This window comes from Pinus tabuliformis, chromosome 6, assembly GCF_031772625.1.
Source record: "Pinus tabuliformis cultivar Carrire ecotype Pingquan chromosome 6, CPIR1, whole genome shotgun sequence".
NCBI lineage: Eukaryota > Viridiplantae > Streptophyta > Pinopsida > Pinales > Pinaceae > Pinus > Pinus tabuliformis.
Window position 1 is genome coordinate 2,070,849,382 of NC_142292.1, and position 72,089 is coordinate 2,070,921,470.

Consider the following 72,089-nt stretch of genomic DNA (forward strand, 5'->3'; position numbering starts at 1 on the left):
TGTTAGAGGATCAGATTGCTATCAGTTGTGACTATAGCTGTGCATGATGATTTGCACAATCAAAGGATTGAGTATGCCAATGAGTTTGCTCACGTATCTTCATGATATTATAGCTGTTGCTCACGTCCAACATAGTGTGGGTGACTATTTTGCAGTGTAAAATCGAGTTTGGGAAGCTATTCTCATGAGTTCTCGAGCAGGTTTGAGCAGTGGAGGCAGGCAAGCAGCGGGGGAGATTTGGAGATCAAATCTGAGCTGTATTGTGTGTAACAGGTGGAGATACTTGTGAGAAGTATTATGCTTTGTATTGTTACATGATTCAATCAATATAATATACAGATAGTGTGGGGTTTTTAGCGAGATGCTTTCCCCGGGATACATACTGTGTTTATGAGTTTGATTGATGCTTCTATGTGTGCCTGTGGATGTTTATGCTTCTGTAATTTGATGATCAACGTAGAGGAGATTATGTATTATACATGTTCCGCTTAAATTGTATGATCAGGATAATCTCTGTTGAATATGTGTCATATTATTCAAAATTTCTACATGGTATCAAAGCTAGATGATTTGTAGAAAAACTTTCTACATGGTATCAGAGCTAGATGATTTGTAGAAAAACTTTCTACATGGTATCAGAGCTGCTTGATTTGTAGAAGATATTTTTACAGGATATCAAGCGAGGATTGATCATCAGATCTACTATTCAGGAAGTGTTTACATTCTATTTCTCTAGGCAGAGCCTGTAATCGGGCCAGGTAGCCTCTGGATTCATCCTTCCTTTGGAAGGTGAAATATCCGGTGAAATCCCATACAGTCAATCTCTGTACGAGAAATATTGTGTTCTCACGAATTCTAGATCGGAAGCGGTTGAGTTTTGAGCTGGTGGAATTCGAATTTAATTCCAAAGCAAGAGAAAAACTCAGAAACATTCAGTGTGAGAATGGAGACAGTATGCCCCAGTATCTCACGAGGTTCACTCAGTGTCGAGATGAGCTGGGAAGTGTGGGGGTTACTGTTGATGATGAGGATGGTGAGTCTAGGACTCCTTGACCTTCCTAAGAGTTGGCATAGCTACCAGGACTCGGTGAATGGAAGGGAGAAACTACCAGGATGGGAGAGACTTTGGTCGGATCTTGTGCAGGAGGAGATTGGACGGAGCACCAGAGACAGTTCTTCATCTATGCATGATGAGGAGAACTGTGCCTTAGCGAGTAAGGCGAAGAAGGGGAAGGAGAAGATTTCTCTTTTTGAATCTTGTTCTTCTAGTGATGGGAAGAATGTTGACAAATCGAAGGTGAGATGCTTTCATTGTCATGAGATTGGTTCATGGGTCAGGAACCTGTATGCTCTTGAGGTTCAAGATGCATGCAAAGCCTTGAGCAGTGAGGCAACTGATGGAGACTTGGTGGTTGAGAGGGAGCGTATATTACCTCTCAACATGCAGAGCCAGAAGAAGTCTCAGACAATTGTGGAGGAGCCACGATTGGTGCAGCAGCTTCAGGAGATTGTGGAGGAGCCACAACAGGGGAAGCTGAGAGGAGATTGAGTAGAGACATCTACTCATCCAGAGACCTCCAGTAGGGGGAAACTTCAAGCCAGGTGGGCTGAGGGATCGCATGCATCCATACCTCCAGGTAGGAGGTGGGGTGATGTGGATTGATTGTCCCAAGGAGGAGGGGCAAGATCCTTGAGGTACCCAACCTCTTGGATGAGACCTTGCTACGGGAGCCCCGATGTGTAGTAGCATGAACTGACTGATTGGGTAGAGACAGATGCGGATGGAGCGGCAGAGAGAGCGACAGTGTAGGGAATCCCAGGACAGCGCATAGCTAGCAGGCTGTAGCAATGCGAGAGGCACAAGTGTTTTGCACAGTGCTAGGTGGCACAGAGAGGTGTGCAATGGTGCGAGATGCATGGAGATGTTGCAGTAGTGCAGATGTCAGAGAGGGAGCACTTGTCAGCAGCAAGTAGAGCTTCAGCATCAGAGGATGTTTCTATCCCAACAGGGAGGTCAGTTGGGAGGTGCAGTGCGGATGCAATGCTGGGAGATAGAACCAGCAGCAGCACGGATGCAGTCAGAGATCAAAGTGATAGAGGCTAGAGCAGTCAGATACTGAAGAGCACAGAGATGCAGAGTTTCAGTCGACAGAGGCAATAGCAGTCAGAGACTTTGATGACAGAGCAAGTGGACCGGCCAAATGTGTTGCATGGAGAACATTCCAGAGTTACAGGATCGGGTTTGAGAGGAAGCCTTTCTTGTTGAGAGGGAGTGTTGAAAAGTGTGCAACAAGAAATGCTTGTTGAGAGTGCAACAAGATGATGGAGCTTAGTGAAAAGAGTCGCCTTCACTAAGTGGGCCCGCAGGCTATTTTTGGCGCAAGTCTATTTTTAGACTATGTCTATTTTTAGACATATGGATCATGTCTATGGATGATTGATCAAGTTGGGAAAAATAGATGGAATTCTATTTTTGATGAAAGTGTGAGTGATTACAGTGTGAGTGATCACAGTGTGAGTGATCAAAGTCAAAAATAGAAAAGTCAAATATTATTATCTCACAATAATATTTGGACTATAAACTTAATCTTATTCTCTTGGAGAACTTCAGTTTGAGCTACGGAAGTGGCACATGCAGCTGTCAGAAGGAAATTTGTTTTTCTTATGAGTCAGTTGAGTTGTTGCATGCATGACTTCAGTTAGAACTCAAGTGAGTTGAGTTTAGTGGACTGGAGGTACAGTTGATGGAGTTGTGTTCAGTTTAGCTTTGTTAAACTGGTTGTATTTAGTCTAACTGATCAATAGACTAAAGATGAGTTGGGTGAATTAGTTATTAATTAATTCACAAGTTATTAACTCATAATGCAACTATAGAATACATCAGTTAACTCAGTTGCATGTCAGTGCATGTTCAGTTTAGTAGGGACAGGTGTTAGAGGATCAGATTGCTATCAGTTGTGACTATAGCTGTGCATGATGATTTGCACAATCAAAGGATTGAGTATGCCAATGAGTTTGCTCACGTATCTTCATGATATTATAGCTGTTTCTCACGTCCAACATAGTGTGGGTGACTATTTTGCAGTGTAAAATCGAGTTTGGGAAGCTATTCTCATGAGTTCTCGAGCAGGTTTGAGCAGTGGAGGCAGGCAAGCAGCGGGGGAGATTTGGAGATCAAATCTGAGCTGTATTGTGTGTAACAGGTGGAGATACTTGTGAGAAGTATTATGCTTTGTATTGTTACATGATTCAATCAATATAATATACAGATAGTGTGGGGTTTTTAGCGAGATGCTTTCCCCGGGATACATACTGTGTTTATGAGTTTGATTGATGCTTCTATGTGTGCCTATGGATGTTTCTGCTTCTGTAATTTGATGATCAACGTAGAGGAGATTATGTATTATACATGTTCCGCTTAAATTGTATGATCAGGATAATCTCTGTTGAATATGTGTCATATTATTCAAAATTTCTACAGTGTGGACCATCAGATTAGTGGGAAGAATGACGACAGGGGACACGAAGGTATGGGACGACCTTGAGAAATGTGCAAAGGGGCGCATATGGACGGAAAGGTAAAGTTTTCAGGGGCTTTTACGCATTAGTGCATGTTTTCATGCGCTTTGAAAAATAATAATACATAGCGGGGAAAAATGGATTATTCATGTAGGGCCAAGGAGAAAGTGAGTTTTGTTATGATGTGAGGGTTGGGTTGGGACATGAGTGAATGTGGATGGGAGTGGATGAATGAGAAAAGTGAGGTGATGGACCATATGGGAACCTCTCCACGACAGCAGAATAGACCATTTCCCTCCTTTAGTCTTCAAAATAACAACACTGCACCTCAGGGCTAACACTGGCTCCTTCTGGGGATGAAAGCCTCCCTGTGAGGTTTCAAGAACTACAGACTACTACCTTTCTAGTAACAACCAAAACAAACTTATCTCCTAGTGTTCCATTGGGCATGGAGTTTATTTGCATAGAAAACAAAAACTGAAAAAAAATATTACAATATTAAGACCTTAAAGCCTCATATGAAGTAAAGTTTCAAAAACCACCCATTGACTGGGCCATCAAAAACACCTTCCCCCTCCAAATTGTGCAGAATGAAAGTATTTTTCCTCTGAACTTGAGCAATGACAAACGGTCCCATCCATAAGGCATCAAATTTACCATGGTTTCCCTTATTTTCCTTCAATGCATCCTGTTTGATAACCCAGTCACCAACCTGAAAACTGTTCATTTTTGCCTTTCTATCAAAGGTTTCTTTGATCTTCTTCTGATGAATTCTTGAATTCTCAACTAGTTGTTCTCTGATATGCTGTAATTCAACCAAGTTACTCATTCTCCTCGTCATGTCATTCTCTTCATCCCGTTCTTCTTGCAAGAATTTGGCCACAGGGAGAATCATCTGGATAGGAAAAGAAACATCAGCACCATAAACCAGCTTAAATGGAGAATTTCCTATGGACTTCCTGTTGGTAACTCTGTCGACCCATAGTGAAAACTTCAACTTGGAATCCTAGCTGTTTTTGTTGTCCTCCAAATTTTTTTGATTATCCTTAGAAGAATCTTGTTAGATGATTCTGCTAGGCCATTGCCTTGAGGATAATATGAGGTAGAATGCACCAATTGAATGCCCATGGATTCACACATGTCCAGAAATTATCCTGCCCTAAAATCTGCTGCATTATCAGTGACTATTTTGGTTGGGCAACCAAATCTAGTGAAAGTATTCTCATTCAAGAACTTTATGATAACCTGATGATTAACATTTTTAATGGGTATCGCCTCAATCCATTTTGTGAAATAATCAGTGGCTACCAAGATCCATTTGTGATGGCCACTGGAATGTGGATTGATCTCACCTATGAAGTCCAAGCCCCACCACTGGAAGGGACCATTGGTGTGTACTGGCTTCAAGGGCAGAGATTTTGGCTGTTGTCTTCCTGCAAACCTCTGACATTTGTCACAAGACTTCACAAAATAAAACACATCAGAGAATAGAGTAGGCCAATAATACCCAACTTTTAGGATCTTATGGGTTGTGGTTTTCCATTAATGATTCCATCCACAAATGCTATAATGGAACTGGTGCATGAATTCCACAGATTGTCCTTTGTCTAGACATCTCAAGAGGATCCCTGATGGGTCTCTCCAATAGAGCAGGTATTTATTAATGCAGAATTTCGCTGATCTGAGCTTAACGGCCCAGGCTTGACTTGAGCTATGCCCTTGAGGGACTTCTAGCTTTTGAAAAAAATGAACTACATTGGAATACCATTCACAGGTGGCTAGATTTTCAGCCAAATACTGATTCGGCTCTTGCTCTTCTGCTGCTTCCTCTGTCTGCTCACCACCTGAATTTGAACCCATGCAATTGATGTCTAACAAACTGCAATTTTCCTTAGCCATAAGCTTAGCCAAGACCTGGCCTTTGACAAGCTTGGTGGGCTTCACCTCTATGTTGAACTCTATGAATTTTAAAATCCATTTAGCTCTGTTTCCATCAATATCTGGCTGAGTTAGGACATATTTTACTAAGGCTGAAGGTACATACACGACCACTTTGGAATGCAGAATATAAATTCTGAATGCTTTTAAAGATTTTATGAGAGCATAAGCTTGTTTTTCAATAAGGTCATACCTTAGTTCAGCATCCCTCAGAGTTTTACTGAAAAATGCCACAAGGTGCTCTACACCTTCATCATTTTTCTGTAATAGAACTACTGCAAGTGTATCATAAGAGGCAAAAGAGAAGATATAAAACTCCTTGGTATAATCTGGACTGATTAGAGTGGGAGCTTCCATGATAGCTTGTTTGATGGCTTCGAAAGAGCTTCTTGCACCATCTGTCCATTTTATTTTTGATCCTTTCTTCAGCATGGAAGTGATGTGCTTCACTAGCTCTGCAAAGTTTGGAATAAACCTCCTGACAAAGTTAATCTTACATAGGAAATATTGAATGTCCCATTTTGACCTTGCGATGGACAATGTCTGAATTGCTTGAACTCTTGCTAGATCGATATTCACACCTTCAGTAGAAACAATATGTCCCAGAAGTTTGCCTTCTTCTAGAGAAAACTGTGACTTCTTTGGGTTCACAGAAATTCCAAACCATCTGCGTTTTAGAAACACCTTCTTCAAATGCTGTAAATGGTCCTTGTGACTGCTGGAAAAGACTGTTATGTCATCAAGGTAAATATGGAAAAACTTGTCCTTCTCTCCCACAAAGGCTATGTCCATGGCCCTTTGAAAAGTAGCCCTAGCATTCATCAGTCCAAAAGGCATCTTGGAGTACATGAAAGTGCCCCAAGGAGTAGTGAAGGCGGTCTTTTCTTGATCTTCTGGATGTACAACAACCTGATTGTAACCTGAAAATCCATCTAAGAAAGACATGACTCTAGCCCCTGAAAATTTTTGCAGCAAGTGTTCCATCTTAGGCAGGGGGTAGTTGTATTTTTTAGAGCATTTGTTCAGATTCTTGAAGTCAACACAAAGCCTGATTTCTCCATTCTTCTTTTTTACTACCACAAGGTTAGCTATCCACTTTGAATACCTTAGGGGAACTATGATCTTGGCATCCAAAAATTCCTTGATTTCCTTTTCAATCAAAGGCAATAAGAGAGGACTGATAGGTCTTAATTTCTACTTAAAAGGGATGGTGTTCTTCTCTAGTAGAATCTTATGCTGAATGATGTTGGTGTCATAGATCCTAAGATCACTGTACTCCCAAGCAAAAATATCAGCAAATTGTTTCATTAGGGTGCAATACTCGAAACTTTGGGCACAGGACAAGTGAGTGGACAAATTTATGTACTTTGGATGGGCTGGACTCCCTACATTATGTCTATGAACCGTAGACTCATTTTATTTTTTGGCAGGCTTATAAGGTACATCATTATGATCAAACAACTTCTCTAGGGGCACCAATCCTTTGGTTATATGGTTACTAGGTAGTTGAACAATGCTATCCTGACCAATATCATCCTTTAGCTTGGACTGGTTGCATTCTTCAATGGTTTCCTTTTCTTGGTCAATGTGCATTTCAGAAAATTCATCAATGACTTGTAAAAACCTATTAATTTCATCATCATCTTCAAAAACTTTCCAGTATTTGACATTGTCAGGCAGAGATGGTCAATATTTCACCTGAACTTCAGAAGTCAATTTAGGAGGCAAAGGAGTAATAAACGTGCTAGTAGACACAACAAGGGAATCAACAAGATGGTTCTTCATTCTAGGGATGTAATAAATGCTAAAACTATTAAAAGAACCCTTGAGCTTCCCTACCTCATCTCTGTATGCTTTCAGCCTTGGATGCTTTGCTTGGAAAGTTTTGTTCACCTGCTGAATGATAAGGTTTGCATCTCCAAACACCTTTAGACCTTTGATGGCCATTTCTTTAGCAACGTTTAAGCCCAATATCAAGGCTTCGTACTCTGCTATGTTATTTGTGACCTGAAAAGTTAACTTTGAAAGATAAATGAATGCATTATTGTGTGGGGGACATAAGGACTACACTTGCCCCTGCAACTTCCTTAGAGCAAGCTCCTTCAAAGAAAATGTCCCAAATTTGTGGGCCTTCTTCCTCTGTGATCTGGCAAACTGGTTTCCTAAGCTGCATGGAGACCAACTGGGATTCTTCAATCTGAAGAATACAAGCTCCAAAATTAGTGTCGATGGCATATATGGGATGATTAGTGGGATTCCTTTCATCACTGATGATATAAGCCAACTGAGCTTCTCTGTATAATCTCCTACTCTCACCTCTAAAAACTGGGACATTAGCATATGACAGATCATTTTACAATGTTCCACCTAATCTCTTGATCCAACTTCTGGAAAGAAACATGCCAAAATTGGGGGGTACATCTGCTACCACAATATCCATCATCATGCTCTTCATGGGCAGCTGAGACAAGGTGATGGTTAGTTCTTTGATTAATCACAAACATTTCACTTTTCTAGAGTCAAAAGAAAACAGGTCATGATAAGACTTGGTAATGTCAAGATCCAACTCATCCATGATAGCCTTGGGCATTAGATTATGGCTGGATCCTGTGTCCAGAAGGCAGTTGTGAAGGTTTGTCATGAATAGTCAAAGAGACACAAAATGATGGGGAGCTGTCATCATAATTTTTAATCATTGGGCTGAGAACAACAACTGGTTTGTTGTCTTGCAGATTTACATAGTCAGTGGAGGCCTAGATGGCTTTAGGCTCAAGGGCCTCGAGGATAGATCTCTTGAAGGACTCATTCTTCACTAGTTCAATAAGAGGTATAGGTATGCTTAGCTTCTAAATTTATGATTCAAAACTGAAAGGAGAAGGAGACTTGTTAAGGCCTCTTACCTCATGAGCTGGAGCTTTGAGGATGATGGGATCAATTTCCGGTCGTTTCTACTTATTAGCTTGCTATATTGCAGGGAAAACAGTTCTCTGAACATGAGTTTCCTTGGTATTATTAATCTTCGACCTCAAATCATATATGTGTTGATCATTAGTTTGTAGAAAAGCTCCTTCATCCCACTCTTGGCTAATCTGGTCATTGAATAATGACTTTTCATAGGCAACTAAGGTAAAAAAGGAGGCACTGCCTTTGTCTTCCAGACAATGGGCCTCATCATCTTCTTCAAACTGCTCTTCTTCCATGACTACATTTTGGAAAGGGGTCTTCACCCTTTGGTCTTCATTGGCATCTTTGCTTCTTTGTAGAATATGCAACTGCTCATTAGCTCTTCTATATGGATTTGGATTTCTAGGAGCAAAGATATTAGGAACTCTTCCTTTCCTAGGGTGCTGCTCAACCCTTAATTTAGAGATTTTAGAGGCTAATGACTCTATCATCTTGGTCATTTTATCTATCTTGGGATTTGAAGATGATGAAGATTCGCCCCTCTGTCTCCTTCTATCAACATTCCCATTGAGCTTCTCTGCAGCCATGATTCTTTATTCTACTTCCAAGGCTGCATCCTGCATATCAGCCAAGGTAGCACATTGTCTCTCCATCAACAGTAGACAGAAGTCAGAATAGATCATTTCCCTCCTTTAGTCTTCAAAATAGTAGCACTGCACCTCAGGGTTAATAGTAAGATTGGGTGCAATGGTTGAAGTAAGTTCTTTTGCACGATCAAAAACATCATTTCATCCTTGGAACAACTTTGTAAGGTCGTAGTAATCATTGAGATACTTGGATTATTTTCTTATTCCCAAATCTAGATTTCTGGAAGTCCCTTGTGGCAAATAAAAATAAATTTCTGCTAATTTTTAGAACATGCTAATGAGCTTCAATCGATTTGATTCCACTTGAATTAGATCAAAACAAAATTATATTTAATAACAAAATTTACCCCATTTCATTTTCACTTGATTAGGTTAGGCATTTGATAGATTTACTAGCTCACTAGTTCTCAAATTTCTAGATTTTGGACTAGTAATTTTCTGTTATTTTTTAGCATGGGTTAATAGAGGTATTTTTGAGTGACTCCACTTGGAATGGATACCTACTACATCCTAGTAAATAAATTTTTTTGTCCCTTCCAATTTGGATTTTTTTTCTTGATCTATGAATTATAACTTATAGTAAATCTATAACATACTGTAGTTTCCTGTAGTACTCTTCCAATGTGTATATACTTACCCATATTTGCTCAGAAATATTAGTTTTGGTCCCTTAGGGTTGAATCATGACCCATAGGCTTTAAATAAATAGATTAGGAGGGATAAACACCACTTAGGACTTTCCTTTTTACCCATGCAAAACATCTCAGCGATTTGGGTTAATGGACAAATTTATGAATTAGGTAATACAATGGTGATTTTCTTGTTTTACAAATCCAATGAACTCTCTTAATGGATATAAACTCTTCGAAATGTAATGGTTGACATTTATTTCATGATATTTACTTTATGAAATTAGAATATGTTTCTTTCCTTGTATTTTCTTTCTTGTAATAGGTTAAGGTTTCCATTTCGAGCATTTCATTTTCTTCAATTACTTTAGGATTTTATTTCATTACATGCACTCTATTATATCATGACAAAAGAGGAAGGGCACATTGTATGTTGCAGATATAGTGCCGATACCTATTAATTTTGTACGAACCTCGGGTTGATAATTAAAGTTGATAGCTTTGGGAGTTGCAACATTCTTGTTGCAATACCGAGGCCCATCAGGGAGATCAGAAGACCAGGAAGAAACAAAGAACCAACCAAAGAAAGGACCCAAAAAATATCAACCCAGTGTGAGTACTGTGAATCATTCATAGTTCCTATTCAAAATGGAAGCGAAGGTAGATATCAAGCCATACCAAAGTGAAATTGATGCTCTGAAGCTAAATCACTAGTTGCGACAACTATAAGTGTTTTCAATGTCCATCATATTTAGAAAGAATAGAAGATTTCATTTGCGTGGTTGAAATTAGAGGGCCATGTGCTCAATTGGTGGGGAAGCCACACAAAGACCCTTAGGTTGGAGGGAGATCCTCCATTGACTAAGTGGGAGGAATTGAAAACCCTCATAAAGTCACTTCACCTTATCGGGTATGTAGAGGACCAGTGTATTTGGTGGCACTACTTTAGGCAAAAGCCGAGGTAGAGCATATAGGAGTACACCACAAAATAAAAAAATATGACCATAATGCTGGGTATATCCCCAAAGAATCCATATGTACTCTTCAAGTATTTGGGGGGTCTACATAGACATCCATGGAAGAAAGTGATGCTATTCAAGCCTAATCGATTGATAAGGATTGTGTATAGGCACAAATTTGGAGAACATAGAACTGAAGAAAGGGTAATCAAGTGGATCAAAGTAGAATGAGAAACACCGCTTCTATGGAGGGGAAGAAGAAGTGGAAAAGGGGGAAAGATAGAAAAGTAATAACCACAAAAAATAAGTGCAAAGATCCCAAAAAACACTCTAACCACTGCAAAATTGATGGCCATAGAAAGGAGAATTCTTGGAAGTTGCATATAGAGCTTAATTGAAAGAAAAAAAATATAATAAGAAGAAGAATCTCATGGCCATCGATTTGAGCAACCAAGTTGAAATCAACTTATATGTGGGTGAGAATATTTTCTATACGTAAGTGCAGAAGGAGGTGAATCTGAGTAGCGGCTAGCAACATGAAGAGAAAGAAATGACCAAAATCTTTCAAATAAACATATAAGTCAAGAAGATAAAGAGTGATACTCTGTTTGACTTGGGATCACAGGCGAATCTAATTGTAGCAGAATTTATCAACAAATTGGGATTAAAATTTTGTGATAATTCGAGCCCATATCAATTGGGTCGGGTAAATAAGGATGTAATATTAAAGGTTACAAAACAGTGCAAAATTAGATATATCATCAGTGTTGATTTTATTGATGAAGTAGGACTAGATGTAGTTCCCTTTGATGTACGTGGATTTGTGTTTGGATGTCCCTAGATGTACATGCGATATGAAATATTCATGAGGAGAGCCAACCAATATTGAATCGTCAAGGATGGAAAATAATTCACCATCAACATGCACAAAGGCAAGTCAAAAATTTCGCTGGTAAGTGCCAACCAAGCTAATAAATTTATTAGTTCCAATAAGAAGTATGTTATGTTGTTTTTAAAATAAAATCAGTTCGTAGAAGAGTCTGTACGAGGCAAGGTATCCTTGGAGAAGTGTACTAAGAAATAGAAACAACAACTAGAAGAGTTGCTATGGGCATATAGGGATGTGTTCCAGGAGCCTAAAGGGTTACCACCAAAGAGGGAAGTGGAACATGAGATTTAGCTATTGCTAGACTCCCCATTGCCGAACATTTGGTTGTACATGCAGTTTGTTATAGAATAAAGTGAGGTGAAGAAACAATTGTAGCAACTACTGGAATAGTGTCTCATTCGACCAAGTATGTCACCATGTGGGTCAACCATCATCATTGTGCTAAAGAAGGATGAGTTTTGGAAAATGTTTATTTATTAGAGGGCATTAAGCAAAATTACACTTAAGAACAAGTACCCCTTTCCTAGGATAGATGATTGGTTGGATCAATTACAATAGGAAAAATACTTCACCAAGCTGGACTTAAAGTATGGATATCATTAGGTGCGAGTCAAAGAAGAAAATACCTAGAAAACAACCTTTAAAACCAGGCAAGGTTTGTATGAGGTTAGTAATGCCATTTGGCCTATGCAATGCACCAACTACATTTGTGAGGTTAATGAATGATATACTATTCATTTTATAGATTCATTTGTCATTGTCTATTTGGATGATATACTAGTATACAATGCTACCTAGGGGGAGAACATTGCACATTTGATGCAAGTGCTAGAGACATTAAAGAAGTAAACATTGCTAGCAAATATCAAGAAGTGTGAGTTTGCATAATAGTCTATGGTGTATCTAGGATATGTGATAGGTGGAGGAGATTGAAGATAGATCCTTCTAAGATGGAGGCCATCATGAAATGGTTGGTTCCTATTAATGTTTCTAAGGTATCAAGTTAGGAGTTTTGTTGGGGAAACATAGTACTTGAGGAAATTCACATCCTTGTTTTTAGTGGTAGTAGCATCACTCCATGCTAAAACAAGTGGTAAGAGTTTCTAGTGGGGAAAGGTTCAACAAAGGGCCTTGGAGGAGATAAGGAATAATATTAATCAAGCACTATTTATAGCATTACCAAAATTTCAACAACCCTTCAAAATGGAGATAGATGTAGGTGGGTATGTTACGGAAGTAGTCTTGATGCAGGGAGGAAGGCCTATATGATACCATTATGAAGTATTTCATGGGATAGTTATTAACTACCCTACTTATGAAAAGGGACATTATTCCTTTGTGCAAGTTATGAAGAAGTGGAAACACTATCTGATGGGAAAGGAGACAATAATCCACATAGATCACATACCACTACAATACCAACAAACCTAGAGTAAGCTACACCAAACTAGACATTATAAGTGGATGAGGTTTCTACAACAATTTGATTAAGTGATCAAGTATAATAAGGGTAGCACAAAGAAGTTGGCCGATATCCTTTCAAGGCCACTCACATAAAATATCACAACTTTGGGAACTTTGATGCACATGGATCCATTCACCCATGATGCATACAAAGAGGCATATTAAGAGGAATAGTGAATTCAAGGAGGTGCCTCAGCGGTTACATAACTATTTATGTGCATATTGGTGACAACATCATTGACTACCATCTCTAGGATGGGTTAATCTATAGGTTTTATAAGTTATGTGTTTCCAAAGGTGAGCGTTTGCAACTCATCATAGGGGCTCACACCTCTAAGGTTGTAAGGAACTTTTGTGTAGGGAAGGCAGTGTCCAACTTGCAGAGGTGTATTGGCCCAAGATGCAAGAACAAGTAACTAGGTTCATTAGAGGATGCATGCTTTGTTGTACCAAGAAACCAAGTAACAAGAAATAAGGTCTATACCATCCCTTACCTGTACCCACTCATCCCTGGGAATGCATTGCCATGGACTTTCTGTGAGGTTTACTAATAACCAATAAGGGACATGACTACCTGATCGTGGTAGTTGACAGGTTAAAAAATATGTGTGTTTTGATGCCCTATAATACGACCATCAATGGGAAAGAAGCAAAAAAATTGTTCTTGCGATAGGTTTGGGTGCACTTTGGGATACCAAGAAGCATCATTTCAAGTAGGGAAGATGGACATGAAGTTGAAGAGGTCTACAAGATTCTATCCTCAAATAAATAGGAAAATAGAAGTAGTCAATATGAATTTGGTGTAGATTTTGAGGGGTTATAATCAGAAGCATCTGAAGATAAATGATACAAATATGGTATAGATACAACACTCTTATAATAGAGTAGTCCACACTTCTAATGGTAAGTCCCCATTTGAAACTTGTTTTGGATATTTGTCTCCTTCACCTTTGGATATTGCATATGGGAAACAAGGAGGAGTGAGGGAGAATCTTACAGGGGATTCCTTGAGGCCTGGATTTCTTTTTGAGAATATTGGGAAATTCCATATATGTGTATGAGAGACACTGCAAAAGTCATAGAAAAAATACAAGGCCAGGCATGATCAACACTGTACAAGGTCTTGGTAGGAAAATTAAGGCCTTGTGATATGATCCCTTTGAGATATTGGAAAAGGTGGGAGATAATGCTTACATACTCAGTCTACCCCCATACATGCACATTTACTTAGTTACGAATGTGGAGAATCTGAAACTCTATGGGCCTTCCATGCTAGTTCAGGAAGAGGAACATGTCCTACCTTCTATGGAGGACTTGGCTTCAGATGCTAAAGCAGAGTTAACAAAAGATACAATTTTGCAGAATAGGTATAGAAATACAAGATAGGGGCAACATGACCTTTGTCATATTAGGTTGAAAGTAAATCTTCCAGGCAAAGATAAATGGTACACTCGAGAGAAGGTGGAGGAAAAATTTCCTCACCTCATTCAACAGAAGATTTTTGGGACCAAAAGCCTTCCAAAATGGGAAGGTGTGATCCAAATTGGAATATTTTATTTTTTTTCATCCATCTTGAAGCTTTTAGAGTGGAAAGAGTGGAGGAATCAGCTTATAGGACCATTTTTACTGGCGGTACCTAGTTTAGCAAATTGAGGTCTAAAATATCACAAGAGGATTTTGGGGTACTGTTGATGCCTCGAAAATCGCTGCACAACATTGGGGATAACCACCCGGTCCGGACCTTAGTACAGCTCCTTTTCCATTTGGAATAGTGGCTCCGACTGGGGATAATGGGACCAGTTTCCCAAAAGTGGATAAACGGGATGAATGGGTGATGTATAAGCTGAACTAGCAATGAGCAAATAACTAAATCTATTGACAAGAATACAAAAAACTATGAACATATTGAGCTTTAAAGTGTAGCGTTGATGGTCTGTGTCTAAATACAGGCATATAGATGACTCCATCTAACAGACATAGATATTAATTCATTCAAGATTACTGTGCCTAAATAGTTAAGCAAAGCGATTAAAGCGATATTACCACACTCATCATTTATATTATTGACATATACATGATTAAAAGGAAAGCATATCATAAAACATCCAATAGTGGAAAGAATGTAGAATTGCTGTTAAAGCGCATGCATATAATCAACAATAGCAAGGATAATCAAATAACAATTTACATAATAGGAATGAATTCAGACATAGATAGAAATACCATATGAGCTGCTTTGACACTCCCGATATCAATTGCTACTTGTAATTCTTCCTTCAACGCAGAAACATTCTCAACAAAGACAATAGTGCACAATTGCATAAAAAGCCTCCTTGTTGAATTAAGAACAACTGGTCCAGTTTCATAAAAGAATATTGACTGAAGCAAAATAGTGCAAACTTCAGTCTTTAAGTCTGGTACAAAACTTTACGACCCTTTACAAAACAATGAAAGGGTCTATAAATACTAAATTAATCTAAATATATACTAAACTGAAATCCTACTAAATCGGTATCAATAAATCTTGATCCTATTTTCCTCAGCGATCTAGCAATCGACGACATGATTCATCAAGTAGGCTGCTTGCCTTTAAATCTGAGCTGACTTATCGCAAGCATTGGCTCTACTTCAGGAGGTTTGTTGAGGCGTGAACTGAGCTGGGCGGCATAGGTGGCATCCTGAATATCGGGAATTATATACCCGATCGCATCTGTTAGGCACTTAAGGGTGGCTCTCTATGTATGCGGCTTTACCAGGAAGAGCCAATATGCTTCCATAGTTAAACTGTTAATCCCAGCGATTAATCTCCCCTTTTCCTCTAAATCAGGATAACATGATTGCTCCAATGTGTTTGTTGTTGTCAACTTTCCTGGTGTACATTGGGAAATCATATTTGATAAGTAGAGAGTGTTGTTGACTAGTTCAACCAGATTGCTGGAAGTTGATTTACATCTTGAAGCTGCCCTCTCTGCTTTCATCATCTGAGACTGCCATTCTGTGAAAAGTATATCTTTATGTGTTTCTAAGATTCTGGGAAAATTTGCTGCTCTTCCTTGCTCAGAGTCTTGCCAGTCAAGAAATGCAGTTATGATTTCTTCAGCTTGATCCAATTCATTCATGGCCTTCTCTACCTGCTGATTTATGGATGTCGTTAATTCACAGAGTGGCTCTGCCTGAGCGATTTGTTGACACAGAAGCCTAATTTGAGATATTAATGCAGTGTTTATTTGTAATGCTTCTGCTCTGAATTCAGCCACTTGTGGAGCGCCCTTTATTATTTCGAGCTGCGATGACAATTGAGCGATTTGCTCATCCTTTGTTTTCATCATTTGCTCGTTTGCTGCCCTTAATTGTGCCAATGCCTCTGATAATTCCTTCTGTTTCTGGATCGCGCTTTGGTCGATCCTTTGATTTTATGCCTGCAATTGCTGAGTTAATTGACTGTTCACTTGCTGTTGTGTTGACAATTGCTTCTCTGCCTGCTCTGCCTTCTGCTTTGTCTCAGCCAATTCTGCCTGTAATGCGAAAATTTCTTGGTCCTTGGTTTTCAATAGAAGACTTACCTCCGATGCCTTATCGATTGTCGCTGCCGAATAGGCTCCCGCATATTGTGACAGTTTTTTCAGGTCATCGGAGGGGTCAAATTCCTCCTTCCAAACCACGTTGCCCGTAACAGTTTGCTCTGGGAAAAGGGAAGGTTGATCAATCCTTCTTCTTTTCCTTTGTCGTTTAACCACTGCTTTATGCCTTGGGCTGTAGAAGACATCCAGGGGAGGAATATCTTCTACCTGGAGAATGATTTGGTCGGAGGGGTCTTTTGGTATTACCTCAACATCCTTAGAAATGGGTGGGCTGCTGGTTCCACTTAGAACCTGAGGTGAAGTGATGTCCTGTGTATCGTTTGTCTTGGAAGTGTCTGTATCCTTGGAACATTCCAACCCACTGATGATAGAGTCAAATTGCTTCCATTCCTGGAGCAATTTAGGGTCAATATGAGTATCTATATTGACATCAATGGTGGTTTGTTTTTGCTTTTTGGCTTGGGACTCCTTCCGCACTTCTTCCTGCTCTTTCTTCTGTTGCTCTTCTTGTTCCTTCTTTTGTCTTTCCTTCTGCTCTTTCATTTGCTGTTCCTCTTTCTCTTTCCTCTGTTTCTCCTCCTATGCTCTCTTCTGCCTTTCTTCTTTTTCTTTTCTCTGCCTTTCCTCCTGTTCCTTCTTATGATCCTTTGTTATAACTGGAGGTTCCCTTGACTGTTGCCGACCAGGCTCGCTTGATGATGTCGCCGGGGTTGTTGCTAGTAAATCTAGAGGCAGAGTTTGCAACCTCTGTTCTCTAAGTTTATTAAACTCAGTCAACCCTTCATCATTATATTTCATTCTAGTGAATTCTCTAGCCTGACCTATTGATTCGGCTGAAACGAACAGGTCGTCAAACATATCTTCTTTATGCTCAAATTTTGTCAATTTGGCCTGTTCTAATGCATTATAGGCAACTTTCTTTGGATCAAAGTGCCTATTTGGGAGAGTCGCCAGAGTCAAGGATTGAATTTTTGTGGCTTCCTTTTCAGCATGTTTGAGATCGTGCAGAGTATAGACACCACACCTCAATGGAAAAGAGGGCCAGCCCATCTTCTTTTCTTTCTTGAGAGTCTGTGTAACACTCTCAGCCGTAATATGATAAGCGATTTCTCTTGCTAGCAGTTTATCTGGTATGTACAAAGGGAGAACATGTGGGTTGGCTTGGCTACCGAAAACTCTTATGTAGGTAAATATCTCCTCTCCAAACCAACTCCCTACCGCTGTTAAATCAAAGGAAGCTTGATAGGAAATCTTGGGAATGGGTTTATCAAAAATAGAATAATAAATAGGCACCATAAAGCCATTGCAGATTTGGTACAGATGGTGCTTGTAAGAGGACTTCCATAATTTCTGATGGTATATGTGGATAACCGTGGGATCTTGTGGCGTCCACCTCCAGCCGAGCACGGGAAATTCAGAATTGAAACATAATGTATCTAAAATATATGCACTGTAATAGAATGGGGGAATTTTCCTTTCAGAGACGACAGTCTGATTTCTAAAATCAAGAACAACTATGGCTAGTTTATCTGAGAGAATAGTGGCCCAATCCATTATTTGACTGTTCACTACAGCTTCCATTAAAGGAACCATCTCTATGGTGAAATTAGAGGAGTCATGCAATCCCCACAATCTACACATCATTATTCCAGCGTAGCAATAAGGAGAAGCCAGGGAATCAACTGAGTACTTACCGGAAGATTCATGTTTGTGCTTGGCCGGATTTTGTCTCCAATCCCGGATGGGTTCGGATTCAACTTCATTTTCACTTGCGAATTTCTCCAGGAACGCCTTATTGTATATCTTCTCTGGCTTAGGCAAATGGTACATTTGCCTCAAGTCCTCAGCTTTGAACGACCCAAAAATTCTTCCGTCTCTGGTGCTGAAGGTTCTATCCAAGATTGGGATTTCTTCAATCGCCCACCGCACTACGTCTGTGTATGGGAGAATTTGCTCCTTGACTGTTATCCTGTGAAGGAAGGAGTCAGCTAAATCCTTAAGAGTGCACTCAGATTTCCGAGTGGAATCAGTAGTGGCTTCTACTATTGTCACCGTAGGTTCTTCAATTTCGATTAAGTTGTAGGTACCCTGCCAAGTAGTTCTGCCGAGACCTGAACATGTTGTATCCGAAATTAATCCTTTCTTCTTGTCAGTGAGAACCTGTCCTGCAGCTGGTGTAGTGGAAGCGCCTGTGGTCTTCTTGGATTTTTTCCCCATTTTGCTTGAGCTTTCTCCTTTGGATGAATTCTGCACAGAGGCGCAAATATACGTAATACAGAGAAATAGTAATGAAAACTTGCAAGTGATGAGAAATATTGATAGATGCGTAATAAGGGATTAGCTTTTTAAAATGGGTGCAGACACAATCCATGGGAGGATTTTAGCACTTACGATCACATTAAATGGCCGTTTAAAACCTGCCAATCTTAAATGCCCATTATATCGTTAATCAGCCGAATGATTCATTTAAGCGTGCTGTGGGCATTTTGGCGGTTTTGCGCAGGCGAATCATTGTTGGACGGATCAAGCCTTTAATATGAAACAAATCATGATATCCCTTCATTTAACGGCTTTTTCGAAATCTGTGCTTTATCGCAATCGGTCATCGGGGCAACCTTAAACCTTTTGTATTGACACTATTCAAAACCTCCGATCGCCGATAGCGATATCGTATCGCGTCGGGAGAATGAGGATTATATATAATATTGACAGCCTGCCGCCGATTTGCCGATTGCGATATTGCATCGCATCGGAATACATTACCTGGGCGCCTTAACAATGTGGATGAAATACTGCTGATTGCCGATTTGTGATATCGCATCGCATCGGGGTATTGGCATCACATAAGATATGTATTATATATCGCCGATCACCGATCGCCGATTGCGCATCGCATCGGGGCTAATGGCATGGGGGCGCTTCAAAATGTGCATGAAGTATTGCCGATAGCCGATAGTGATATCGCATCGGCGGAGACCAATGTGCCACTTACTTATGCTCCCTTATGTCATTGCGATATGCGATCTTGCGATCGCTTTATCGCAATGAAAAAGGATTGTTTTATTTGATCACATGGGTTTTTCAAAAGGTTTTTATATAATGTATTCATTTGGTTTTCAGACCATTTTGAAAGATACAATGTTGATACCAATTAAACTCTAAGGGACCCATTTCATATGATAATTTTGGGAATAAAAATGTTATGAAATGGGGGGTTGTTGTGGAGCACAACAATTGGCGATTCGCTGGAAGAAACAATTATCTCTGAAAAGTATAGAAATACTTAAACTTTTTCAAAAATAGAATTCTAATTAAAGGGGAAAATTCTAATATAACTAGGTATATATGTATTCCAAATAAAATGAAACTATTTTGTTAATTTCCTCCCTTTTTAAGAAAATAAATACATTCTAAGTTTTAAATAGGCCTTTATTGGTTTATATTGATAAAACAAAAAACCTTTCCAAATCAGCTTTTATAGTAAACTCATATGTCATAGGTAGAGCCTCTGTTTCCAGCAAACGTTTATAGTTTCGACAGGGATACCTTTTAACCATGCTATTGTCCATTGTCCCATCCAATTAAGAGTGTGATTAACAGAATGAATTCAAAACATGTTTTCATGTTTTGTATTCCATTTTCTTTTCTGTTATTAATAAGATAAAAAGCCATTGTCCTGGTTTGGTGGCCAGCTATTGACAATGCCATTCACTGGTAGTAATCTAACCGAACAAGCCGGCTCGTGATGAGACCCCTTGTCTTATAATTCTAAGCCATTACCCTGTTATGGTATGCAGTATTGGTAATGTCGGTTAAACTATTTCCCTATGAACATGGTAAGCAGGCTTGTAATAAGACCTCTTATCTTTTCTATCAAATATTTTAGAATTACACTCTGAGTAATCATAAACTTTAGTGAATGGGATGAACAATTTTCTCCTTAAGAGTAAATGGATGACAGGGTAAGAGTTGAAGATGCTGAAATTGGATTAGCTTCTATCTTGATATTGATAACCTTTTGAGACCAATCTGAAAACAAAAAATGATTTACAATACTTCTATACTTTGAGAGGAGTTCACAAAACTTGAAGTATGTTTTCAGAATACAATGATACCTAATTTCCTAGAAATTATCCCTTTTGGTTAAGAGTTCTATTATTTAAAAGCAAATATCCATACTACTTCTGTGGGACAACTTTTCAAACACAACAAAAGGTCAATGGAAGTTACCTTACAACTTTATTTCCTAAAAATTCTACAAACTACAAAATCCTATTAAAATAAAAGGAGAAGGGGTTACCTCCTCAATTGAAGAATTTTTTCAAGATCAGGCCATTAACAGGGAGAGAATCTCTCGAACCTGATAAATCTTGCAATATAAAGGTCGAATGGCCTATCTTTTCACAGATCTGAAACGGTCCAAGCCACATCTTCTGGAACTTGGTGTGTTTACCCTTGTCCTCATGGGCTTTGTCCCATTTCAGAACTAAATCACCGACTTGGAATTGTTTTGAACCGGATGAGACTGAATCAAAAGCTGCCTTGATGACTTGCTGATGTTTGGCATGAATAACCCTGGCTTTTTCTCTTTCCTCTTCTAATTTTAGAATTTGGTCATGTCTAAGCTGAATAGAAGAGGAAGGACATTCCTCAATGAATTGAACTAGGGCTAGTGAAGGAAGAACAAGATTTGTGGGCAGCACTGCTTCTTTTCCATACACAAGATTGAACGGAGAAGATCCTATAGAAGCTTTCTGTGTTATCCTATCAGCCCATAATGCAAACATTAAGGATTTGTGCCAGTTTTTATGATTCTGTTCGATAGTTCGCTTAATGATCTTGATCAGATTTTTATTAGTAGACTCTGCTAAACCATTACCCTGGGGATAGTAATTAGCAGAATATTTTAATTTAAATCCTCTTTTAATAGCGAAATCAAACATAGCATTGCCTGAAAAGTAAGATGCATTATAAAAAACAAGAGCATTTGGGACACCAAACCTGGTAATGATGAATTGATCTATGAATTCAATGATTGCTTCAGAATTTGCTGTCTTTAAAGGGATTGCGTCAACCCACTTAGTAAAATAATCGGTAGCGGTAAGGATATACTTATGCTGTTTGGAAGACGGTGGAGTAATTTCCCCAATGATATCCAATCCCCATTGCTCAAATGGTTGTTCAATGTTGACTGGTTGCAGAGGGAAAGCTGGTTTACGTTGTCTTCCACTCGAAGTTTGAAAATTGAGGCATTTCCTTACATACTCATGGGTATCTTTAAACAAAGTGGGCCAATAGTAACCAACATGAATAATTTTGTGAGCTGTTGTATCAGCTCCAAAATGTCCTCCCGCTGGTCCATCATGTAACTCCTGCAAAACCTTTTGGGCTTTAGGTTTCTCAAGGCATATCAATAAGATGGAATCATAATTCTGCTTAAAAAGCACATCATCAATAATTGTAAAATTCTTTGCTTTCAACCTAATGGCCCTTTTGTTCTTGTAAGATAGGTTTGGAGGTGCATAACCATTCTTTAAATAAAAGATTAAATCTGCATATTGAGATTCAGAATCAGTAACACTTATCTGATTGATTTCTTCAATTTGATCTATATCGCTTGATCTGGAATGTTGGATGCTCCTGCCAATATCTTGCAAAAACCTTGACCTCTAACAATCTTTGTTGGTTTAATTTCTAAGTCATATTCTTGAAGCGCTGTGACCTAATTTGCCCTTTTTTCACCCAGTTCTTTTTGGATTAAAAGTTGCCTAACTACAGGGAAAGGAACTATAACTTTGGTGTGGGTTTTCAAAAGGAAGGGTCTATAATGCTTGACTGCTTTAAATACAACAAAGGCTTGTTTTTCTACATCGGAGTAATTCAATTCAGCACCCTGAAGATTTGAGCTAAAAAATGAAATGGGTGCTTCCAAATTGTGATCATTTAGTTGCGTGAGTACTGCAGCATACGACGAGTTGGATGCGATGGTATACAATGTAAAATGATTAGAAAAATTTGGAGTATTTAAGGCCGGGGCATTGATTATTGATTGCTTGATTAGATCAAAAGCTTATTTTTCTGCTGATCCCCACTTAAAGACTGAATTTTTCTTAACCATTGTTTGAAGTGGCAAAATAATTTGAGAAAAATCTGGAACAAATCTTTTAACAAAATTGATCTGGCCTAAAAATGACTGCATTGATTTTTTATTGTGCGGGAAAGGGATTTCAGAGATTGATCGGATCAAAATAAATGCCATTTTTGGACACAATAAAACCCAAGAGCTTCCCTTGATCAAGAGCAAAGAAAGACTTTTTAGGGTTAATAGAAATACCATATCTTTTGCAACGTTGAAAATTTTGATTTAGATCATGCAAATGATTATACCTCTCCTTAGAGAATACAGTAATATCATCTAGATAGACGACTACTGTTCTATTAATCAACCCTCTAAAAGCTGTATCCATCGCTCTTTGAAATGTTGCCCCTGCATTTATAAGTCCGAAAGGCATTTTCTGATATGCATATGTTCCCCATTTTGTTCTGAATGTGGTTTTAAGCTGGTCATCAGGATGAACCAGAACTTGGTTATATCCTGAGAAACCATCAAGAAAGGACATCAATTCAGAGCCTGCTACTGATTGAAGTATTTGCTCCATAGTAGGTAATGGGAAATTGTCTTTCAAGCTCGCTTTGTTCAAATTTTTTGAAATCAATACAAATTCGAATGTCGCCATTTTTCTTTCTGACTGACACCATATTAGAGACCCAGTTTGAGCGTCAGATAGGAAAAATAATCTTGGCTTTCAAGAGTTTGTTAAGTTCCGATTTTATCTGGCTCTCTAAATTTGGATGTATTTTTCTTAACTTCTGCTGAATCGGTTTCTGATCGGGAAGCATAGGAATGGTATGCTGGATAATGGATGTATCATATGTCTTCAAATCATCGTATTTCCAAGCAAAGACCTGTTTATTTTTCCTTAACAGTCTTATGAATGCCTCCTTCTCTTCCAAGGAAAGTCCTAATCCTAAATTAATATTTTGAGGAGCATGCTCAGTACCTAGATTTATCAATTCAAACCTAAGGGTAGAACTTTGGAGCTTTGCATTAGTTACAGGTTTAAACCTGTCTTTGATATCATAAAGATCTTCGAGCTTTACCACTGGCTTAGGAATTGAATTTTCCTGAGGTGTTTCTTTCATTTCCAGATCATGGTCATTTTCCTCAATAATTTGATCGTCATAGGACTTTTCAGAAGTTAGAAATTGTAAAATATCCTCATCATGGTTGAATACTCTCCAATTAGTGACATTGTCAGGAATTGAAGGCCTAAAAAGAAATTCTACGGAAAATCTATCTAGGTTGTAGTCTTCAGAAGGTAGAAGCTTGGAAGCTACATTGGCTAGGAGATCGGCTGCCGAGTTTTGAGACCTGGGGATGGAGGAAATGTTGAATGCGGAAAAGTGCGAAGTAAGTTCTTGTACTAGTGATTGATAATGCTTGAGGTGATTTGAAAGACAATGGATTGCATTCCTCACCTGTTTAACAATAATTTCAGAATCGCCGAATACTTTCAAATATTGCACTTTAAGACCGATCGCTTTATACAGTCCCTGGACTAAGGCTTCATATTCGGCTGTATTGTTAGTGCATTCAAATTCCAGCCTACAAGACAGCATTGTCTTTTCTCCTTGTGGACTAACCAAAATACAACCTGCTCCTGAGCCCTCGCTGGACTTAGAGCCATCAAAATATAAAGACCAAAATAAAGAAGTATTAACAATTGTATTTACAGTTTTCTCAGTATCATTGAAACATCTAGACCTATCTGTTTGTGAAAAATTCTCAATCTGAGATGTAAAATGATTGACTGAGAAAGGGGATGACTGGGCAGTAAAGTTACCAAAAAATGACTCTGATGAATAATTCCCCAAAATGTTGTTGTTGAATGCTACCGGCTGGTTTTCTTGCTCAAATTCAGTAACTGTATGGGCCATATGTTTTTCCCGATCGATCCTAATTTGATTTGGCTTACCCTTATAGGGAAGCCACATATGTGACCAATCAGTAGAAATATACCCATGCAGTTTTTCAGACCAATCCCTACTCAAAATTAGACCGTAAAATTCAGGAATATCGGCTATTAGGATATCAATCCTTTGTACTACTCTGGGATCAGCAGATAACCCGATAGTTACGGAATTAATCTCTCCAACAACCTGTACCTTGGTCCTCTCCAACTGTACAATATGAATAGCAGACTTCTGGGGTTCAATTTTCAGTTTAGAACAAACTGAAACTGGCATTATGTTAGATGATGCCCCTGAGTCAATTAAACAATTGTGCAGGTTTTTGTTGTAAATCTCATAGGTTAGCAGGAAAGGTGGAGTATGAGAATTTGATCTATCTCCAATCAGAACTGAATCGGTGGCTTCAACCATACCTGGAGGAGGTTGGCCTGAATCATTAGCAGCTTTTGCACTGGGAAGTGGTGTAGAGGGAACAACATTCAATTCCTTAAGAAGTAATTTCTGCTGATGCTTTAATTTACTGAGCTCAAACATGGTAATGTTTGCTTTAGTTTTCTTCATGTCATAAACAATGTTATATTCCATTGAATCGGATACCACTAATGTTTTAGATGTTGAAGGAGTATTAGAAGTTGAAGGCTGGTTTTGGGGAACTGCTGCAGGTAATTTCTTTGCAGGTACCTTTTCGTTGGTTGTATCGGCACCTGCACTCCTTTTCTTTGATGATACATGAACAGGTTCAGAAGTACTTTTGCTCCTAGTATTGACCGGGAATGCTTCTTCTTCATTATCAGTATCGGAGTTGGGGATTATAAAATCCCACATTCCATGACATTCTACTACTTCTTCTTCATCATCAGTTGGTGCGATTGTTTCCTCTTCCTCTTCTTCTTCTTGCTCTGAGTCTGCATTAGATATGACATTTGGGGGCTTTGATTCATTTTTCTTATAAGTCCTAAAGGGTCTTTTGGTTGAGGTCTCGACCACCTGTTTCTTTATTTCAACCATTTCATTTGATAAAGTTTTTAGGACCTTTTGCAAACCTTCCATGTCGTATGGGTCTTTTGGGGTTTTCTTTTTCGAGTCATCTTTAAAAGAGACTTTTTTGGCTTTTCTGTCTTCCTGAGCAGCCTTCTTCTCTAGAGCATTTATGCTCTTTTCCACAGCAAGTGCTTCTCTCATGTTTTCGGCTAAGGTAGGTTTCCCAGCCCTGTCTACAAAAATGGCTATATTGGCAGGTAGGGTGGTGATATACCATTCACTTCGAATTTGTTCACTTGGTTTGGACGCTGTAGGGATTTTGTTCAAGAGTTTATTGAAGCGAGCATTAAATTCCTTAATTGGTTCCCTATGCTCTATTCTCAGATTGGAGAGATCATTTATTAAAGTAGCCAAAGACCTATCATCTCCATATTTGGTAAGAAACTGCTCTTGGCAAGTGTTCCAACTGGTAATGGAACCAGAGGGTAAAGAGAAATACCAGGATCCTGCTGATCCTTGCAAGGTGTAAGGGAAAAGTCTAACAACAACATCTTGTTCTGTTACTCCTTTCAAGTTGACTGCTAACATGAAATTATTGATGTGTTCCTCAGCCTAGGTTCTATCATTTGGATTAAACTTGGGTAGCCATTTTTCAGGATAATCTGGTAATGGATGCAATGGCGCAGGCATATTGACTGCACCAGGTCTGGTCCATGGATCTGCCATTGTAATAGCAACAGTGGTTGATACTACTGTCGGAATTCCAAATGTATGGGAAGGAAATAATGCTGAGGAGTGAGAAGGTTGGGATGTTGAAGCTTCTAACCCCTGGTGAACAACAATATGTAATGGGGGAGTGGATGGTTGACTTTGCAGAGGGGAAGATGCAATGGAGGATATGGATGAAAGCTCTTCACTGTCAGATCCTTCAGTATGTTTCTTTGCCTTTTTCCTTTTGGGTAAAGGGAACTCGGTGGGTTCAATACCGAGCTTTTCGCTCTGAAGTCTGGTGAGAGGGTGAGGTAGATTGAACTGCGAAGTCGCATTGCTTTGTGATACCTCAGATTTCTGTGGTGAAATCGAGAAGCTCTGAAGTTTGTGGATAAGAGACTGGACTTCAGGTGATTCAAGACTTAATCGTTCTGGAGTATGATGGGTTTGAGCAGTGGTAGTTGATTCCTCTTCTTCTTGTTTGGATACTGGAGAACTAGCATGCGAATGAGAAGTTCGAGGGGATTCGGAGGGAGAATTACTCTTAGAATGGCTTGCAGATTGGGGTTTGTTTGCCATTCACAGTTAGGCCCTCCTTCTAGCGCCAAAAATGTTGATGCCTCGAAAATCGCTGCACAACATTAGGGATAACCACCCGGTCCGGACCTTAGTACAACTCCTTTTCCGTTTGGAATAGTGGCTCCGACTGGGGATAATGGGACCAGTTTCCCAAAAGTGGATAAACGGGATGAATGGGTGATGTATAAACTGAACTAGCAATGAGCGAATAACTAAATCTATTGACAAGAATACAAAAAACTATGAACATATTGAGCTTTAAAGTGTAGCGTTTGATGGTCTATGTCTAAAGACAGGCATATAGATGACTCCATCTAACAGACATAGATATTAATTCATTCAAGATTACCGTGCCTAAATAGTTAAGCAAAGCGATTAAAGCGATATTACCACACTCATCATTTATATTATTGACATATACATGATTAAAAGGAAAGCATATCATAAAACATCCAATAGTGGAAAGAATGTAGAATTGCTGTTAAAGCGCATGCATATAATCAACAATAGCAAGGATAATCAAATAACAATTTACATAATAGGAATGAATTCAGACATAGATAGAAATACCATATGAGCTGCTTTGACACTCCCGATATCAATTGCTACTTGTAATTCTTCCTTCAACGCAGAAACATTCTCAACAAAGATAATAGTGCACAATTGCATAAAAAGCCTCCTTGTTGAATTAAGAACAACTGGTCCAGTTTCATAAAAGAATATTGACTGAAGCACAATAGTGCAAACTTCAGTCTTTAAGTCTGGTACAAAACTTTACGACCCTTTCCAAAAAAATGAAAGGGTCTATAAATACTAAATTAATCTAAATATCTACTAAACTGAAATCCTACTAAATCGGTATCAATAAATCTTGATCCTATTTTCCTCAGCGATCTGGCAATCGGCGGCATGATTCATCAAGTAGGCTGCTTGCCTTTAAATCTGAGCTGACTTATCGCAAGCATTGGCTCTACTTCAGGAGGTTTGTTGAGGCGCGAACTGAGCTGGGCGGCATAGGTGGCATCCTGAATATCGGGAATTATATACCCGATCGCATTTGTTAGGCACTTAAGGGCGGCTCTCTGTGTATGCGGCTTTACCAGGAAGAGCCAATATGCTTCCATAGTTAAACTGTTAATCCCAGCGATTAATCTCCCCTTTTCCTCTAAATCAGGATAACATGATTGCTCCAATGTGTTTGTTGTTGTCAACTTTCCTGGTGTACATTGGGAAATCATATTTGATAAGTAGAGAGTGTTGTTGACTAGTTCAACCAGATTGCTGGAAGTTGATTTACATCTTGAAGCTACCCTCTCTTCTTTCATCATCTGAGACTGCCATTCTGTGAAAAGTATATCTTTATGTGTTTCTAAGATTCTGGGAAAATTTGCTGCTCTTCCTTGCTCAGAGTCTTGCCAGTCAAGAAATGCAGTTATGATTTCTTCAGCTTGATCCAATTCATTCCTGGCCTTCTCTACCTGCTGATTTATGGATGTCGTTAATTCACAGAGTGGCTCTGCCTGAGCGATTTGTTGACACAGAAGCCTAATTTGAGATAGTAATGCAGTGTTTATTTGTAACACTTCTGCTCTGAATTCAGCCACTTGTGGAGCGCCCTTTATTATTTCGAGCTGCGATGACAATTGAGCGATTTTCTCATCCTTTGTTTTCATCATTTGCTCGTTTGCTGCCCTTAATTGTGCCAATGCCTCTGATAATTCCTTCTGTTTCTGGATCGCGCTTTGGTCGATCCTTTGCTTTTCTGCCTGCAATTGCTGAGTTAATTGACTGTTCACTTGCTGTTGTGTTGACAATTGCTGCTCTGCTTTCTGCTTTGTCTCAGCCAATTTTGCCTGTAATGCGAAAATTTCTTGGTCCTTGGTTTTCAATAGAAGACTTACCTTCGATGCCTTATCGATTGTCGCTGCCGAATAGGCTCCCGCATACTGTGACAGTTTTGTCAGGTCTTCGGAGGGGTCGAATTCCTCCTTCCAAACCACGCTGCCCGTAACAGTTTTCTCTGGGAAAAGGGAAGGTTGATCAATCTTTCTTCTTTTCCTTTGTCGTTTAACCACTGCTTTATGCCTTGGGCTATAGAAGACATCCAGGGGAGGAATATCTTCTACCTGGAGAATGATTTGGTCGGAGGGGTCTTTTGGTATTACCTCAACATCCTTAGAAATGGGTGGGCCACTGGTTCCACTTAGAACCTGAGGTGAAGTGATGTCCTGTGTATCGTTTGTCTTGGAAGTGTCTGTATCTGTTACACAGTAATTTGTCACCATTGGTCACCATCCCTATCGCCCCGTTTCCATACATTGGAGGACGCATTCCGGGACCTGTGAGCAGTGACATAACCCAAAAACACTTGCATTATGTTCCCCTGAGTATGTACTTCATGTTCCCTGAAGACACCTTCTGCAAATTATCCCTGAAAGTGCTCTTTTCCATTGGCGCAGGTCCACAGTATCTTACCCGCGCCAATAACTGAGATCCTCAAAAGAGGGCGCGACCACTGGCGCTCTGTCATAGAACAACACCCGCGCCAGCCCAGTTTAGTAATGATTTTTTCCAAAAGCACGCCTGTATGATTTATTCCCTTCAGATCACGAAGCCTTTTGAGGGAAAAATCCAGTGGATAGAGGTCGAGAGTCATCATCTATCCTTGACAACTATCCACAGTAGCTTTTCCGAGATAATTCCAATCCACAATGGGTGTCCTGGTTCATCGAATCTTTCTACCTTCTCCATCTATAAATATTTGTCCTCATGCATTAGACAAGCTAGTGCTAGTTGTTGAGTTGTTGAGTTCTTGGAGGAATGCTAGTTATGATTATCGTGAGTGATAATGAAGCATAGAGAGGTTATGCTGCCGGAGAGGAGATACATTGCAAGACACATATAGTTGCTCGCCCAGCCAGAGGAGAGGTTCAACGTCAGAACCTTGGTTGTAACTTTTCCTGTCTATTATTAATTAATGAGCGACTGCTATTATAGTTCCAATCTCATTGTCTATTATAGTGATGTGTGATTTATTTCCTTTCTGACTAAAATATAGTTGTGCCTTGGTGGATTTCATGCTGGTATCTGTTTCCTCCTTTGCATGTGCAGGTGTCTGTTTATGATCTGCTGGAGCAAGGGAGTGGGAATATCAACTTTGCTTCGACTACAGCGTTGGATTCCAGGTTGGTCTTCTTAATTCACCTTTGATGCATAACTAGGAACTTGCGTAGCAGCGTGGTTTGATTGTGGCTAGTTCTGTTTTAGGCTAGTGGGATCGCCTCTGTCTGCAGAGGGGATTTACCTACCCAACAATTTGGCGACTCCACTGGGGAGAAATTATTTGGAGTTTGTCTTGCATGTTAATTTTCTCTTGCTTGCTTGAGTGAATGAGCTTCCTGGGTCAGTTTTGAGTTTATTCTTTACTGTTTGATCCATCTGAGCACTGTCAGCCCGACCTGAGGTCGTGTTATTTATTTTTCTAGCCGGCAAGCTTAATTGGCGCGATTATTACTGTGACAGTCACGCCAGTTGGTGCATGTTGCTCAAAAGCAACTCGCGCCAATCCTTTGGTAGCGCAAGTTGCAGGCTGACAGTCGCGCCAGCCCTGTAAATTTTGCCTGTGTGTGGGTGGAAAGCTCTTTCAGCCTCTTTTTATATCTCTTACAGCCTCTGGAAGTGTGTTGAACCTCTGTTTGACTGGTTTTAGCCTTCATCCTTCAGTTGTTTGCTTATTTCTATTGATTTTCGTCTCAGCCCTAGAACATCTAGTGACTTTGCATGTCTAGCCTTCTGTGGGAAGTTTCGGTCTCTTGATTATCCAGTCAACTTGTTGGTTGTGTTCTGCACCTATCCAGTGATTTGTTAAAGCTTGATCTTCTATACTCTGAGTGATTCACTTCTAGCCTCTTTGGATTTTACTTGACTTCATTCGAACTTAGATTACATGGTTCATTGAAAGTCTTTGTGTTTTTCCTTGCTTGCATAGTTCATTTTGGTGTTTCAGAGTTGGTTCTATTTCATTGAGTGAACTTGGATTGTGCATATCTCTTAAGATTTGTTTAAATGCATCATGCCATCTTAAAGGAAAGAAAAACAAAATATCTTTTGCATCATATTAGTTAGCGTTTATTGTTATTTGTTGCTATTAAAAAGAAAAAGAAAAAATTTCATTTCTTGTTATTAGCTGCATTAGGATCTTTGTTGTTTGTTGGGTGATCATTTCGTTTGTGTAAAGATCTCAACCCTCCTGTAGATAGAATTCATCGAATCAAATGATATAGTTTTGGCATATAGTTTGCATTTAAGAAGTTTTTGAGATATCACATACTGTAGGACCAAAAAACTGAAACATAATCGAAGATAAACTTTAAAATAAACTCAATGAACATAACAACGCATTGGAACATAACGCAAATACTCTAGAGGTCTAGGTTAGAGACGTGTTCCGACGTCTTTAAACCTGGTAGTTTATCGTCGAGTGGTTGGGTGATTCCTCCACGGTGAAACGATAGGTGCCAATACGGACTGAGCTCCCACGTACCGTCGCGTATATACGGGAGACCCCACTAGGCTATTATCCTTTATCCATAGGAAGCCGAGTCTGCCGCCTTACAAGCCGTAATGCACTGAACACAGCATTCGGGAAGATTGACTACAGTACGGGAAGTCCTTGGTTTTCATCTGATTGCCAAGGTGTATAAGCAGTTTTACGGATTGTTTGGTAAACCTTTTACCTAGAGTCTCCAGAGTAGTCACTTTTGATCCTTTTCGGACTCCCTAAAAGAAAAGGTGCCTGTGAGCGTCTTGTCACTTCGTGCTCATTAAATATTCGAAGGAGACTAGAGTCATATTTTATCCTTTTCTCGACTCTTAAAATATGAAAAGGTCAAGTTCAGTGTCTTAAAATTTATTGGCCACGATAACATCTACCCAATTAGATTTTGTTTGTGTTAGCTTGAGTAGGATTATTTCTCGTTCAATGGCAGCCTTCCCGGCGCCCACCGGCCAAGGGGTTCCTCCTGATGGGAACCCTCATCCATTTCCTTCTGTTGGAAATGTCGGTGTTCAGTATATCGCAACATTGTCTTTGCCTGGATTGACCATTGGTTTACCCGTATGGTTGTTTTCAAACTTGGTGGTCTCGAGTGTGATAACTCCTGTTCCGCCACCACCTCCTCCACCCGAACAACACCATGTTGATTCTAAGGTGGACCCCTCCCCTTCTTCGCCCATTGCTGTGTCCTCATCTTCTACTTCGCCTGGTGAAACCTTGGATTTCAGTAACCAGGTGGCTAAGAAGAAGAAGAAGAAGACCAAAAAGAAGAAGTGTCCTAAGAGAAAGGTCGCATCTACCATGAAAATATCCGAAGTAGAACCACCTTCTGATCCTCCGCGAAAGGCTAAGTCTCCTTGTCGATTATGCAAGGAGGACCATTTTCTTTCTGATTGTCCTGGTATTCCCAGGATCCTAGATATATGGTCCCGTGACCCGACTCGCCCCTTGTTGTCGCAGATCGACGATACCTTATCAGTTGGTAAGAGAAAAGGGAAGGTTCGTTTCCCTTGTCGACTTTGTGAAGGTAATCATCTCCTTCGCCTTTGTCCACTTATGGATGAAGCCTCCCGTCTTTTGGAAAGTCTGTCAGTTCCCTTACCCCAACTACCCGCTGGATATCAGCATTTTTTTGCAACTGCAGATCATCTCTCCGCCAACCAAGTGATCAAGCATGATTCCTCTTTGGTCCAGCCCTCTCTTCCCGAACCTAGCTGTGCTCCGCCTGTTCCAGACCAGTCCCTGGTCGGAACGAGTGTTGATTTACATTCGTCATCTATGCACCACTTTCATCAAAGATGAACCACCTGAGTCCAAACCAAACGAAAGTCCAAAGTTCCAGATTACAGTTGACCCGGTCTTTCAAAAGGTCCAGCTTACAAGTGACCTGGTTTTGCCTACAGAAGTTCCATCCTTAGATGATCTTACATCTGAATCCAAACCAGACAAAAGTCAAAAGGTCCAGCTTACAAGTGACCAGGTTTTGCCTTCAGAAGTTCCCTCCTCCGATGATGTTATCACTGCAAAGAATGAAGACCCCACCGTCCAAATTCTATTCATCAACATAGACCCGACCGATTCGGATTTAATAACTTTTGACTTAGAACACCACACTCAGAGACTGCCCCCCCAAATCGCCTTCCTCATACAGGTAGTTATTGATTCCAAGACGATTCATCATACAGTTATTGATGAAGGTGCCTCAACTTGCATCATGTCTGTTGCCTGTTGGAAAGCTATTGGATCTCCAACGTTGAGCCAATCTCCCACTATCTTGGAAGCTTTCGATGGAAGAGCGTCCCGTCCTTACGGTATACTCCAACATTTACCATTCTCTTTGGAAGGGAAGACGGTCGAGATGGAAGTTGAAGTCGTTGATGCTACTCTAACCTACAACCTCCTTCTCGGACGTAGCTGGATATACGCGATGCAAGTTGTTGCTTCATCTTTCTTCCGAATCATCCGTTTCCCTCATCAAGGGAAGATCGTTACCGTTGACCATCTCTCCTTTTTTGCTTCTTCTTCCGAAGGCACCATCCCGTTTGTGGAACATACCTCCAAATTACCTAAGAGTCTGGGAGCTGGACTTTTCAAAGATCCCGATCTTATGGGTGTTTTTCCACTCCCTCCTCTAAATATCGCCTCTGTCAATATGATCACTACTGGCTCTGATCCGTGGTTCGTACCTCCCACAGACCAAGTAGATTCCTGGGGCGACCGGATGCCGTTAAGTCCTGCCGAGCTTAATTATGTTGAAATCATTGCTGCCTCGGCTCCCTCTTCTACGCTTACTCCATCCTCAAGGCTTCTAGACGAGGCTTCTTCAAATTCCCTAGGAGAAACATTCCTCTCCGACGAAGCCATTATTGAGACTATGTCTCTGGAGGAACCTCCCTGGCATAATTCTCACCATCGTTCCTCATTTCTCCCTGCCCCACAACATTTTCTTACATGCCTCGAGCGGTTTGCTCCTTGTCTCCCATCACAAATCCTTCAAACACCTATTCAAATTGATCAGGTTTTTTCTGAAGGGAATATGGCGAACATTACGCGAACCCAACCCATCGACATCTCTGTCAAACCAGGGATAGTCGAGCATCTTCACATTGGAGTCACTTGTACTCCAGAGGAGATTCAAATTTATTCCAAACTTTTTCGCGAATTTCGTGATGTTTTCGCATGGTCCTATGAAGAAATGCCCGGCATTGATTCTAGTATAGTGATGCATGAAATAATCACGTACCCAGATGCTAAGCATGTTCGTCAATGTTTACGCCCTGTACACCTCCGAAAGGCTGCAGCGATTAAGGCTGAGGTAGAAAAGCTTCTTAACGCCGGTTTTATTTACCCTATTCCTCTTACAGATTGGGTTTCTAACATTGTGCCTGTAACTAAAAAACAGGGTACGATCCGAGTTTGTGTCGATTACCGTGATATAAACAAAGCCTTTCCTAAAGATAACTTTCCCACACCATTCATTGATCAGATCATTGACGAGTGCGCCGGCAGTGAAATGTATTCTTTTATGGACGGTTTCTCTGGTTATAACCAGATCAATATTGCTCCCGCTGATCAACACAAAAATGCTTTTATTTTCCCATGGGGGACTTTTGCCTATAAGAAGCTCCCTTTCGGTCTTAAAAATGTCGGTGCTACCTTCCAGCGTGCGATGTCTTATGAATTTCATGACATTCGGCATATTGTACAACCTTATCTGGATGATCTCCCTGCTCATTCAGCTAAACGTCAGGACCACCCTAAACACCTTCGCGAAATCTTTCTTCGCTGTCGATACTACCGAATCAGGCTAAATTCTCACAAATGTGTCTTCTGCATTGAATCTGGCAGACTTCTTGGGTTTATCGTTTCTCGAGAGGGCATTCGTTTGGATCCCCTTAAAGTCGAGGCTATCGTCAATATCCCTCCCCCAGCTTCTTTGCATCAGTTGCAGAGTTTGCAGGGAAAAGCCAATTTTTTACGTCGTTTTGTTCCCAACTATGCCGAGGTGGCCAAAGGTTTTACACGATTGCTGAAGCGTGATGTCCCTTTTCATTGGGATGCCACAGCTCAAGAATCTTTTGAGCGTCTCAAGAGTCTCCTTGTTTCTGCTCCATTGCTCCGTCCTCCGAACTATTATCGCGACTACACATTGTATTTGGCTGCCGCCGACACCATTATCGGCATGGTTCTTGTCCAAACTGATGATGATAAAACTGAACATGTTATTTATTATCTCAGCCGCAACCTATTAGACACGGAAACTCGATATGCTTACATCGAAAAGTTGTCATTAGCTGTAGTTTGTGCTGTACAATGCTTCCGTCATTATATTCTTTTGCGTACTACTACTGTGATTTCTGATTGCAACCCCATGATGTATATATTGTCACGCCAGTTGCTAGGGGGCAAATACTCAAAGTGGATTGTTATCCTCCAAGAGTTTGACTTGGAATTTACCACTGCCAAGTCTAAGAAATCCCTTGTGTTTGCTGAGTTAATTTGCTCTTTGCCATCTTCTCCCTTGACCTCGCCTGTAGAAGATCAAATTCCAGATGAAACCCTGTTCCTCATTAGCACCCTCGATCCATGGTACGGATATATAATCACATATCTGCAAACGTCCTCCTTCCACCCGGGTGTGTCTAAAGACGCTCGGCGAAGGATTCGTCATCAATCTCAACCATACCGTATCATTGGAGATACATTATATCGTCTTGGTACAGACTCTGTTCTCCGCCATTGTCTTACTCTAGAGGAAGCTGAACGGGTTCTAAATGACTGCCTCTCTGGTGCTTGTGGCGAACATATGTCCGGATATGCTACAACCCAAAAAATCCTTCGTGTTGGCTATTTTTGGCCCTCTATTTTCAAGGATTGCATCCTTGCCGTACGCTCTTGTCATGAGTGCCAGATATACCAGCAGAAAATGCGAGCGCCTTCTGCTCCGTTGCACCCTGTGGTTTCCGTCGGCCCTTTTGCAAAATGGGGCATTGATTATATGACCTGTAACCCTCGCTCGGCGGGGGGCATGGTTTTGTCATCGTTGCCGTCGATTACTTTACTAAATGGGCTGAGGCGATGCCTACATTAACTGAAGACGGTCACACTGCGGCGCAATTTTTATTCAATCATGTTATTTCACGATTCGGCGTCCCTCAAGCCATTGTCACTGATCACGGAAAGCATTTCCATAATCATATGATGTCGGAATTAACAACCCAGCTAGGCTTGCAACACGATAGTTCAACCCCATACTACCCTCAGTCTAATGGTCAAGTTGAAGCTGTCAATAAAATCTTGGTTACAATGCTTCAACGTATCGTTGGTGTGCATAAGTCTAACTGGAATTTGATGTTATTCCCTGCCTTGTGGGCTTACCGAACCTCCATGAAGGATGCCACTGGTTTCACTCCATTTCAACTAGTTTATGGACTAGAGGCTACCCTTCCAATTGAATGTGAGATCCCTTCATTGAAATTAGATGTCGAGCTACTTCCCAACACCACTCCGTTAGAAGAACGCCTTCTTTACTTAGAACGGTTAGATGAAACTCGTCGCCTGGCCTCTTTGGCCATCGAAACGCAAAAGAAGCGAGTCAAGACTCACTTCGATCAGACCGTCCATCCACGTTCTTTCGTTGAGGGAGACTTAGTCCTACTCTATGATAAAGCAAAAGATAAGCTAGGCGCAGGAAAGCTCGAGTCTATGTGGCTAAGCCCTTATATTGTCAAGAAAGTCCTGCAGAAAGGGGCCTACGAGCTGATTGATTATGAAGGAAACCCTCTTGGGAAGCCCCGAAATGGGCTTTATTTGAAAAAGTACTATGCGTGATGCTGGTACATTTTATTGTGTACATACATGTACTTTAGTGTATTGTGTGTCGGTTTTCAAGACATAGCTACCACTTATTGTGTTTTTTGCTTCTTGTGCAGATGCCGGATGCACCTTATGTTGGTTTCGCTGATGGTGCCTGCCACAGTACCCGTTATTTGTCTTCTGCGGCACAGGTAATATACGATCCTCGTAGCGAGCTAATAGATTGCCGGGGTGTGTGTTTAGGCCGTACTACTAACAATGTCGCCGAATACTGTGCTGTAATCGAGCTACTTGCTAGAGCAATTAATTTCGGTATTCGCGCATTGATAGTGAACCTGGACTCTCAACTTGTTGTCCACCAGCTCAACGGGCAATATTCCGTCAGAAACCATCATATTCTAAGGTTGTATTTACGTGTAAGGTTGTTGGAAAGGCATTTTGATTTTATTACATATCAACATGTTCCAAGACAATTAAACACATTATCTGATGCATTAGCCAATCATGTATTAGATAGACATTTGCATAATTTGTAATTAAAACAGTATATAAGCAAGCACATGAAAACACAATAATGAACCATAAACATATGTATATATATATATATATATATATATATATATATATATATATATATATATATATATATATATATATATATATATATATATATATATATATATATATATATATATATATATATATATACGTGTGTGTCATAATGTTTGCGCCGCGCGCATTACATAACCCAAAAAATAATACATGTCCAAGTCCCATACAGCCGCTGACAACATGTCTCTCAAAATGTACAAAAATGAAACCTAGGCATCTAAGCACGGTGATGCTCATGATAGCATGTCACCGCCCGCACCAAACGTCTCAACAGACGATGGACACGAGTAGATACTCCCATCGTGTGTCTCTGATACGCTCTAGGCACGTCAGCCAATCTGCCATAATCTGGTATTCCTCGAGTAAGGGCCTCAAGGTTCTGAACTAGATCATCCTCACCCTCTACCTGAGGGTCTGCTGCAGGTTGTGCTCTCCGCACGTTATGAGGCAAGTCGGCTGGTCGCTCTGCACCAACATCTGCATACATATAGGTGCTGTAAGAAACAGACATGTATTACAAAAACTTGAATATGTAAAAATATTAAAAACATAAAGGGTTCTTACCTAGCTCCTCGTCCCAGTCCTTTCCCTCAGGCAGCGGGAGGTCTGGATCTCCAGTAAAATCAGTGCCCGCATAGGGCCAGTCCTCCACGACGATCATCTGGTGTTGGAGTTAAATGAAGAACTCCGGCCTCCAGGCCATCTGCTGGCCCCCACCTCCTCTAGGCATAAGTGGTGCCCATCGAGCCAATCTCGGCTCCCGTGGCACTGGGTCTGCCACTATGCCTCCCGGGATCTGGAATATCGGTAACCGCTCCAGGAAAAATGACACTATAATGGATCCATATCCAAACTGCTTATTGTCATCACGCTTACACTTGGTAAGCTGCCTCTTTATATTTGTTGTCACTGCCGATGCCCAATCAAACAGTGTCGGTTGCAGACACTTAGTTGCCAGCAGTAAGAGATTCTTGCTGGCCTCGTGGGGTGCCTGTATCCCAGCCGTCCGGGTGATAGTAAATAGTACCACTCGTAGCACCAAATCTGGGATAGTGACAATGTCCACCTTGGCACTGTTGGATCCAAAATGGGCCCCAGGACAAACCCTTTCCATTACCTCACCCATCTTTTCTCCGGAAGGCCTGCTACTGGACAAGATGGACCGTACACCCCGCCGAGATAGTCCAGTAATAAAATAGACATCAGAGACATCCAACTCCAATGTCTGGTCCTTCAGGCGGAATACCTGATCCTCAATATCCCAGGCGTCCACGATAAACCTTAGTAACTCGGGTTGTGCACGTAGGTATGAGGTAAGGAAGAATTTTTTCAAGCCACAATCTCGCAACGCGTCCATGCATGCGTCATCTTCCATTGCCATGGCATCTATGGCCTCGTGTTCCCTTTCTCTCCATTCTATTGACATTTTGACCAATACCTGCAACAAAAAACTGAAGATGTCATCAATAAATCAATGATGAAATCAAATATCAAAGAAAATTGCAGGTATTGTTGGGTAGGTAAATCCCCTCTGCGGACAGAGGCGATCCCACTAGCCTAAAACAGAACTAGCCACAATCAAACCACGCTGCCACGCAAGTTCCTAGTTATGCATCAAAGGTGAATTAAGAAGACCAACCTGGAATCCAACGCTATGGTCGAAGCAGAGTTGATATTCCCGCTCCCTCGCTCCAGCAGATCATAAACGGACACCTGCACATGCAAAGGAAGAAACAGATACCAGCATAAAATCCACCAAGGCACAACTATATTTCAGTCAGAAAGGAAATAAATCACACATCACTATAATAGACAATGAGATTGGAACTATAATAGCAGTCGCTCATTAATTAATAATAGACAGGAAAAGTTACAACCATGGTTCTGATGTTGAACCTCTCCTCTGGCTGGGCGAGCAACTATGCCGAGGTGGCCAATTTTTTACGTCGTTTTGTTCCCAACTATGCCGAGGTGGCCAAAGGTTTTACGCGATTGCTGAAGCGTGATGTCCCTTTTCATTGGGATGCCACAGCTCAAGAATCTTTTGAGCGTCTCAAGAATCTCCTTGTTTCTGCTCCATTGCTCCGTCCTCCGAACTATTATCGCGACTACACCTTGTATTTGGCTGCCGCCGACACCACTATCGGCATGGTTCTTGTCCAAACTGATGATGATAACACTGAACATGTTATTTATTATCTCAGCCGCAACCTATTAGACACGGAAACTCGATATGCTTACATCGAAAAGTTGGCATTAGCCGTAGTTTGTGCTGTACAACGCTTCCGTCATTATATTCTTTTGCGTACTACTACTGTGATTTCTGATTGTAATCCCATGACGTATATATTGTCACGCCAGTTGCTGGGGGGCAAATACTCAAAGTGGATTGTTATCCTCCAAGAGTTTGACTTGGAATTTACCACTGCTAAGTCTAAGAAATCCCTTGTGTTTGCTGAGTTAATTTGCTCTTTGCCATCTTCTCCCTCGACCTCGCCTGTAGAAGATCAAATTCCAGATGAAACCCTGTTCCTCATTAGCACCCTCGATCCATGGTACGGAGATATAATCACATATCTGCAAACGTCCTCCTTCCGCCCGGGTGTGTCTAAAGACGCTCGGCGAAGGATTCGTCATCAATCTCAACCATACCGTATCATTGGAGATACATTATATCGTCTTGGTGCAGACTCTGTTCTCCGCCATTGTCTTACTCTAGAGGAAGCTGAACGGGTTCTAAATGACTGTCACTCTGGTTCTTGTGGCAGACATATGTCCGGATATGCTACAGCCCAAAAAATCCTTCGTGCAGGCTATTTTTGGCCCTCTATTTTCAAGGATTGCATCCTTGCCGTACGCTCTTGTCATGAGTGCCAGATATACCAGCGGAAAATGCGAGCACCTTCTGCTCCGTTGCACCCTGTGGTTTCCGTCGGCCCTTTTGCAAAATGGGGCATTGATTATATGACCTGTAACCCTCGCTCGGCCGGGGGGCATTGGTTTGTCATCGTTTCCGTCGATTACTTTACTAAATGGGCCAAGGCGATGCCTACATTAACTGAAGAAGGTCACACTGCGGCGCAATTTTTATTCAATCATGTTATTTCACGATTCGGCGTCCCTCAAGCCATTGTCACTGATCACGGAAAGCATTTCCGTAATCATATGATGTCGGAATTAACAACCCAGCTAGGCTTGCAACACGATAGTTCAACCCCATACTACCCTTAGTCCAATGGTCAAGTTGAAGCTGTCAATAAAATCTTGGTTACAATGCTTCAACGTATCGTTGGTGTGAATAAGTCTAACTGGCATTTGATGTTATTCCCTGCCTTGTGGGCTTACCGAACCTCCGTGAAGGATGCCACTAGTTTCACTCCATTTCAACTAGTTTATGGACTAGAGGCTACCCTTCCAATTGAATGTGAGATCCCTTCATTGAAATTAGCTGTCGAGCTACTTCCCAACACCACTCCGTTAGAAGAATGCCTTCTTTACTTAGAACGGTTAGATGAGACTCGTCGCCTGGCCTCTTTGGCCATCGAAACGCAAAAGAAGCGAGTCAGACTCACTTCGATCAGACCGTCCATCCACGTTCTTTCGTTGAGGGAGACTTAGTCCTACTCTATGATCAAGCAAAAGATAAGCTAGGCACTGGAAAGCTGGAGTCTATGTGGCTAGGCCCTTATATTGTCAAGAAAGTCCTGCAGATAGGGGCCTACGAGCTGATTGATTATGAACGAAACCCTCTTGGGAAGCCCCGAAATGGGCTTTATTTGAAAAAGTACTATGCGTGATGCTGGTACATTTTATTGTGTACATACATGTACTTTAGTGTATTGTGTGTCGGTTTTCAAGACATAGCTACCACTTATTGTGTTTTTCGCTTCTTGTGCAGATGCCGGATGCACCTTATGTTGGTTTCGCTAATGGTGCCTGCCGCAGTACCCGCGATTTGTCTTCTGCAGCATGGGTAATCTACGATCCTCGTAGCGAGCTAATAGATTTCCAGGGTGTGTGTTTAGGCCGTACTACTAACAATGTCGCCGAATACTGTGCTGTAATCGAGCTACTTGCTAGAGAAATTAATTTCGGTATTCGCGCATTGATAGTGAACCTGGACTCTCAACTTGTTGTCCACCAGCTCAACGGGCAATATTCCGTCAGAAACCATCATATTCTAAGGTTGTATTTACGTGTAAGGTTGTTGGAAAGGCATTTTGATTTTATTACATATCAACATGTTCCAAGACAATTAAACACATTATCTGATGCATTAGCCAATCATGTATTAGATAGACATTTGCATAATTTGTAATTAAAACAGTATATAAGCAAGCACATGAAAACACAATAATGAACCATAAACATATGTATATATATATACGTGTGTGTCATAATGTTTCCGCCGCGCACATTACATAACCCAAAAAATAATACATGTCCAAGTCCCATACAGCCACTGACAACATGTCTCTCAAAATGTACAAAAATGAAACCTAGGCATCTAAGCACGGTGATGCTCATGATAGCATGTCACCACCCGCACCAAACGTCTCAACAGACGATGGACGCGAGTAGATACTCCCACCGTGTGTCTCTGATACGCTCTAGGCACGTCGGCCAATCTGCCATAATCTGGTATTCCTCGAGTAAGGGCCTCAAGGTTCTGAACTAGATCATCCTCACCCTCTACCTGAGGGTCTGCTGCAGGTTGTGCTCTCCGCACGTTATGAGGCAAGTCGGCTGGTCGCTCTGCACCAACATCTGCATACATATAGGTGCTGTAAGACACAGACATGTATTAAAAAAACTTGAATATGTAAAAATATTAAAAACATAAAGGGTTCTTACCTAGCTCCTCGTCCCAGTCCTCTCCCTTAGGCAGCGGGAGGTCTGGATCTCCAGTAAAATCAGTGCCCGCATAGGGCCAGTCCTCCACGACGATCATCTCGTGTTGGAGCCAAATGAAGAACTCGGGCCTCCAGGCCATCTGCTGGCCCCCACCTCCTCTAGGCATAAGTGGTGCCCATCGAGCCAATCTCGGCTCCCGTGGCACTGGGTCTGCCACTATGCCTCCCGGGATCCGGAATATCGATAACCGCTCCAGGAAAAACGACACTATAATGGATCCATATCCAAACTGCTTATTGCCATCACGCTTACACTTGGTAAGCTGCCTCTTTATATTTGTTGTCACTGCCGATGCCCAATCAAACAGTGTCGGTTGCAGACACTCAGTTGCCAGCAGTAAGAGATTCTTACTGGCCTCATGGGGTGCCTGTATCCCAGCCGTCCGGGTGATAGTAAATAGTACCACTCATAGCACCAAATCTGGGATAGTGACAATGTCCACCTTGGCACTGTTGGATCCAAAATGGGCCCCAGGACAAACCCTTTCCATTACCTCACCCATCTTTTCTCCGGAAGGCCTGCTACCGGACAAGATGGGCCGTACACCCCGCCGAGATAGTCCAGTAATAAAATAGACATCAGAGACATCCAACTCCAATGTCTGGTCCTTCAGGCGGAATACCTGATCCTCAATATCCCAGGCGTCCACGATAAACCTTAGTAACTCGGGCTGTGCACGTAGGTATGAGGTAAGGAAGAATTTTTTCAAGCCACAATCTCGCAACGCGTCCATGCATGCGTAATCTTCCATTGCCATGGCATCTATGGCCTCGTGTTCCCTTTCTCTCCATTCTATTGACATTTTGACCAATACCTACAACCAAAAACTGAAGATGTCATCAATAAATCAATGATGAAATCAAATATCAAAGAAAATTGCAAATCCAACGGTGAAAAGAGGGTAAAATTTTAGTTCGCGCGATTGGCGTGACTGTTTTCAAAACAGTCGCGCCAATGGTGCGTCTCCTTTAGAGAAAATTGCCCATTGGCGCAGACCCGTGAAGGAAACTCGCACCAAAGGGCGCAACCCTAATTTTTGCAATCCCCCTTGCAGAGGATCATTCTGTGGAGGGAAAAATAAATAAATGGAATAGAAATGGAGCTAAAGATGAGGCCTCTTACCTGTTTCAAACAACGGCTCGAATGGTCTCCTGGATTGGTCGCAATTAGCAGTTGAAATTTGCACCCAAAACCCTCCAACGGTAAACTCACAAGGTAAAAAGTGAAAAGTAATTTTATTTTTTACCATTTCACTATTTATAACTTCTTTTGGCTTAAAAATACATTAAAATAACGTTTTTGTGGAATATTTTTATGTCAAAGTAGGGTTTTACGCTGTTTTTGAATGTTGACAGGGTTTAGTGCCACTCAAGCAACATAATGAGCTCCTTTTTGACTTTTTCGAGCTCGATAAAACACGAGAAAAGGTTACTTTAAGGTCTGCTTTCAGCTCTTTTCTGACCATTTAAAGAGGAAAAGATTGCCGAGTCGCTCCTCTTGACTCGTTAAATGTTAATAAGGGGCGGTCGTTTTAAGTTCTTTTTGTCGACCGTTAAAACATAAAAAGATTACCGGGTTTTTGTCGTTTCAAACTCGTTAATGGTTACGAAACGACGTGGTTTTGACCGCTTTTTTACTTTTTCAGGTCGAAATCACTAATTATGAAAAGTACTCCTCGATCGTAATGATCGGGTGGTTCTTTCGGGAATTGTTTTATTCTTTTTCGGGCCCGAGAGACACAACTTTACGAAAAAGGACATCCCTGGAGTTTCCTTTTCTGCTGTCTTTTCAAACTCTCTAAACATGAAAAGGCGCCGAGTTCTTCCTTTGTCAGACTCGTTAAAACTTGATGACATCGGATTTTGTCACAACACAAGCATATGCTATCCCCATCAAGCTTGTTAAAAATAATTGGGGTACTCGCCAGAAATGGCGGGGGGAAAAGAAATTTTTTTGAACCATAATTATTACCGTGACGGCAGTATGTCGCTCTTGAACATGGCACTTTTCTGCTCGTGTCCAGGGTGGGGATATCTCATCTCATAACTTTAACTTGCTTCCATGGACTTGGGTACCTTATTTGACCTCTCATCCACTCATTGCCTCGTCATTATGACCTTTGATACATTGATGTCAAATACTGCCGATTCCATTAATGTGCCGCCGATATGTTCAAGAGAAGTTGACCTCTGCAAAGAAACAACCTCCCTCTGATAGTTCGTACAATCTTGATTCACAACATTATTTCTCTGTCTCGTGTCGATGATGTGGGAAACATTATGGCCCACCTTCGATCAAGGTCACTTCCTGTCGACTTCAACTCATTATCCAGGAAGTTGATCTAGAGACTCCTTTCCGGTGCCTTGGAGCCTGCATGCCTCAATGGCAAGATCTTCGTGTTCGACGTGAGGTTTTCATCATTGGCCTCCGATCAAATGATTCTACGGGTGTTCGACTTTAGATCATTAATTCACACGCCGTAGATTGTACCTATATTACCTTGAGGGCCATTGTCATTATTGGTGGTACCTCTCGCGTCTGTTAACAGTTTCCACTATTGACTGGTAATCAGACGATGTTCATGCGTGTTCAACTTCAGCTTATATATTCACATGCTTGAACTTGTACTCTTGTTCGGGTCGAGATGGAGCGCAAGACCCTGGATTGTGTCTGTTGTAATCCAGGCGTGATTCTTGATGCTTGACTCATTCACTGGATGGCTGCGACCATACCTGAGTCAATTCATTGATCCTAACCAGATGGCTGTGTCCATACTATGGATCTAGATTATTTATGTACTCTCTTATGGATGGCTGCGACCATACCACGTACATCATGTAATTGAACTATCAGTCGTGTCTCTTAACACAGATCCTCGGCGGCAACTCTATATATGTGTTCTTGTAAAGCATTTCACCCCTCTCTCTACCTCTCGGACTTCATGCTTTAGGGGGCATCTGTTACACAGTAATTTGTCACCATTGGTCACCGTCCCTATCGCCCCGTTTCCATACATTGGAGGACGCATTCCGGGACCTGTGAGCAGTGACATAACCCAAAAACACTTGCATTATGTTCCCCTGAGTATGTACTTCATGTTCCCTGAAGACACCTTCTGCAAATTATCCCTGAAAAGTGCTCTTTTTCCATTGGCGCAGGTCCACAGTATCTTACCCGCGCCAATAACTGAGATCCTCAAAAGAGGGCGCGACCACTGGCGCTCTGTCACAGAACAACACCCGCGCTAGCCCAGTTTAGTAATGATTTTTGCCAAAAGCACGCCCGTATGATTTATTCCCTTCAGATCACGAAGCCTTTTGAGGGAAAAATCCAGTGGATAGAGGTCGAGAGTCATCATCTATCCTTGACAACTATCCACAGTAGCTTTTCCGAGATAATGCCAATCCACAATGGGTGTCCTGGTTCATCGAATCTTTCTACCTTCTCCATCTATAAATATTTGTCCTCATGCATTAGACAAGCTAGTGCTAGTTGTTGAGTTCTTGAGTTCTTGGAGGAATGCTAGTTATGATTATCGTGAGTGATAATGAAGCATAGAGAGGTTATGCTGCCGGAGAGGAGATACATTGCAAGACACATATAGTTGCTCACCCAGCCAGAGGAGAGGTTCAACGTCAGAACCTTGGTTGTAACTTTTCCTGTCTATTATTAATTAATGAGCGACTGCTATTATAGTTCCAATCTCATTGTCTATTATAGTGATGTGTGATTTATTTCCTTTCTGACTGAAATATAGTTGTGCCTTGGTGGATTTCATGTTGGTATATGTTTCTTCCTTTGCATGTGCAGGTGTCCGTTTATGATCTGCTGGAGCAAGGGAGCGGGAATATCAACTTTGCTTCAACTACAGCGTTGGATTCCAGGTTGGTCTTCTTAATTCACCTTTGATGCATAACTAGGAACTTGTGTAGCAGCGTGGTTTGATTGTGGCTAGTTCTGTTTTAGGCTAGTGGGATCGCCTCTGTCCGCAGAGGGGATTTACCTATCCAACAGTATCCTTGGAACATTCCAACCCACTGATGATAGAGTCAAATTGCTTCCATTCCTCGAGCAATTTAGGGTCAATATGAGTATCTATATTGACATCAATGGTGGTTTGTTTTTTCTTTTCGGCTTGGGACTCCTTCCGCACTTCTTCCTGCTCTTTCTTCTGTTGCTCTTCTTGTTCCTTCTTTTGTCTTTCCTTCTGCTCTTTCATTTTCTGTTCCTCTTTCTCTTTTCTCTGTTTCTCCTCCTGTGCTCTCTTCTGCCTTTCTTCTTTTTCTTTTCTCTGCCTTTCCTCCTGTTCCTTCTTATGATCCTTTGTTATAACCGGAGGTTCCCTTGACTGTTGCCGATCAGGCTCGCTTGATGATGTCGCCGGGGTTGTTGCTAGTAAATCTAGAGGCAGAGTTTGCAACCTCTGTTCTCTAAGTTTATTAAACTCAGTCAACCCTTCATCATTATATTTCATTCTAGCGAATTCTCTAGCCTGACCTATTGATTCGGCTGAAACGAACAGGTCGTCAAACATATCTTCTTTATGCTCAAATTTTGTCAATTTGGCCTGTTCTAATGCATTATAGGCAACTTTTTTTGGATCAAAGTGCCTATTTGGGAGAGTCGCCAGAGTCAAGGATTGAATTTTTGTGGCTTCCTTTTCAGCATGTTTGAGATCGTGCAGAGTATAGACACCACACCTCAAGGGAAAAGAGGGCCAGCCCCTCTTCTTTTCTTTCTTGAGAGTCTGTGTAACACTCTCAGTCGTAATCTGATAAGCGATTTCTCTTGCTAGCAGTTTATCTGGTATGTACAAAGGGAGAACATGTGGGTTGGCTTGGCTGCCAAAAACTCTTATGTAGGTAAATCTCTCCTCTCCAAACCAACTCCCTACCGCTGTTAAATCAAACGAAGCTTGATAGGAAATCTTGGGAATGGGTTTATCAAAAATAGAATAATAAATAGGCACCATAAAGCCATTGCAGATTTGGTACAGATGGTGCTTATAAGAGGACTTCCATAATTTCTGATGGTATATGTGGATAGCCGTGGGATCTTGTGGCGTCCACCTCCAGCCGAGCACGGGAAATTCAGAATTGAAACATAATGTATCTAAAATATATGCACTGTAATAGAATGGGGGAATTTTCCTTTCAGAGACGACAGTCTGATTTCTAAAATCAAGAACAGCTATGGCTAGTTTATCTGAGAGAATAGTGGCCCAATCCATTATTTGACTGTTCACTGCAGCTTCCATTAAAGGAACCATCTCTATGATGAAATTAGAGGAGTCATGCAATCCCCACAATCTACACATCATTATTCCAGCATAGCAATAAGGAGAAGCCAGGGAATCAACTGAGTACTTACCGGAAGATTCGTGTTTGTGCTTGGCCGGATTTTGTCTCCAATCCCGGATGGGTTCGGATTCAACTTCATTTTCACTTGCGAATTTCTCTAGGAACGCCTTATTGTATATCTTCTCTGGCTTAGGCAAATGGTACATTTTCCTCAAGTCCTAAGCTTTGAACGACCCGAAAATTCTTCCGTCTCTGGTGCTGAAGGTTCTATCCAAGATTGGGATTTCTTCAATCGCCCACCGCACTACGTCTGTGTATGGGAGAATTTGCTCCCTGACTGCTATCCTGTGAAGGAAGGAGTCAGCTAAATCCTTAAGAGTGCACTCAGATTTCCGAGTGGAATCAACAGTGGCTTCTACTATTGTCACCGTAGGTTCTTCAATTTCGATTAAGTTGTAGGTACCCTGCCAAGTAGTTCTGCCGAGACCTGAACATGTTGTATCCGAAATTAATCCTTTCTTCTTGTCAGTGAGAACCTGTCCTGCAGCTGGTGTAGTGGAAGCGCCTGTGGTCTTCTTGGATTTCTTCCCCATTTTGCTTGAGCTTTCTCCTTTGGATGAATTCTGTACAGAGGCGCAAATATACGTAATACAGAGAAATAACAATGAAAACTTGCAAGTGATGAGAAATATTGATAGATGTGTAATAAGGGATTAGCTTTTTAAAATGGGTGCAGACACAATCCATGGGAGGATTTTAGGACTTACGATCACATTAAATGGACGTTTAAAACCTGCCAATCTTAAATGCCCATTACATCGTTAATCGGCCGAATGATTCATTTAAGCGTGCTGTGGGCATTTTGGCGGTTTTGCGCAGGCGAATCATTGTTGGACGGATCAAGCCTTTAATATGAAACAAATCATGATATCCCTTCATTTAACGGCTTTTTCGAAAACTTTGCTTTATCGCAATTGGTCATCGGGGCAACCTTAAACCTTTTGTATTGACACTATTCAAAACCTCTGATCGCCGATAGCGATATCGTATCGCGTCGGGAGAATGAGGATTATATATAATATTGACAGCCTACCACCGATTTGCCAATTGTGATATTGCATCGCATCAGAATACATTACCTGGGTGCCTTAACAATGTGGATGAAATACTGCTGATTGCCGATTTGTGATATCGCATCGCATCGGGGTATTGGCATCACATAAGATATGTATTATATATCGCCGATCACCGATCGCCGATTGCGCATCGCATCGGGGCTAATGGCATGGGGGCGCTTTAAAATGTGCATGAAGTATTGCCGATAGCCGATAGCGATATCACATCGGCGGAGACCAATGTGCCACTTACTTATGCTCCCTTATGTCATTGCGATATGCGATCTTGCGATCGCTTTATCGCAATGAAAAAGGATTGTTTTATTTGATCACATGGGTTTTTAAAAAGGTTTTTATAATGTATTCATTTGGTTTTCGGACCATTTTGAAAGATACAATGTTGATACCAATTAAACTCTAAGGGACCCATTTCATATGATAATTTTGGGAATAAAAATGTTATGAAATGGGGAGTTGTTGTGGAGCACAACAGGTACCAAACGACTTTTTTGGGGGTAAAAATTCGTAGCTTAACATCGCTCTTTTTTTCATATTGTATAGATAGATACCTTTCCAAGGGTGCAAGAATTGCCTCAATCATAGTCCTCATACAAAAGTTATGCCACTCAGAAGTTGACATTCCTATTTTCACCACCAAAATTTAAAAGGATGCCATGTCAGCCCCCATTGTTCATGGAAAAGGGGCTATCCACGTGATTATTATGAATAATAATATAGACGTTTCCATAATGTAACTTTGGTTAAGAGTTAAGGTAGTCAAACCTAACCACTAGTAGGCTATCAGGTTGTGTTTTAACTGGTCCACTAGGAGGAAAAGGGGTTCCATTCTTTTCAAGTGAATTTGTTCCATAGATGAGAAAAAATAGGCAAGAGGGATATGAGCTAGAGCACAACGAGAGGATTGAGCATTATAGTAGCCCAAGGGCCACATGCCATACTTCTTTTCACTCAAAACCATTTTCTATTCAGAGAAAGAGAGCATAGTGGCCTCACCTTCCTATTGGGTTTTCTCCCGAAAGTGTTCCCCAGGTCATATCTTGTGTCAAATTGTGGTTTGTGAGTTTTTATTTTGTCGTTCTCTATTTTATGCATAATTTTAATTTTCATGCATACATAATTAAAAATAGTCTACAAATTCAGAAATATAAAGAGAAATAAAACCCCAATATTGTAGATTTCAGATTTTTAAATGTAGTTTTATCATATCTGTTGTGATGAAGTATTTAGTAGAATATCCACAACAATTGAGGGAGAAGAAATGAACAAATATAAATTCATTGTAGTTTCATTCCTATAGGATGTATGGATAACATAATTTTTCAATGAAAACTCATAGGAGTACTCCCTGGAACCATTAATAAAATTACATGCAACAATTTAAATGCAAGGAAGAGCTTATCTACCTCACACAAAATATTAGAATGTCCATTTAGAAATTTCATCACACAAAGAAACAATATTTACCTTGGAAAATCAAATGGAAAAATTAGCATTTGAATTGTTGCTTAGTCTTATTTCGACAATCTTAGGCTTAATCACATTTCAACAATCTTAGGCTATAATGTAGTTTATGGATCTTGTGTATCCTCCTCTCTTGGCATCTGAGAGTCAAGTTATAGGAATATATAGGAGAGTTGACGGGTTACTGAGAAGGCCAAGGGACAAACCTTTCAATTTTGATTCCCATTCCCCCCATTTTTTCTCTCTCTCCTTTTTTTTTCCATCTACACATATTTTTTTCTTTTCATTTTCTCTATTGTTACATTGTTTTTTTCATTTATCTTGATTAGTTATTGAATTTTCATTGTATCGAGTCTTACAACCATTTGTATTATTTGGATCCATTTCACATCACAAACTCCCTTAATAGGACATTTAGAAGCATTGTTGAATGGATATTTTTCATGTAAAGCATGAGTAACATAATGTTGGAAAATATAATTGCATGGTACACATGGCATAACACTAGTAGACACGTGGAACTTTGAGGAAGAAGCATATGGTATATGTATGCATTTTACTTAGTCATTGAACATGGTTGTCTAGACTTAAGCATTTCATAGAGGCATTGGTTCCATTGGGAATTGAGGAAATTAAGACATCCATCTTCACTTCGTTTCCTCATTCCTTCAATCTCTTGGCATTCAATTATATTGATCTGGATAAATATTTCAAGTCCATTGTACAATATGGTTACAACTAGCCATGATTGTTGATAAAACAAATTCCCTCAAGAGCTTGAGGTTTGAGAAATTGTCATTGACTAAGCCAATATGACATACCAATCGATCAATTCCATGTGTCACCACTATGGATTTTGACATTATTATTCTCAACAAAATGCCTATCCATGGAGGAATAGTAATATCTTTTCTAAGTTTTAAAGATATATGCATTGGACCTCCATTCCCATCAACAATTTGATATAGGGAAAGGTAGTCCTTATTACCACAAAAACGAACACATTTATTCAAAGTCCAAAACAAGGGTGCTAACCTCATGGAACTTGGAAGGTTGGACACTATCACCTCATCAATTATGCCCTGTGCTTTAGTCTTGGGAAAATTTATCTAGTCAAGGGAGTTACGGGACAAAATCCCTTAAGCTAGGATTGATATCCCCAATAGAGAAAAATTAACTAGAAAAATATATAAAACCAAAACAATCACACAATATGATTTGAATTGAAAAAGAGAGGTTTAGGCACCCATAGGTGGGTCTGATCCGAATTGGATCCTAGAACACTCTCTAAGTTTTCATGAACTCTTTAAAAATCATGCCAAAGTTTCAAAGTATTATAAAGAACAAAGTTATCAGAGATATCCTCGTGATAGTGGCAATTTGTGATCAACACGAAGCAACGAGGACCCTCGGTCAAGTGCGCAGACCATTTGCCCATGGTAACACGTGCTGGCGCAGATTGGAAAAACCAAAGGTCAATTCAAGAAACGGGGGCAGTTTTTGATATGCGATTAGCGAAAGAGGTCAATTCAAGTCGCTAATTGCATATCGCTGGGAAAACCCCTCGAACAAGGAAAATCCATGAGTGCCCGAACCTGAAAAGTCATAAAATGCAATGGATATTGTGCCAATTCCATTAGAAGCAGGGTCCCACAAAAACTAGCAAAATATCGGAAGGGCTTTGAGCAATAAGCAGTTTCAATCGAGTCCCACCTAATGCCACACAATGGGTGCCACGCATCTGACGGAAGAGAGAGAAAACACTCACATCGGATGGGTAAAAATCATGTTACTTACCCACTTGATATGGACAATGACTATAGGATATGGAGGCTCCAGATCGATGACAGAGATGCAATCCGATGGATGACTGGATTCGACGGTGTAAACAGGTAGAATTGTATAGGATTTGAAGTCTGATGTGGACGATGCGTTGGTAGAATATTGTGCTTCGTGGGCATTCTTGGAGTTAACGGTCAAAACAGTCGTTTCAATGACGTCCAAGAGAACTGACACTCAGTTCATTATGAAATAGGTGGCCACCTCCCTGTGAGGTGTTATAGAGTGATGATTACACAAAATAGAGGGATTCAAATAGATAGAGGTAGGGGAACTAGAAAGTCGGGAAGCGGAAATGAACAGTCAGAAAGTAGATTGGCTTTAAAGCCACAAACTGACAAAGACAGACCAAGCAGTGAGGAAGTAGTATAACAATAAATAAGTTAGAAGCGAAAAGCTAAGAGTAGAGAGAAGAAGCCGAGCTGACTTGTAGAAGCAAAGGTAGCATCAAGCCAGACAGAGCCAGAGAGAGTCAGAGAGTCTGTGTGCTCCAGAGAAGGCTTGAGAGGTTCAAGCGAACTCCTTTATATATGCATGTCATGTATGAGTCTCATATTGGGCTCATACTATTGTGACCAATAGAGGTCGAGTTTCAGTAAGGAGAGTCTGCATACTCTAGAGACTTGGGGAATCCAAGTACAGTCTTGTTGATTTATGTCTGCTGTGTGAGACTCAAATTAAGCTCACTGTTGTATAAAGTCTGCTTTGAAAACATAATAGAGAGGCCACCACTAAAGGTTGGACAGGGAGATGTAGTCCAAGAGTATTGGGTGAACTCCTTATTAAACTTGTTGTGCTTATATGCTTTCATGTTATGTTTTCCCTAACCACTTCAGTGCCTGTGTATTTCGCAATCTTATCGATCCGTTGGACAAAATAACATAGGCACATCCATGCACATGAGTCTGTAATACCTTAATTATTTGTCTTAGATCAATTTCAGATGAAGTGGTATCAGAGCTCTAGGTTACTAAGGTTAGACAAGCTTGTGCTGGATTTTTGTTGTTGAATGCTATTTAGGACAAAGCTCAAATTAGGAGAAGGATAATTGGTTGAAATTAACCTAGAAATTAGAAGAGTCTATCCTAAGAGGAAAATGGCAGAAGAAAGTCCTTTGGAATCAGACTCCCAGTTCATGGATAGTTTCATGACCATGAGAGCCATGGTAGAGGAAATGTATAGAGAATTTAAGAAAGGTAGATATGAAGATTCATCAAACTCCAAACAAGATAAAGGAGCAGAAGAATCTCTCCTCCATGACCATTCTAAAGGGAAGGAAGAAAAGCTTCCCACACCTCCTAATAACATTGAAAATAAAAAGAAAATGTCTTTGATTAAATTAGATGTTAAATTTGACTTACCAATATATGATGGAGAGTTGAATGCAGAGAAGCTGGATAATTAGATTAGACAGATTGATGTGTATTGCAGAGTGTAGAGCATTGATTCAGACAAAAGTAAGATTTAGTTGGCCAGCCTACGCCTTGGAGGCACTGCCTTGGTATGGTGGGAAGGCAAGACATAAGCTGACATGAAGAAGCATGGTAAAATTTATTTTTGTCTAGAGTGAATTTGTTTCTGCAATTAAAAAACAGTTCTATCCACTGATGCAACAAGCCATGATGAGTTGGAAAACTCTTCGACAATTAAAAGGGCAAGTGTACAAGGCTACACCTAAGAATTTAGAAAAAGAGCTTTGATTCTAGGAATTTATTTAGACTCACCTGAAACTCTGCTGAAGTATATAGGTGGTCTACACAACTATTTAAAGCACACCATTCTCATGTTTAATCCTACTAGCATAGACGAGGTATTTGTTCAGGCTACCCATCTAGAGGCTAGAGGCAAGAATGTGAACCTAGAAGTTGGGGGATCATCAAAACCATTGTCAGCAAGAACAAGGAAAAGAGAAAAAAAAAATGGAAAGAGAGGAAGACAAATTCTATACAAAAGACCAAGCCTTCATGCACTCACTACAACAAGGATGGGCATGATGATGAACACTGCTGGATTCTACATTCGGAGTTGAGGCCCAGGAAGTATGATGGCAAAAATAAGAAGACTGCTGCATCTATTCGGAAAGATTTGGGGTTAGACTTAGGGGATGAAACAACGATCACAACCACAGGTATAAAAGGTAAAAATTCTGAAGCATCTACTAGTAATTCTGCACAATCTACAGATAATGAAGAAAATGAGAGGAAAAGACATGAGCTTTTTCATATTAGATTTATTTGCAAACATCAAAAGATTGATACTTTGTTTGAAGTGGCTCACAAGTAAATTTAATTTCTGAAGCAATTGTAAAGAAGTTGGGATTACTGATCACACCTCATAAGAAGCCATATCCATAGGTTGGTTATGTGATAAAACAAAGCTATAAGTGACTAGACAATGTAAACTTAGGTTTTCTTTCGGGTCAACATTTGTAGATGAGGTTGAGTTAGATATTGTTCCCTTAGATATATGTGGAATTGTTTTAGGAAGTCCTTACTTGTATGATAGAAAAGCTATTTTATATATAGCTGAAAACAAATATCAACTCGTTAAAGATGGAATTGAATATATTGTAAGAGCTCATAAACTCAAGAATAATTATGCTCTCATAAACTCAGGGCAGATGAAAAGAATTGTAAATTCATGCAAACAATTTTTACTGATGGTTGTAAAGGAAAAGAAACCTGATAAAACCAATGTATTTGAGGGATGTAATTCTAAATAGCAAGCCGATTTAGAAAATGTTGTTTTAGAATATGATATACTATTTCAAGAACCTAAGGGCCTGCCACCCAAAAAGGAAATAGTACATGATATTAATTTGCAACAGGATGCTCCATTGCCTAACATCGGAATGTACAGGTTGTCCGCTTTAGAGAATGCAGAAATCAAGAAACAGGTACAAGAGTTGCTCGAGAAAGGGTTCATAAGGCCTAACACATCACCATATGGGTCTCCAATTGTCTTGGTGAGAAAGAAAGATGGCTCATGAAGAATGTGCATTGATTACCGAGAACTAAATAAGATAACGATAAAAAATCGTTATCCCCTTCCTCGCATAGATGATCTATTAGATCAGTTGAAAGAAGCTGTTTACTTTTCCAAGTTAGACTTGCATAGTGGCTATCATCAGGTCAGAGTTGCAGAGCAAGATGCATGGAAGACTGCTTTCAAAACAAAGCAGGGGTTGTATGAGTGGTTAGTTATGCCTTTTGGCTTGACTAATGCCTGCTACTTTCATGAGAGTAATGAATGATGTACTCAGACCTTTTATTGATGATTTTGTCATTGTATATTTAGATGACATTCTTATATTCAGTAAAACATGGGAAGAACATTTGAAGCATGTAAAGCAAACTCTAGATGTGTTGAAAAGAGAAAATATTTATGTTAAGTTATCTATATGTGAATTTGGCAAAACATCTTTGAATTATTTGGGTCATATTGTAGGGGGTGGTGAGTTGAAGATAGATCCCTCTAAGGTTGCAGTCATTGTAAATTGGCCTAAACCCAAATCTGCTACAAAAGTTAGAAGCTTCCTAAGAGTAGCACAATATTGGAGAAAGTTTATTTCTAACTTTTCCTTGATTGCAGCTCCCTTACATGCTTTAACAAGATTGAACAAGGTGTTTCAGTGGGGATGAAAAATGTAGAATAATATGACACTTATTCACAGAGATTATCCCGATTATACACTATTGCGGACTACATGCATAATACATAACCTCCTCTATGTTGATCATCAATTTAGCAGCATTAAAAACAATGAAACATCAATCGCATGCGCACATTAACACAATATGTAACCCGGGGAAAGCATATAGCTGAAAACCCCACACTATTTGTATATTATAATGATTGAGAACATGTAACAATACATAGTACAATACTCCTCACAAGTACTCAGTACTATCTCCACTTGTTACACACAAAACTAGCTCAGATCCGAACAAGTCACAGGTTCAAATCTTCTCCGCTGCTTTTCCTGCCTCCACTGCACAATACAAAGTGAAAATCACGTGAGCACAAGCTACAATTGCCTTGGTATTGGCCCACACTGCGCAATCCTCATTGGAATTACTCAATCCATGCATGTGCAAATCTCATGCACAACTGATAGTCACAACTCACCCTTTCACTTACCTCTAACACCTGTCTCTGTTGAACTGTCCATGCACTGAGTTAACTGATGTATTCTTTAGTTGCTTTATGAGTTAATAATTAGTGAATTAATTAATAATTAATTCACACAACTCATCACTAGTGTATTATTTAGTTAGACTAAATACAACTAGTTCAACTAAGTCAAACTGAACATAACTCCATCAACTCCACATCCAACTCCACAGAACTCACATGCATGAGTTCTAACTGAAGTCCTCCATGCAATAGCTCAACTAACACATAAGAAACCACGTGATTCCTTTTGTCAGCTGCATGTGCCACATCCATAGCTCGAACTGAAGTGCTCCAAGAGAATAAGATAATGTTTAGAGTCCAAATATTACTACGGGCTAATAATATTTGACTGTTTCTATTTTTAGCCTAGCAGTCTAAAAATAGACTCTGATCACTTCGCTGTGAACCAAAAATAGAAGTCCATCTATTTTTCCCAACATGACCAATCATCCATAAACAACATCCTGCAACTCATAGACCATGATCCATATGTCTAAAAATAGACATAGTCTAAAAATAGACTTTGCACCAAAATTAGCCTATGGGCCCACTTATTGAAGGCAACTCCTTTTCACTAAGCTCCATCATCTTGTTGCATTTTCAACAAAAATAATAGAAAGCCTTCGATACCTTAAAAGAAAATATTAGTACAACACTAGTACTAGCACTGCCCTGATCTTCAAAGACCATTTGAGATTGAAACGGATGCCAGTGACTATGCCATGGGAGTAGTGTTGATGCAACACGGTAAACCCACATGTTATCATTCTGAGAAATTTAATTCTGCAGTAGTTAATTATCCCACATATGATAAAGAATTTTATGCATTAGTACAGAGTGTGAAAAAGTGGAAACATTATTTAATGGGCAAAGAGACAATTATACATACTGATCATCAACCACTTCAATATTTACACTCACAAACTAAGTTGTAGCAATCAAGACACTATAGGTGGATGGGTTTTCTACAACAGTTTCATCTTGTCATCAGATATAAAAAGGGCATACACAATAAAGTTGCAGATATGTTGTCCAGACCAATCATAAGTGCATCTATTACACTTAAGCATAATTCAGTGTTGCATGAAAGCTACATTGAACAATATGCTCAAGATATAGATTTTAAAGATGTATATGCAACTTTAAGTCATGTAAAACAAGTAGAAGAATTGGATTATCATGTTAAGGACCAACTCTTGTATCATTTTGGAAAGTTATGCATTCCACAAACTGAAAGAGTAAAGATAATTCAAGAAGCACACACTTCTATAATATCAAGTCACTTTGGTGTAAGTAAAATAGTTGCACAGCTGCAAAGATTTTGTTATGGGCCAAAAATGAATGAAACCATTTCTAGATATCTACGAGGGTGTGCCATGTGTGCTAAAAGCAAGCCCAGTAATAGAAAACTAGGCTTGTACACTCCACTACCAGTTCCTTCTCACTCTTGGGAAAGTGTTTCCATGGATTTTGTTGGGGGACTGCCTAAATATAGGAAAGGTCATGATTATTTATATGTTGTTATGGATAGGTTTAGCAAAATGTGTATTTTGATACCTTGTGACAAAGATATTACTGCTGAACGAACTGCAAAGTTGTTCTTTCAGCATGTATGGGTTCATTTTGGATTACCCACTTCCATTGTATCTGATCGAGATTCCTGATTTGTTGGGAAATTTTGGTCAAGTATGTGGGAATTGATGGACACTAGATTGAAGAAGAGCACAACTTTTCATCCACAAACAGATGGGCAAATAGAAGTGGTCAACATGACAATGATCCAGTTGCTCAGAGGCTATTGAAAAAAGCATCCCAAGCTTTGGGATGAACATTTATGTTATGTGTAGCATGCTTACAACCAAGTTAAACATTCTTCTACACAAAGATCTCCTTTTGAGACCTATTTTGGTTTCATACCCAGGTCTCCCTTGGACTTTGTCTTTGGTAAAGACATAATGTTTGATGGACACAGTGATGTGGACAAGGCAACCAGGTTCATTGAAAAAATCTAAGAGATTCACCAAGAAATGTAGGAACAACTGGAAAAGAGCCAAGCCAAGTACAAGGCAAGGCATGGTAAGGATCAGATTGAGCATAGTTTCCAAGTTGGTGATCAAGTCTGGTTGTATATCAGCAAAGATAGAATGCAAGGTGAAGGTAAGAAGCTGAAGCCAATAAGGTATGGACCTTTCAAGATACTTGAAAAAATTGGTGAGAATGATTTTTGCTTGATTTACCAGCTTACATGCACATCTACTCAGTTGTTAATGCAGAAAGCTTGAGACTATTTGAACCTTCATTGATTGAAGATCCCGAAGAGCAGAGTCGATTGCCTTATATTGATGATCTGTTGCCTGAATATCTCAATGAGTTGTAGGAAGATACAGTTCTAGACAGGAAGGTGAGAACTACGCGTAGAGGGGATGTTGAGTACCTTAGGATTGGGCTCAAAGGTTCAAAACCAAGCAATGCAAAATGGATAGAAATTGGGCAAGTGAGGAACCTATACCCTCACTTGATTGATTCTTAAAAACCAACTTTTGGTGGTCCAAAATATTTTTCAGTGGTAAGGGCGTGATCTAAATTGGATCCTAGAACACTCTATAAGTTTTCACGAACTCTTTAAAAATCATGCCAAAGTTTCAAAGTCTTATAAAGAACAAAGCTATTAGAGATATCCTCATGACACAGTGGCAATTTGTGATCAATGTGGAGCAACGAGGACCCTAGGTCAAGCGCACAGATTGTCGGCCCATGGTAACGTGTGCTGGCGCAAATTGGCAAAACTAGAGGTCAATTCAAGAAACGGGAGCAGTTTCTGACAAGTCGCTAATTGCATATCGCCAAGCAAATCCCTTAAAGAAGGAAAAGCCCCTAGTGCCCGAACCCGAAAATTCATAAAATGCAACGAATATCACGTCGATTCCATCAGAAGCGAGGGCCCACAAAAACCAGTAGAATATCGGAAGGGCTTCGAGCAGTAAGCGGTTTCAACTGAGTCGCACCCGATGCCACACAATGGGTGCCACATGTTCAGCGGAAGAGAGAGAAAACCACTCACATTGGATGGGTAAACGCCATGTTACTTACCCACCCGATATGGACATTGAGTGTAGGATATGGAGGCTCCAGATCAACGGCGGAGACACAATCTAATGGATGACCAGATTTGACGGGGTAAATAGGCAGAATTGTATAGGATTTGAAGTCTGACGTGGACGATGCGTTGGCAGAAGATCGTGCTTCACGGGAATTCTTGGAGTTAATAGTAAAAACAGTCGTTTCAACGACGTCCAAGAGAACTGACACTCAGTTCGCTATGAAATATGTGGCCACCTCCATATGAGGCGTTATATAGTGTTGATTATGTAGAACAGAGGGATTCAAACAAACAGAGACAGGGGAACCAGAACGCTGGGAAGTGGAAATGAACAGTCAGAAAGCAAATTGGCTTTAAAGCCACAAACTGACAAAGACAAAGCAAGCAGTGAGGAAGTAGTAAAGTAGCAAGTGAGTTAGAAGCAAAAAGCTAAGAGCAGAGAGAAGAAGCTAAACTGACCTAGATAAGCAAAGGAAACATCAAACCAGATAAAGCGAGAGAGAGTCAGATAGTCTGTGTGCTCTAGAGAAGGCTTGAGAGGTTCAAGTGAACTCCTCTGTATATGCCTGTCATGTATGAGTCTCAGATTGGGCTCATACTATTGTGACCAATTGAGGTCGAGTTTCAGTAAGGAGAGTATGTGTACTCCAGAGACTTGGGGAATACAAGTACAGTCTTGCTGATTTATGTCTGCTGTGTGAGACTCAAATTGAGCTCACTGTTGTATAAATTCTGCTTTGAAAACGTAATAGAGAGGCCACCACTAAAGGCTGGACTAGGAGATGTAGCCCAAGAGTGTTGGGTGAACTCCTTATTAAACTTGTTGTGTTTATATGCTTGCCTTTTATGTTTTCCCTAACTGCTTCAGTGCCTATGTATTTCGAAATCTTATAGATCTGTTGCACAAAATAACATAGGCACATCCATGCACATGAGTTTGTAATACCTTAATTATTTGTCTTAGATCAATTTCAGATCAGGGTCCTAAATTTGATGTAGATCCAAAGGGTCCAAATCCTCACTCTCGTTCCTAATGTACATGTAACATGAGATACAAACAAATGAACAAAATACCAATATCAAAGCATACACATATATATGATGTGTTAGTTCAACAATAACTCAATTGCATAATTAAAAACATGTCATATGAAAAATTGAATAGGAATGGAACATGGGTTTCTTTATTAAGATGTACTTGACCTTTGCTACATGAAATGAATGGAACCGTGATCCAGATCCTTCCTTCCCAGACCACTAAGGATCTCTTGCTCCAACAAATGCTCTGACAATGCAAGATAAAGAGGCTTGGAACTAAAACATAGAAACAAGGGTTTCTAGAAGAAGGGAGAATAATTAATAACATAGAGATAATAAACCAAATGGAGGATGATTTTTCTAGCATTATGATATAAAGGCAAATCATGTGTATGGTGCACCACCTAAGGTGTCTATAAATGCCACCAGAAATTGGCTTGGGTGGTTATGACATGGGCTACAATAGGTGGTTTCTTGTCTAATTCGTAAACCCCACTCATAAATGCACAATATATATATATATATATATATATATCATGGCATACATAAGTTTCTTTGGTAGAACTTGCATATATATGCATTTTTTATGTGAAAATCTCACTTATGGAAATTGAAAAATTATTTGTAAGCAAAAATCAGGTCTATACAAGGATAAGGGGATGCTGTCCTAGCCAACACGTGCATATAAAGATAAGTTTCACAAACTATGATATAACAAATACCCCCTATTGTATTTTAATAGTCGATATACATTATGTATATATGGGAGGACACATTAGGACAACCCAGGAGGATCTCACTAAATTCAAGATTGAATAATACATGCAGAAAGAATTAGAAAGAAAACTCATCTTCGAGGCGAGCATATCCATGCTCTGGGGAAGTAAAGCATGGAGGCCAATCAAGTACACTATAGATCCATGTGTTGGAATTATGATACATGTGTTGTACTTGATGGCAACCCACTTGTAGCAAAACAACTCACTTGTATATGGTAACTATATGAATCTACAGGAGAGATATCAGATGTGACAAACTGCAGGGCAGTTCAAAGGAATCAGTTCAGAAGTAATGTACAATGGAAAATCACATTATAACATGTCTATTCAGAGGGAACAAAGTAATGGTACAAAAGAATAGGATGAAGGAACAAAGGACTACAGATCAGAATCAAGAAGTTGAAGAAAAAGGACATTTTCAGGTATGCTAAGTTGTACACGCGGGTTCACTGTACAAAAAGAGTGTGTATGCATGCGTTCACTATACAAAAAGAGCGTATACGGATGCATGCAATTTCATAGAAGAAAAAGCATGTATGGGATGAAAAATTAAGGAAATTAAGGTGAAAGAATACTAAGGGTTAATACCATGGTATTAGCCCACAATATTGAGCGGAGTAACGACTATTTGATCTCGTCCAAGAATACCACGAGTCCTAAGTGGTTTTGGTCCAAGGTATTGAGAAAGGCCAAAAACTGTATAAGGAGGAGAAGATCAAAGGGATAGTTGCACAAGTAATGAGTATCTTATGAAGTGCTAGATCAAAAGAAAATAGTTATGGGTTTCTGATGCTTTGCTTGATATGAACTAAGTATGCACCTAAGTGTTTGATGATGGATAAAGATCGTAATGACTTATCATTATGTGATCTGATAATGGATAACTTCACTAAAACATAAACATGGTACATATTGTGACTGAGGTAGCATGGGTTGAAGAATGTAAACTGTATAAGTCTAAGACACGAGAGGCATCAATAGACTCACCATAGGATTAGAAGAGTAACCAAGTGGAGGAGTAAGACTCTGGAACATGTTCGACTTCTTAAGTCCATACTAGGTCCTAACCCAATAAGGATAAGGCTCATGACATAGTGTTTTGTTCAAGGTCAACAAAATTGACTCTGCTTCCAAATTAATGAAAAAACTCTTTCTTTTACCCTCTTTTTTTTGTTAATATTTTTTTGTTGTTGTATTTTTTCATATTATGAAATTCTGAAAAAAGAATAAAATAATGCTTTTGATACAATAGAGGGAATAAGTGTTGCAAAATAGCATACTAGTTCTAGTTCTAGGAACATTCTTATGCTCAATGCAGAGGAAAGCATGTAAGATATGGACGCTTTAAAACATATTTCATTAAATTTGAAATTAAGCAGTGTATCTAGAATTTCAAAATAACTAAAATTGTCAATCCTAGTGATGTCCTCGTATTAAACAATTTCCAATTTTAATGAAATATGTATTCTTTGGGAGTTTTCCCTCTAGGGTTGATCTGAAATGGAGCAGATTAGTAATGCTATGCTAATTCCCCATTCAGAATAAAACACAATATGCTTATCATTTGCTTATCAAGTGCTTAAGGATTCACCATGTTTGTTTAATTAATTGATTCCCATGAGAGTTTCTTATGTAAATTTTATAAACAATTTATCATAAAACATATGTTGAACAACAACAAAATAAAAACAAAGAACATCAAAATACAACACACAATATAGAGATTTGATGAGGAGTTCACCCCTTCTGGGCTACGTCTCCTTGGTCCAGCTTCCAATGCTCGGGCCTCTCTATTATGCTCAAAATTAAAACAAAAGTGTGTTTATAATCCTAAAATGCCTCTAAAACCCATCTCAATGAGTTCAAAAGACTCAAAAATGGCCATCTATGTTAGGAAACTAGCTCACAAAAAGATAAAAAAGATAGATCAACGCCCTAGAATTCAGCCTCTTCGAGGAGGCAACCCCCTTTACATTACATAAATGAACAATTCTTGGATGATACAAATGACAAAACCTCCTTTCTATATATAGGAGTCTATGGGGTCACAATATAACCAAGCAGACCTAACAATAATAATATAAAGGCACAAAAATAACAATAGAGGGATTCTATGGGGCACAATAATAACAATATGGGGACAATAGGGGCACAACAATATTAATAAGGGATACAACTACAATAGTAATGGGGGAATCACTAGTATTATAGGGACCTAACATTCCCCTCTCCTTCAAAAAAGTGTTGTCCTCAATGCTTGAGTAGTTATGGATGCTTCTGTATAAAATTCTCATCCTCCCATGTGGAATCTTCAGCGGATAAGTTCTTCCACTTCATGAGATACTCCGAAATTGATCGATTTCGTAGCTGTCGAGTTCTTGTTTCTGTGACTGCTTCTGGTTCCAATGTAATTTTTCCTTCCTCGTCAAGTTTTGGCAATATTGTTTGAACTGGGAGCTTGTCGCCTATAACCTTCTTTAAACGTGAAACATGGAAAACTAGGTGCACTCGAGAAGTTGCAAGAATCTCCAATTTGTATGCCATTGTACCAATCTTTTGCAACACCTTGTATGGACCATAATACTTTGGTGATAATTTATTATCATTCTTATCTTGCTTAAGGAACATTTGTTTATATGGTTGTAACCGTAGGAATACCCAGTCCCCTACGTCAAAACTTGTTTCGCTGCGATGTTGATTTGCCTGTTGTTTCATTCTATTCTGCGCCAACATGAGGTTATCCTTTAAGAGTTGGAGAACTTGTTGTTGATGCTCGATGTGATGTTCCACTACTTGAACCTTAGAATTTTCTCTTAAATATGATGTGATGGATGGTGGCTGATATCCATAAAGTGCCATAAATAGGGTCATTTTTGCTGCAGTATGGAAGGAAGTGTTATACCACCATTTAGCTAGAGGCAACCATTTGACCAATTGTGCATGTTTATCAGATACAAAGAAACAAAGATATCCTTCCAAACATTTGTTTACTATCTTAGTTTTCCCATCAGATTGAGGATGATAAGATGAGCTATGAGCTAACTGAGTACCAAGACAAGAAAATAATTTTGTCCAAAAATTTATAGTGAAAATGGGATCTCTGTCACTTACAATAATCATCGGGTTTCCATGTAGCTTTTGAATTGTTTCCATAAATGCAGTAGAAACTGTACTGGCTTTAAATGGATGTGATAATGCACAAAAGTGTGCATACTTGGTAAGTCTGTCAACTACCACCATGACGACAATATTTCCCTTAGACTTGGGTAAACCTGTGATAAAATGCATTGAAACCTCTTCCCAACGTTGGCTTGGAATGTGTTATCGCAAAATCAGTCCCTGGAAGGCTGCAACCCAGGAAGACTTCAAGTAACTATTTCACACCAATCTTTTGACTAAGGCTTAGCCTCCTTAGCCTGAGAGGGCTCTCTCAAAGGGTTATTGATTTTAACTATAAATAAGATGGCTAACTCTCTTGAAATAACATTAACAAATATGAAGATTGGACAAACATTGCATAGATTTCCATTGGGCTCATGGAGTCAATCATACTTTCAGTAAACAATGACACTGCTTTTACATAGAAGTCAGGGCATGTGGCATTTAGATGCTCAAAACACAACTCATAGAAAACCACAGTTTACAAATACACACAGGAAATCAGAGCAGCATAAGTGAATTCTGAGTGATTGTGTATTTATACAACTGTAAAAACATCAAGGACAAAGTAAAACCACACATCTTGAACATAGAAATACTGTATGAATCCTGAGAAGAAAAGCAGCAAATTATATTACTGAAACTGAGTTTTTACACAAGCCAAAACAATACTCTCTTCTTTCAAATATCCAACCCTCATTACATAGATGTTCCAGCTATATATAGAAAACCCTTATTCTAACTACTTCGAGCTTCCTCTTCCAACATGAGGGGAACTCGAGTTCTTCCTATGATGACACCTATCTGCTTTACAACAAACTATTAAATACAATTAATACTAACTGGAGTTCTAAAGAGTTCTACTTTGATTATAACTCTAACACTATCTTCTTCGTAGAATGATTCCTTCTTGTTCTTTGACACCTGGACTCTTTGCAGTTTGGCTGAGATGGCTGAGATGAGCATTTAAAGCTCCATATTGGCCTCGGATGCTGAATACTTTAATCTGCTCAGTGATGCTAGGTGATATCCCCTGTTTTTCGGTTCCAGTCCTCCATAACTTCGAATATACAGCAGCACGTTTTTAGCCCTTTTAATAACCCCAAAATATAGGAGACCACCATGTTCCTGATGTGTTGGAGACTTCATCGATGGCCAAGTGTGCAAGCCAAAATTCCTCGTATGCAACTTATTCCATACCCTATGACCGGTAATAAAGTGGCTTTATAACAAAAACTTCAAATTTGAGTTAAAGCATTCCACCTTTTAAAGGTACAGCTGTCTTGATCTGAATGGTTGTGATGGCTTCATCTGGTCCCTTTGATGTCCTTTAGGTGTCTCCTTTTGAAAATTCCCGCACATATCACCAAACTGTCTTTTTGCGTTGAAAACACCACCTACAGCAGTTTCGTAGCGCGCTACGAAACTGCTGAACTGTTTAAACCGCTTGTCTTTGCCCTGAGGTACTTACCGCCTAGACATTTGCTTGCCAAAACTCCTTTTGATCTTTGATACATATAGCAAGGATATACATGTCCTCAACACAACAAAATTAAGCAAAATTTGCCAAAATTTGGAACACAACCTTTCTTTGAACAACAACTTTATTTATTAGCTAATTGGTCTAGCTGGGCCTTTAAGTCTTCAACCTTCTTCCACTGGCCTAGCTGTGCTTCCAAGTCTTCAATCTTCTTCTTCATAGCTTTGTTTTTGACTCTTATTCGTATATTTATCTTTCTGATGAATTTGGCCTCCTTAATTGCGGGAACTGTCCATGTATAAACATCAGCTACTGAATCCACCTGGTTTACTAGGTTTTCACTTCCTTTCAATACAACTTTACGATAATTTGCATACCTGACTGCAGACTCCCTAGTGGTATTCTTCAGCTTAGCAATCTCATGTTTAGCTGTTTCTAACAGGTTCCTTACAGCTATAGTATTACCTCCTTGAGATATGATAACTGTTGTATTTGTGTCTTTTTGCTTAATTTTCTCTGCCTCCTCTGTTCTGGGCAATTCCTTGGCTTCCTTCACTTGTTTCCTTGTAATAGGTCTTCTTGGTTTGAAAATGAACTCTTCACCTAGTTCATCAAACTTCAGCCTTTTTGAGGCCTTAAGCTTCTTGGTACCGTCTGGTGATGACTGTGTCAAATCAATATGCACTGGTTCAATTTGCTCAAACTCAATGGCCTCCAATAAATCATTCAGGCTTGCTTTAGATGCTGGGCTTTCTTCAATAGCTAAGGCTTTACCTTTTTCTTTACTTATTTGGCTCCTTGTCCTTACCCTTGACACTGTTTCAGCTCTGCTTGTTTCAGCTACAACCTTCTCATCCTGAGTCTTTTCTTTTGTTGCTTGCTGAGGTTGTTCTTTAATGATCAATGGCTTCCTTGGTTTTTTAAGCTATGACTTGGTTTGTTTTTTAGCTCTGGCCTCCTTCTGAAGCTCAGCTATTGTGAGTTCTTTGGCTGGTTGTGGAGTAAGGCCAGTTTTACTTTGGAATCCGGCCATGAAGATGAATGAGTTCCAGTCTCTGCCTATCTTCTGGAGACCATCTAAAACTAACAATTTGATTAAGCCATGGTGAAATAAAGAATTCTCGCAATCTTCTTTTCTCAGCTGCACCTTATCACACATTTTACTTAGACTGCGAAATAAGTAAAAAGGAATATCTATGGAAGCCTTCCCAGTGAAATGTAAAAGCTACTTGAAATGATAAGAGTAGACCTTATTGTATCTCCCTTCACATGTTAAGTATTTCTGAATGCAGGTGAGAAGAAGGGCATAATGCTCCTTAACATAGTTTCTGGGCACTGCTTTTGTTAGGTCTTCATTCACATATGCCTCTTTTAAGAACTCTTTACATGGATTCATATCAAATTTAAAGTTCTTAAACCATTCTTGCTGCCCTCTAGGGATTTCTGTTACAACAGCTATTGCCTCCGGAGACACTTGAACTTCCAACATAGTTATTTTTGAATTTAAACCGGTGAAGTTCAAAGAAAACTCTTTGGTTACCTGCGGATGCCCTCCTTGCAGCTTCTTACAGAAGTTCCAGCACCCGACATCTTTGAATGCTTTCTTCACGCCTTCATCCCTCAATGCTATGTCTAAACCTTCAGGTTCTGTCCTCTGGCATTTTCCAGATCTGTGTTCTTTCCTCTCCATTTGCTTTTTGAAATCTTTACACTCACAATGACCAACAGCTTCAGTTGAAATGGCGGTTCAGTTCTTTTTAATTCGGGCTTGCTTGTAATCAGGCTCGCTTGAAAACAACCTTGCTTGAAAACTCAAATACATCATCCGATCAACTTGTCACTTATGTAACACTCACGATCATCATCAAGATCCATGCACGGTACAATCCAACGGAATGATATTTCTGTGCGTTTCATCAAATCTACTGGTGGAGTGATGACTGATGAGTGCTTAGACATGCAGTGGGAGGTACACAAAAACTGACATGAGAGGACAGAATTGGTGACTCATTAACAGAATTGACACTTTAGGAAAGATTCGCTGCGAAATTCCCGAATCCGCGATTTCGCAGCGCGGTTAGTTTAAAATTCTAATAATGCGCTGTGAAACGACTTAATGACAACGCGCTACGAAATTACTGAACAATGATTACGCTGCGAAACTGGCCAATAGGAGATTACGCTGCGAAATCACGATAAGACTTGGTGAATAGGATAAGACAGGACATGGCTTATAACACAATGATGGTGGAGGAGAACCAATAGGATTAGAGTATAATTTAAAACAAACACCTTTAGAACTCCAAATCCTAAGTATGAAACATAAAACAAAAACCATATGACACAGACCTTTGACATTGAACTAGGACCAAGGACTATATACATAAAATGTTTATTCTAAGTGATAACAGTGGCTCCACTTGGGATAGTGTGCTCATGTAGTACACTAAGAACTCGTAGGTCCAGTGCTTTATTCAAATTCTAAAAACACACACACAGAGTTGACAAGCATTCCTTTCTAGCTTTGTGGGCCTTCACCTCGGGCTTAAGCTTCCTGTTCAGCTTGTCATTCATTTTCAACAAGAAAAACTCATAAAACGGTTATATACAATGTTTGTGAGACACTTGGCAGAAATTCATTGATTGTAATGCTTTAGGAACCTGCCATTAACAGGTCCTCCAGCATATGGTGTTCCATCAACCTCCTGCAGAATGTAGGTGTTATTTCCATGGAAAGCAGAAATCTGATATGGCCCTTTCCACAAATTTTCAAATTTACCATGTTTACCTTTCTCTTCAATTCTGGCTTCCCATTTCAGGACTTTATCATGAATCTGAAATGAAACTTCTTTGATCTTTTTGTCAAATGCTCTCTTGACCCTGTTTTGATTTTGTTGATGACTATCAAACACCTCACTTCTTTTCTCCTGCAAAGCTATTAGCTGATTGATCCTTCGCTGTATAGCATTTGGTTCCTCTTCTAATCCTTGAATCAGCTTCATTACTGGTACCCCAAGAGATGTTGGGAATATAGCCTCTGCTCCATACACAAGCTCATATGGTGATGTTCCAATGGACCTCTTTGTGCAAATCCGGTCAGCCCACAAGGCATATTTCAGTTTCAGATGCCAAGCCTTTTTATTTTCTTGCAGCAGTTTTTTAATGATTCTCACCAGACTCTTATTTGAGCTTTCAGCTAAACCATTTCCCTGCGGATAATAAGCAGTGGAATGTCCAAGGGAAATATGATACTGATGACAAAAATTAATCATTCTTTTGGACTTGAAAGCCTAAGCATTATCTGTAATGATCTTGATTGGACAACCAAACCTTGATAATATGTTATTTTCTAAGAAAGAAATAATCACAGAATCATTTGCTTGCCTTGTGGGTATTGCCTCTATCCATTTTGTAAAGTAATCAGTGGCGATGAGAATCCAGCGATGCTGTCCTGATGATGGAGGATGGATTTCCCCTATAAAATCTAATCCCCACTGCTGGAATGGTGCTTCAACATAAATAGGAACCAAGGGCATTGGCATGAGCTTTCTTTTACCTTCAAATACTTGACATTCATGGCATGTGGCTATCTTTTTATAAATGTCTCTAAACATAGTTGGCCAAAAATAGCCAGCTCTCAAAACCTTGTTTGCAGTGGCTTTCCAATAATGATGACCTCCGCAATCCCCTTTATGAAACTCATCAATTACTTTATCAGCTTCTTCTTCAATGAGACAATTCAATAATATTCCTCCTGCATCTTTCCAAAACAGATTTTGATCATACACAAAATATCTGAGAGATTTCAACTTGGTGAACCGAGCTTTGGACTTTGAAAGATTATCAGGAGCTCTATTATGCTGTAAAACAAATGCTATATCCTTATACCATTCTGAGATCAGGAACTTTTCATTTATCTGGATCAACTCTTCTTCATCTTCAGAAATTTCTGAGATTTCTGTGCTTAAATTCATATCAATACAATCCAGATTTGACTGAGTCAACAATTTAGCTAAGCCTTGACCCTTTACCAACTTGGTGGGTTTGATTTCAATATCATATTCCAACAACTTTGCTATCCATTTCCCCCTTTTACCATCTGGGTCAGCTTGTGTAAGAATGTCTTTTATAACAGTATTTGGCACATGTGCAACAATGTGAGAGTGTAAAACATAAATTCTGAAATCCTTAATGGCTTTCACCAATGCATAAGCCTGTTTCTCTAAGATATTATATTTCAACTCAGCATTAGCCAATGTCTTGCTAAAGAAGGAAATGGGCTGCTCAGTTCCTTGACATCCTTTTTTCAATAAAACTCCAACAATTGTGTCTTCGGAAGCAAATGTGAAAATCAGAAACTCCTTGGTAAAATCTGGACTGATAAGGACTGGTGCTTGAGTAAGTGCTTTCTTAATTTCTTCAAATGATTTCTTTGCTTCAGGTGTCCATTTAAAATCTGCTCCTTTCTTTAACATCTTTGTTATGTTCTTAACCACTTCAGCAAAGTTAGGAATGAACCTTCTAACAAAGTTAACTTTCCCAAGAAAAGATTGAATCTCTTTCTTACTTCTTGGTAAATCTAACTTTTGAATTGCACTAAATCTATTAGGGTCAATCCTAATTCCCTCCTCCGAAATAATATGTCCAAGCAGTTTTCCAGAAGTTAAAGCAAAAATACTTTTGGTTGGGTTTAGAGAAATACCAAACCTCCTACATTTCAGTAGGACCCTTTCAAGGTGCTTTAAATGATCTTCTTCCTTTTTTGAAAAAACTGTGATATCATCAAGATAAACCACCACTGATTTGTCCTTTTCTTCAGCAAAAGCAATGTCCATTGCTCTCTGGAAAGTTGCTCCAGCATTCATGAGGCCAAAGGGCATTTTTGCATACATGAATGTTCCCCAAGGTGTAGTGAAAGCTGTCTTCTCCTGATCATCTGGGTGAACAAGAATCTGGTTGTACCCTGAGAAGCCATCAAGCATAGACATCCTTTGTGAACCAACAATATTTTGCAAAATGAGATCCATTTTGGGAAGAGGGTAATTATCCTTCAATGAAGCTTTGTTTAAGTTCCTGAAGTCTATACAAATTCTGATCTCCCCATTCTTTTTCCTAACTGGTACCAAGTTAGCAAGCCAATTTGAGAATCTGATTGGAACAATCATTTTGGCATCAAAAAGCTTTTTCACCTCTTTTTCAATCAGTGGCATTAGAAGAGGGTTAATCCTTCTTAACTTCTGCTTAAAAGGCTTCTCATTTTGCTTAATTGGGATGGTATGTTGTATGATTGAAGAATCATACTGTTTCAAATCAGCATAGCTCCATGCAAAAACATCAATGAATTTTTTCATCATTTCAACATATTTAGTCTTCATATTAGCTGAAAGGAACTTCGAAATCTTGACCATTTTAGGCACTACTGAGTCACCTAAATTACAACTTTCCACCTCCTCCTCATTAGCTTGCAGTCTTGGTGCTTTGAACACATCATTCTGATCAAATAATTTCTCCAAAGGAATTAGGCCCTTAGGGATTAAATTATTTTGTAACTGTAAGACTTCAGAACCTCCCTTTGATTCTACTAACATGTTCTGCTGATCTATTTGATTGTGCTCAAACACTTCTTTTAATTCAATGAAATTCCTTACCTGCTGATCATCCTCAAAGACTTGCCAATTTATGATATTATCTGGTATGACTGGTCTATGGCGAACCTCCACTTCATAACTATCAGAAGAGTGCTTAGGAATGACAAATAGACTAGCTGAAACAACAAGAGAATCTGCAATAGAGTTTTGGTCTCTAGTTTTGATGCTAAAAGAGTAAGTCTGAAATTTTTCTAGCATCTCCAACACTAAATTTCTGTATGCTCTCATTCTTGCATCCTTGGTTTGATATGCACCCTCTATTTGTTTAATTACCAGTTCAGAATCTCCACAAACAACAATGTCTTTGGCTTTCAACTTTATCAAGGCTTCCAGACCTAAAACTAGAGATTCGTACTCAGCCATGTTGTTGGTACAATCAAAATTCAATTTGTATGAGAGAAACTTACTTTCTTCAGTTGGACTAGTGATCCAAACGCCAGCTCCTGCCCCTTCTTTTCCTGCTGATCCATCAAAGTAAAATGACCAGCAACCCTTGATATCTTTTTCATCTCCTTGCTGTCCTTCATGACTCTGATTTTCTGCAGGTTTATCTTCTTGTTCTCTCCCAACTGATTCATTGAAAAGGATAGCTGAACCAAGACCAGTATCACATGAGTAAATAGGAAAATTTTGAGGCTTTTCTTTGCTACTCACCATGTAGGTCATCCTTGTTTCACGGTACAACCTCCTTTGCTCACCAAACACTGGAATAGTAGCATATGTAAGATCCATCTGCATTGTGCC